The sequence below is a fragment of the Dendronephthya gigantea genome, unplaced genomic scaffold (assembly GCF_004324835.1).
Source record: "Dendronephthya gigantea isolate DGI-Jeju-01 unplaced genomic scaffold, DenGig_1.0 000083F, whole genome shotgun sequence".
Classification (NCBI taxonomy): domain Eukaryota; kingdom Metazoa; phylum Cnidaria; class Anthozoa; order Malacalcyonacea; family Nephtheidae; genus Dendronephthya; species Dendronephthya gigantea.
In genome coordinates this window covers 103,133-170,000 of record NW_021163093.1, presented here as the reverse complement: position 1 = coordinate 170,000, position 66,868 = coordinate 103,133, and the positions used below count along the sequence as shown (strand labels likewise).

At 38.6% G+C, this 66,868-nt stretch overlaps 3 protein-coding genes across 3 annotated transcripts; all 3 read left to right on the top strand.

Moving 5' to 3' along the window:
• The first annotated feature begins 7,176 nt into the window (after positions 1-7,176).
• LOC114532998 (uncharacterized protein K02A2.6-like) lies at positions 7,177-11,913 on the top strand. The gene is made up of 2 exons (XM_028554574.1): positions 7,177-7,373; positions 10,968-11,913. The coding sequence occupies exons 1-2, from the start codon at positions 7,177-7,179 to the stop codon at positions 11,911-11,913; spliced, it is 1,143 nt and encodes a 380-aa protein (XP_028410375.1).
• Positions 11,914-25,152: 13,239 nt separating this feature from the next.
• On the top strand, positions 25,153-28,153 carry LOC114532997 (NACHT, LRR and PYD domains-containing protein 3-like). Its single transcript, XM_028554573.1, has 5 exons — positions 25,153-25,252; positions 25,447-25,869; positions 26,020-27,232; positions 27,555-27,826; positions 27,921-28,153. The coding sequence occupies exons 1-5, from the start codon at positions 25,153-25,155 to the stop codon at positions 28,151-28,153; spliced, it is 2,241 nt and encodes a 746-aa protein (XP_028410374.1).
• A 30,039-nt stretch (positions 28,154-58,192) lies between these two features.
• On the top strand, positions 58,193-59,455 carry LOC114532996 (putative nuclease HARBI1). Its single transcript, XM_028554572.1, has 2 exons — positions 58,193-58,945; positions 58,988-59,455. The coding sequence occupies exons 1-2, from the start codon at positions 58,193-58,195 to the stop codon at positions 59,453-59,455; spliced, it is 1,221 nt and encodes a 406-aa protein (XP_028410373.1).
• The last annotated feature ends 7,413 nt before the right edge of the window (positions 59,456-66,868 follow it).

Sequence of the window (66,868 nt, the reverse complement as noted above, 5' to 3'; positions counted from 1 at the left end):
CCGGGTTACTTTTTGTCAGTAAACGTGTTGGATTCGTTTTTTTTGTGAACGACTGAACGTGTGTTTTACTGTAATGTTTTATAAACAATCCTGCCGTAACGGACATTAAGCAAATACTAAAATCATAAGGAATCGGGACAATTTTAAAGACTTTATTTTGATTATTTGTTCGTGCAAATCTTTGAGATGTAACTGGCAAGTTGGCAACTGCCGATCAACGGTCGACAGGAAATTGTTTTCGATACGTTAAGAAACAAATATAGTTGCCGTTCATCTTGTAGTAGGCGAGAAATATATTTGAGGGTTGTTAAAAAGAAAAGTCGCTTTACTCGCTTACCAGATTGCATATTACAGATTTTATGTAGTATAAACCGATTTGAAAACATGCGAAAATCTGTCGTTTAGTTCTGATTGGCAACTCGTGTACTTGCCGATCGGCGATCGAGAGCGTTTTTTGAACCTTGTTTTAAATTTTTTGAATATGTGCAGTCGTGCATTATTTCTCTAAATTGTTTTTGTTTTTTTAGGCAAAGGAATCTAAAAACTTCAAAAGTGATAATGATATTTGAATCCTTGGCCTTAGCTGACAGGTATAATATTACACTATTGCCATCATATGTATTTCAGTAAATGTTTAGGAATTTGGATTGCAGCAAAAACTGATTAGGTTAAGTAAAAAAAGGCCCAATTTATCCTGATGGACCATCTGTCAAAAAATAACTACTTTTGATGGAAAACTAATCAATTTCTCAGGAATACACAAATGGCATATATGTGATATGAGACATTTTTCCTTGTCCAATTCAGGTCAGTTCCTTTATAATCAAGAGGACAAGAGGCCAATGCATTTTTCTCTTGCTTCTTGAAATTGTGAACTTCCAGGCTGTTAATTAGCTTTCCTCTGATATATTATATATAATAAAGGCCAGCAGCATCTAATAAACATGTGTGTTATGTGTGGGGTTTGTTGAAAACTTTGCATTTGGTTATAATGCACCTATCCTGGTATTTCATTACATATTGATTGTCTATGCAGAAGCCTCTTTGTATCTTGAGACATTTTCATTATCATATTTGCAGAAGCAACCAAGATCTACGATGAACTAGCTGTGTTGCCAATGTGTTTGAAAAGAAAGGTATCCAAAAACACTGATGGATTTTGTCATTTTATTACAAACTTTCACATAACCTTTTTTTAAAATAAATCTAATTAATTGTTTATTATCCAGGGTGTCTAAAAAAACCGAATCCATCTTTGGCACGTTCTTGTGCGTAAATTAATAGGTTAACGAGCGTAATTTTTTATATCAAGAAAGGCCAGGCTTATTTTTGGACATTAAAAGTGCAGTTGTTGCACTCCCGCAACACACACGTAAGCCCAAGTCGTATGCACCATCCAAATACTGTACTTTATCACGATTCTAGTGGACTAAAGAATTATTCAACCAATTTTCGATGGGTTTTGAAGTAGTGCCATGTAATATTTTTTCATTTTTGTGTCCCTTGACATTTCATCAATTATGTCGCCATTGCCATGTCTTGTCGCCTTTCTGCACGATAAATGCCAGTTCTTGATCCCCAGCTGTATTTTTTTCACAGCATCGAAAAATAATTGACAGTACAATAGCAGCTGTCCAAAATTTAAAAGCATTTGTCCCACTTGAAAGTAAAAAACCACCCCTCGTTTAAGATTCGAAATAATTTGAAAGTCTCGCGCAAACTCCACGACAAATGCTCGTGGGCAACATTGCAGGGGGGGGTTATTCTCACGAATACATTTCTGGTTTATTTTTTTTGGTTTGTGAAAGCAAGAACATGAAATTTAAACGCGTAGACTTGTTTAAGAAATATTAACAGCAAAAACGGACAAATTTTACTCGGGTTGTTGACTGATTGTGGTTGTGAAAAAATGTATGCTTGAAGTTTCGTCCCCCCGGAATGCTGTCCATGAGGGCTCGTCGCAGAGTTTGCGCAAGACTTTCAAATTATTTTGAATCTTTCGAACTTGAATTTCATTCCCGATAAACGAGGGGTGGTTTTTTACTTTCAAGTGGGACAAATGCTTTTAAATTTCGGATAGCTGCTATTGTACTGTCAATTATTTATCGATGCTGTGAAAAAAATACAGCTGGGGATCTAGAACTGGCATTTATCGTGCAGAAAGGCGACGAGACATGGCAATGGCGACATAATTGATGAAATGTCAAGGGACACAAAAAATATTACATGGCACTACTTCAAAACCCATCGAAAATTGGTTGAATAATTCTTTAGTCCACTAGAATCGTGCTAAAGTACAGTATTTGGATGGTGCTTGCGACGGACGGCGAAAAACGGCGATCAAATTTGCAAAATATGGCTGAAATCGTGTTATGGCGGAGGGTAAGTGAAATGAAATATGTCGTATCGCAACAAAACATTGTTATTTCCTAGGAAATTTATAATAAATATATTATCATCATATGGCAAAAATTTTTAGAAAATAGGGAAAATTAGACTTTGCCAGGTGAAACTGTAATTTTATGCATAATTAGCAGTTGACCTGGAATAGTAAACATTCATTTTCTTGTAAAATATGAAACTTAGGCTAATTTCACTCTCCATTGACCACCCCTAAAAGCAACCATTCTGAACCATATAAACAATTCAGAAAGACTGTAGCTTTGATAATTCAGCATTTAGAGCTAAGTCGACTATGCCGTTTCTGTGTGGTGTCATTTTCAGGACTTTCGTCTCGGATTCACATTTTGGCACATATGCCATGTTGACCGCCATGGTCATTTTACCCTAAAACAGTTGAGATAATCTGTCCTAAATGAAATGCATACAAACTCCTTTACAGGTCCTAGACTAAAGAGCATTTTGAGAATTATAGAACCAAACAAGTCAAAATGTAGCTTCTATCGGCAATTACCCACTGTTAAAATTTATAACATTGTCAAATTAGCGGCTTTTTAAACTGAAAAATTTGTAAAAAACGGTTCCGGTCGGCAGATCACGTCCGGTGTGCATCAGCCTTTAAAGGCACTGTGCGCCTAACAAGATAACGCGATGTACATGAAGTGCCTTTGTCAACATCGTAGGATGCGGATTCCTCGCCATTTTCAGTAATTTTTCCAGGAAAATTTAACCTATATAATAACAGTCGATCAACACACAATTTATATTTCCCAGTAGCTAAATGTTTAGTATGTGGCTTAATATCAAGGGGGCGGTTGTTTTAAAGGCGTTTAGCTTTAGGCGTTCCTTTAGATTCAAACAGTTACTATGAATCACCAAGTGGGTAAGCGCCGCATTGGTGAATAAGACAAAACTTAAATCTTACAGTAAGACATTTCAAGTCATCGATGTTTCATTTCTATAGACACAGGGTGATTCTCTGGTCACACACGTGACATTGCTGTTTCTTGACTTTCTTCAGGCTTCATATTTTGACGTGTGTGACCAGAGAATCACCTTACAGACGGCAGAAAACAGTTCTTATTTTAGGCAAACTTAAATAAATGGAGTTTTTTTAACCACAGGTTTTCGTAAAAGATGCAGACATCCTTGATCATTTACACACAAATGAAAAACAGTTTTTGAATATGACACCTATGATACACCTTCCCAACCCAAGAAGCTCAATTTCAAGATAAGCCTGTTTAAACTCAAAAGTTTGCTCCATCAGTTAAAAAGGAAGAATTTAATTAAAACCTAATAAAACCTTTGGCTTTCAATTAGCTATCATTGAAATCATTCTCTTGTTACCCCCAAGTTCCCTTGCAAAATTGTTTTGGTAAGGGAAAGGAGACAATGTAGGTACAAAAATTGCACTTCTTTGAACCTTAAGAGTTGTTTGGATGAAAAAAATGTGTGCAATTTGTTCTGAACATCCAAGTGGCTAATAACTTCCCTAAAGAATTCATAAGTATATTTAATACTGCAAAGTTTTCGGTCCGTTAACCTGGACCTTCATCAGTGCAATTACCTGACAATTGCACTGATGAAGGCCCAGGTTAACGGACCAAAAGCTTTGCAGTATTAAATATACTTATGAGGTGTACCCACAAGCTAAATTACTTATCATGTTGTTTCATCTTGTTTTGAAAAATTTTTTGTCTAGGATGAGTGTCCCAGTTTTATGTGTTAATACCTTATTACAAATGCTACATATATTTCTGTATACCTATAAATTATGTTACCTTAAGAAATATGGTTTGACATATAATTTGAAAAGGTTTTCTTCTATAAAATACTCTACATCTTGTGCCTACAAGAAAGACCAGGAATTAAGACTTGAATGTTTAAACTAGCTAACAACAGACCACAATTGTTAGAAAAATGCTGCTAAAACACACAATTTGGGATTAGGCAATGGAAACCAGGTTTGATAATGACAGATGGAATGTAGTTTTTGTTGGAGAATGTCATTCATTTATGATCTAAGAGTAAAAAATGTGGGCATCTTATTATAGCCCCTCAAAAGCAACGTGGTGCAATAAACTATACATTCAATAGAGTATCCATATTTTCATGTCTAGCATCCATGCTTTCTGTTGAGTCTAGTATGGTTTGTTTTTACATCATTATTTTCTCCTGTTGATGATACACATAATTTTTCTCCAAAAAAATGCTGCATCTACTTGAGTAATTATAAATCTGTAATAAATCATCTCCCCTTGCCTGGGTAGGTAAAAGAGCCTGGCTTGCAACGTTGGCCTGGTTTGACAATGTAAGGTTGAATTTTTAACAGTTACGTAACCTGCAAGGTCTAATGAATGATGACAAAAACTGATTGTTAGAAATTTTGGATATATATTATTATATATTTATATATATATATATATATTATATTATATACACACATATATTATATATATATATTATATATTATATATATAAACACAAACATTACTACTACGCACAAATCCAAGATTATTGTATTATATATATATATATATATATATATATATATATATATATATATATATATTATATATTATATTTAATGTTTTCATTACAATTTTTGAATGAATAAGTTGCTACTTCAAGTTTCATGCAACAAGCAATCATCAGGCAACATACTAATTACGGTTAAGGTTTCACGTGTTACTACTCCCGATGTATTTGCTAACGCGTGTTCGTTTAAACTGTCCAGCGTGGAATTTGCGCGCGTGCACACATTTTGTGAATAGTTCACTTTTTTTGTTTAAGTTAGACTTACAATAACAATTACGTAGTATTTGCAATTTCTCCTCTAAACATAAGTTACACGATTTTCCTCCAGCCTTGATTGAATTTGCTAGGGAAACGATAGACCACTTAATATTGTATTGTTTTTCATTTTGTTTCAATTTCCAAACATGCTTAGATAGTTCTGTTTGTTTTTCGTATCTAATGTCGTTGAATGACCTCTTGTGATTTCTGTATCTCTCTTTAAATGTTGTCGCTGTCATACCATGCAATGTATGTTTTCGTTTCCTTCGAGTCTTCGGCTTCCACCTGGCCTTGGCCTTATAAACTAGATTTTTTGTCAAGCACATCTTATTTAGCGGGCACTCGTTCATGTTCCTGCTGTTACATAGGTTTTCATTTTTGTTGCCGTTGTCGGGTTGTTGGGAATGATATTCTTTGAGCACGCGTTTATTGTGCTTTGATATGACACTTTTTATATTATCCATACAGCTATAGCTAACTTTGAAAGTGTTCCTGTTTAATATTTTATGGAGGGGTGACGATTTGGGAAAATGTTTGTCAATTAACTTCAAGAATTCCCGAGCGACATTGGTTTGTACGGTCTTACTGTAGGGCGGGTTAAACCAAATGACTTTTCTGGATCTTTTGCGCTGCATGGGATTGGCTTTCTGTTGAGGATTTGGTTTCTTGGGTTGAAAAATGGAGTTTAGAGGCGTAGTTACTGTGCTTCAGGGAGTCGTTGTAAACGGGAGCAACAGATTCAAAGATTTGCTTGTTCGACGAGAGTATACTGCAATTCTGCGGCTGATGGCCTCTGGGAGTTGTTTCGTGATTGACGGTGGATGGTTTGATTCTTTGTGGATGTAGAGTGGATCGTTGTTGGGTTTTCGGTAAGGTTTATAGGATTCATTAGTGAGATTGAGCGTAACATCAAGAAAATTAACAATTTTGTAGTTCACTTCAGCGGTGATCTTCAGCCCCAATTCTTGGAATGCAGCATACAAATCTTTTCTTGCTTTATCTGCGAGTCTACACTTGAACCTTTTATCAAAGCCGTCATCTCTATACAAACCGATGTTATTGCTGTCAAATCTTTTGCTGAGATTGTTTAGTGCGTATAAACCAACAAGTTCACAAATTTCTGCACCATCAAAGCTTCCCATGGTCACGTCGAACATTGAGTGACTGTTTCGTTTTATCCACGGTTTTGAGGAATTGAATAAAACAGATTTGCGAGCGTGTTTGATAATCGAGATATGTTCGTCAGTAATGTTAACGATTGTTTTAGCCCAAGCAATGGCTTCATCAAGGAGTTCTTCGCTAATGGAAGGGTAGTAGTCAACGATATCAAAGGAAACGAAATTGTATTCTGTTTTGTGATCGATTTTTTTGAACCAGTTAATTACGGATTGGGAGTTTTTCCATTGATTTACTTTAATGGTTGATCGGATTTCATGATTGATAGTGTCTAGAATTATTTTGCTGACTTTTCCGAGCTCGCTTTTTGTTGGATTTATTAATCGGCATTTGGGGTTCGATTCAAAATTTTCTTTATGGTCTTTCAGGGTAATATAGGCTTCCGTTTCAGCCATAACGTCAACTCGGTTGCTATAACTTAGAGGAAATTTCTTACTGTTGATATCATTTGTTATCTCGCTGTGTGATAGTTTATAGGATTTTGTTATATTCTCACTTAACAGCTTATTATATTCGGTGGGTGAAATTTCATATATATTCTTTGTTTTGTCTGCGAATACATATACGTTTTTTGAGGATTTGATGTTTCTTAGATCTTTTTCTATCGTATTGAGGAATAGGATATTGAATGAGTATTTTTCATTTTTCTCCATTTTTGATGAAGCCATTGCTTGGGCTAAAACAATCGTTAACATTACTGACGAACATATCTCGATTATCATAGACGCTCGCAAATCTGTTTTATTCAATTCCTCAAAATCGTGGATAAAACGAAACAGTCACTCAATGTTCGACGTGACCATGGGAAGCTTTGATGGTGCAGAAATTTGTGAACTTGTTGGTTTATACGCATTAAACAATCTCAGCAAAAGATTTGGAAGCAATAACATCGGTTTGTATAGAGATGACGGCCTGGCTTTGATAAAAGGTTCAAGCCTAAGACTCGCAGATAAAGCAAGAAAAGATTTGTATGCTGCATTCCGAGAGTTGGGACTGAAGTGAACTTCAAAATTGTTAATTTTCTTGATGTTACGCTCAATCTCACTAATGAATCCTATAAACCTTACCGAAAACCCAACAACGATCCACTCTACATCCACAAAGAATCAAACCATCCACTGTCAATCACGAAACAACTCCCAGAGGCCATCAGCCGCAGAATTGCAGTATACTCTCGTCGAACAAGCAAATCTTTGAATCTGTTGCTCCCGTTTACAACGACTCCCTGAAGCACAGTAATTACACCTCTAAACTCCATTTTTCAACCCAAGAAACCAAATCCTCAACCGAAAGCCAATCCCAGCGCAAAAGATCCAGAAAAGTCATTTGATTTAACCCGCCGTACAGTAAGACCGTACAAACCAATGTCGCTCGAGAATTCTTGAAGTTAATTGACAAACATTTTCCCAAATCGTCACCCCTCCATAAAATATTAAAGAGGAACACTGTCAAAGTTAGCTATAGCTGTATGAATAATATCAAAAGTGTCATATCAAAGCACAATAAACGCGTGCTCAAAGAATATCATTCCCAACAACCCGACAACGGCAACAAAAATGAAAACCTATGTAACAGCAGGAACATGAACGAGTGCCGGCTAAATAAGATGTGCTTGACAAAAAATCTAGTTTATAAGGCCAAGGCCAGGTGGAAGCCGAAGACTCGAAGGAAACGAAAACATACATTGGTATGACAGCGACAACATTTAAAGAGAGATACAGAAATCAGAAGAGGTCATTCAACGACATTATAGATACGAAAAACAAACGGAACTATATAAGCATGTTTGGAAATTGAAACAAAATGAAAAACAATACAATATTAAGTGGTCTATCGTTTCCCTAGCAAATTCAATCAAGGCTGGAGGAAAATCGTGTAACTTATGTTTAGAGGAGAAATTGCAAATACTACGTAATTCTACGTAAACAAAAAAAGTGAACTTTTCACAAAATGTGTGCACGCGCGCAATTGTAAACTTTCCCGTGCAGGATTGTCTCATCTGGCACGCCTGCTTACCCATAAAATTGCGTGTTTCATTGTAATTATTATACATAGGGCTAGGCACGTACCGGTTTAAAATATTTCAAAGCTTCAACCCCGAGGCGGTGCGGATCGAGCGCCGTGCGAGGGTACTAACTCCGCCCGGAGATTAGGAATTACACTCAGGTATGTGACAGAACATAGCGGAATCCAAAGTTGCCCAAATTTTACGTCATGGACCATGGACGTTGGGCATTCAATGGTCATGGTACTTGCATGCATGTGCTAAATTTGAACGATTAAAGACTGGTAATCAATTTCCTGCAGCAATTTAGCTGTCATTTTGCACTATTTTTTTTAAATGTTTCGTCGTAAACATAACCAGAAATTCAGGACATTAATTGCCATAAAAGTTCATTATAATGCCAGGGTTTCGCAATCAAAGATGGCTGCCTGGTTATTATAGAGTTATATAAGGCACGAGACAAAATTTGAAATTAAAGCAACTTATTTCTGTCTTACATATTGCAGTTGTGGAGCTTGATTTAAGACGGGCAGAAACTCAGTACTGCATGTTATGACAATTATTTCATATTTTTTTATTACCTTTAACAGGTTCTCCAATAATGTCAGTTCAGCAACTAACCATTATAAATACTTGCAATTATAATGGTTAGTTGCTGTGATGATCTGTTAAAGGTAATATAAAAATATGAAAAAATTGTCATAACAGTCTGCCCGTCTTAAATCAAGCTCCACAACTGCAATATGTATATATATATATTATATATATATTATATATATATATATTATATATATATATATATATTATATATTTATATATTATATATATATAATATATATATTATATATTATATATAATATATATATATATATATATATATATATATATATATATATATATATATAATATTATTTCCTGCTCATAACAAACTGAGTAAAATTCCAAACCGGTGTATCTGTAATCTGAATCTAAATCATGTTGAAATCAGTTTCTGCCAGGCGCTTCCTTTGTCAAAACAATCCCAAGCACCCCCGCGCGCTTGATTTTTCTTAACTGAACTCTATATAATAGCTGAATGCAACGTTATATGTTTTTCCACTATAGCGCCAGGGTATGAGGCGGGATCTAAACTATCACCCTGACTATTAACGAAAGCGTGTAGTTAACCATTTGCAGTTCAAAGTTCCCAATGGCAACGGGTCCGAAAATAATAACAATGTACAACCACGAATATTCTGCTTTTAAAAACAACTATGAATAATGATAGTATAGGATATCAAATTCTTATTAGCATTTAATACGCCGGCGAGCATGAATTTGACGACTTCATGTTAACGTAGTTTGTATATTTGCTCTCCCATTCTGACATTCTTCATGAAATTTTTATTTCTGGGGGGAGGGCTTCAGCCCCCCTACCCCCCCTTTCCGCCCCCCCTACCCCCTTTTCCGCCGCCCCTGCGGCCGAGTTTACGAGCGATTTTTGTCAGCTAGGCTGTTTTAAAAAGATTATAAACGTGATAATACGTGATTTTTTATTTCGAAAACAAGAATCCATAGATAATAAAATTGTCTTTTATTGGAATTTCTATACACAAGTTGGCACTAAGTTGAGCGCAAAAATGCGTACAATATGATGACAGAGTACCCCCCCGGTCTGTACCCCCAACAACCGGAAAATATAAGTTAAACATGAAGTTAATGACGTAAAAACCTCAAAAACATAATTATTTGTTTAATAAATCACAAAATTATTAGTTGTTTCGTTCTCGTGCAATTAGCTCGCGGATTCGTTGACGTTTGACGGCTTGTTGCCAAGCATATAACTCTAAGGCATGTACATGCAGGTGGAGATGTACAGCTATGTCGTTAAAATCATTTCGCAAAACATCATAGATTACAAAATCCTGCAATGGAACATTTCTCCTATATTAATCATATATCCTGTACTAATCAACAATCTCCTGTATTAACCATTCTAACACATCAGTTCGTTGAACCTGTCGTCGCAGACGCATCATTTATTTGTGGAAAATACAATTTAGTTATTTGATCACCATTTGCAAGATTAAATCCCTGGCTATGCGCACTTTATCAAATAACTCGATAATGACTGAATAATATCAAATCATGTTATATGCTTTCTAGTATATACCTTTCTGGTAAGTCATATAAACACTTTTATACACGGCCGGTTGTAAGTTTACCACAGATAAGTGAGATATAACAATCATTATATAATCATGTAGCTAATATGCCAAATGTATGCATTGCCAGTCCTGAGTGTTTTCTCAAAAGGAATAAATATTCGTATCGTTTTAGCTGATGCGTGTGGACTACCGCGAGGAATTTGGATACGTGACAGGTTTGAGCACGAAACTAACAAACTTGCTTTAGCCGGAAGGCCTCTTAAGTAAATAACTTGAATGCGACCTTCCGTTTCGAAATCAATATACTTACGTCAGTGAACACACACCACAAATTTGAACGCGTATCAGTGATGCAAAATGCAAATTTATTCAAGGTCAATCCCATTGAACGAACAGTCTTAAGGCCCGTTCATACGTTCCAACTTTGTCGGATTATACAGATTCGAGTTATACCTAGCCGACACGCTTAGTAGGAATTACCTGCATTCCGAGGAAAAGAACCAAATCGACAAGAATGAAACAGATCCTGATATTGGGGTATCTATTGAGGAAGTGAATCAGTTGTTTGCGAATGAAGATACTATCAACGTTTACCGACAAGCAATCAATGAAGACGAAACTTTGCAGGCGTTGAAGAAGATTGTACAGTCTGGGTGGCCAGAAACGAAAGTCAGCCTACCAGAAGCAATTACCCCATATTTCCATTTCAGGGATGAGCTCGTGATCGAAAGTGGATTCATTCTACGTGGTGATCGTTTAATTATACCTAAATCGTTGAGAAAAGTGTTATTGGAGAGTCTACATGCCAGTCATCAAGGGATTCAATCAACCTTGAGAAGAGCTAGAGAAATTGTATATTGGCCCAACATGAATTCAGAGATTAAGGATTACATAAGCAAGTGTGATCTATGCTGCAGTATGGGGCCAAAGCAATTGAAGGAGACACTCATTTGCCACGATGTTCCTGAGCGACCTTGGGCGAAGATTGCTACTGATTTGTTTCAGTTCGAGAGCAAGGACTACATGATAACAGTCGATTATTTTTCAAATTTTTTTGAGATAGATCGGCTGCCTAACACAAGTGCCCGTACCGTTATCGGAAAGATAAAAGCCCATGTTAGCAGATATGGCATTCCTGATGAGGTAGTGAGTGATCAAGGTCCACAGTTTACTTCTCAAGAATTTCAGGAATTCGTTTCTAACTATGGCATCAGACATGTCATGTCCAGCCCGCATTTTCACCAGTCAAATGGGAAAGCTGAAGCGGCAGTCAAGCAAGCGAAGAGAGCATTGAGAGTGGCCAAGTTAACAGGGCGGGATCCCAGATCTCAGAAACACCCCACAAGAAGATTTTCACACGAGTCCAGCGCAACGGTTGATGAGTAGACGGACAAAGACCCTTTTGCCGACCTCAGAAAATCTATTAAAGCCAACAATGGTGCAAAACACTAGGGCTAGCAGAGACAGGCGTCAAGACAGACAGAAGAGGGTTTATAACAGAGGAGCCCGAAACCTTCCTACGTTAGAGAAAGGAGATCAGGTGTGGCTGCAACCGGTCAAGATAGGAGAAAAGCAGTGGAAAAGAGCAACAGTTTTAAATGAAGTTGGTATTAGATCTTACGAGGTAGAAACGGAAGATGAGAGGGTAATGATTCGTAATCGACGACACTTAAAGGAAGCGAAGCAATGTGCCAAGGAAGGCGGAAATGAAGCTACACCGGCTGTTCCAGAAGCTACACCGGCTGTCAAATTGTCAGAGGTAGAAACGCCATCTACTGTTGAGACGGATGAGGGACATACACGCACACGAAGCGGACGAGTGGTGCGAGCACCAAGTTATCTGAGAGATTATCATTGTACTTGAGGAAGAAAACTTATTACTGAACTGTCATTCAAGAAACTAAACTTTTTAAAAAAAAAAAAAAATTAGGTCATAATTAATTGTTTCTCTGAGGAGGGAAGATGTTGCGACATTAGTATAAGTAGGTGACAATTATGCATGAGTATTTGGACTTCCGTTTACGTATGTATAAATAAGAGGACTGTAGGCGTTTTAGGTTTTTTTAACTTAGACTTTGTGAAATACACTTAGGAAAAACTTTATACAAATTCTGAAATATAAATTGAACCAAACCGAAACAGGAACCTCTACTTAAAATGTGTGTGCCAACTTCATCGCCAGCAACGATGTAACGATGGCTTTGTTCTAATTTTCATTGTTTTACAGCATTAATTACTGTAATGTTTTACTTTAAACAAACCATTCGCCTTTGGGATGCCTATGCTAAGATATACTATTGAAAGACACCCTTGAATTGGAATGCCATCAGTACTGGCCTGCTCTTGATTATACTTGTGCATAATTTGCAAACACGGAAATTCGATAACGCAATGAATCCCAATCTCAAAACCAGAGCCCGCGATCCATCGGGGGAAAGAGTCGCGAGCCGATGGATCGCGGGCTCTGGCTTCGAGATTGAATGAATCCGGAAATATACGTGTGGACGCACTGTTACCGCGCGCGACCATTTGAAAACGATGACATTTATGGGTGAAATTTGATATCCATGCACATGCTCAAAGCACGTAGTGAATTATAGAACCTAAACGATTATATATATCGAAACTGGAAAAATTTCTTGCACTTTTCCTTTATTGAATTGACTATCATTAACCAAACCATTATGACTATAATAAAAAAAACGTGCTACTCTAAGACCGCTTATTTGCAAAGCCAGTGGCCAGAAATTTCTATAAAATACTTGAAGTAAACCGCGTTTACTATAATTGATAAGTCGGTAATCAAAAGCAAAATTTTTGCGGATACAAACGAATATGGATATGTGACATGTCTGCATGAGAACACAATAATAATATAACAATTAACACTTATTTACTGCGACCGAAGGAAACATTATGTTTTGTGGACCCGAGACCTGTCGATATTTCACGAGGCGAAGCCGAGTGAAATATCGACGGTCGAGGGTCCACTAAACATAATGTTTTCTGAGGTCGCAGTAAATAAGTTTTTTATTATATACCACTTGTCAAAGAAAAACTAAACAACGAAGTAAACAACGAAATGTCGCTAGTATTGCTGGCAAATCTTTCCATTCTAGTTTTTAACAGTTGTCAAAAACAAACGCTGCGAAGGACGAAGGTCAACTTAGCCCAATGTCAACTAAAGGTCAGATGTCCACGAGTGCAGCACGTGATTAAAGTTGTTATTTCCCATGAAATAATGCATTGTTTCCCCCTGCTGGGGGTCGCGCGGGCGACATCAAAATTTCGTCACTCTCACGTGATTCGCTCTCGACCAATGAAACGCTACGAACACCAAACTTTGACAAGTGGTATATAATAAACTCAGTTATTCTTGCCAGAGGGCCACTTACGTAAACAACTTGAACGTCCTTCCAATACCTACGTCATTGAACACACGTACAGCGCAAATTCAGTTAAAGAGTCAAAGGGCGCTTTCCTTTATACGGAAAAAACGGCCAGACCGGTCCTGTTGTATTTCGGTACAGACAGATTACTGTGGCCAGTTGTTCGAAAGCCGTTTAGCTTAAACGGTGGATATATGTTCAAAATGGAAAACAAAATTATCTCTTTATTGGACAAATGAGCTGAAATATTTTGAAGTAAATAGCTTATAATTTTCAACAGAAGTACATATTTAATGCATAAAATACAGGTTCAGTCATTCACAAGAAGAGTGAGAGTATTTTCAAATTTTGGCTTACCAGCCGCGTTGAAGCTAAACGCCTTTCGAACAACCGCCCCCTGGTATTTTGGAGTGTTTCAAGAACTCTGCATTCAAGTATATCGTTATTTACATCTGCCGGGAAATGGAGTTTCACCGCTATATTCTAAACGAAATACTCTATTCGAATGTAAAATATGACCGGTCTGGCCAAGTCAGTCATTTGAAAGCTCAGCCTTAAATAAAATCTTATCTACGAGACCACGTATTGGGATTTCTTAGATGTAACCTCTAGCTAGAGAACAGTATATTCGCGGTATAGCAAAACGTATATCTATCAGAGGACGCGCGCGCTTTCCTTCATAGACATAGGAAAAAAAATGGCTTTCAGTAGAGATATATTACTGGTATTTTAGAGTGTTTCAAGAGCCCTGCTTTTGACTATATTGTAATTACATCTGCTTTTCACGGAAAAGGCACTTTAACTGCTATATTCCTAAACCAAATACATACTTCAATTTTCAATTTAAATATTGACCGGTTTGACCATGTTGACGGCTTAAAGGGAAGCGTACTTGTTCTTCACTAATGCAAAGTCAGTCATACTATGTGACCTACCTATTGGGATTCCTGGCGTGGCCGTACGTGTTATGCGATACAGTTTTCCTTACAACTCACATGCAATACAATTCTACTTTTGAGACATGAAACGTAGTAGCTAAACTGAAAAAGAGTCTTCGAAATATATAGGAATACATCAGTGGAGTTCAATACAAATTCCGTAGTGGTTTCCCATTCTCAGGATATTAAATAAATCGTTGTTGTTTTCAAGAGGAATTTTAATAAACACAAGTTTCGTAGTGACCGAAATGAATTTTGCCAAAATATTGCACTGCATGTGTGATACGGCCTTAATTATAGCACGTTGCCATGTTTCTGCCCACATTCGTGGGTGAATAATATCGGTAGCATGCTGTAGAATTACTACATAACTGATAAAACTTTTGCCACGCAATTTCCTACACGGTGTGATCTATTGAAAATGAAAACATTCTGACAGTTTACGAGCGCCAAAGTTTCAAACCTCTAATCAAACGCCGCTTAACACTGTATATAGTCATGCCCAGAAGCAATTTCCAGGTCCGATTCCATGTGAAACACTAAAAGGAGGGTGACCAGAAGTCGCCTCTTCATCAGGGACGTACCGAACGAGGGATGTGTGGGTGACATAGCTTAAAGATTGTGGGCAAATTTATATAGGATTGCAGCCCAGTAATCGGGTATTTGAACAAAAGCAGTCGGCAATTTTTAGTGTATTAAGTCGGGTCATGGTTACCACGCATGCTGATCAGATTACCTCAAATTTCGCATATTTCTGAACACGAAGTCATTCTTTTAGAACCACAGTCAACGATGGAATTTTCTCCACAACGATTTGGGCCCTAGTAAGACATGTAAACGGTGCAAACGGTGCGCAATACCTTTCCGGCCGTGCCCTAAAGAGTTGGCATTTCCGCTCTGCACAATTTTAACTGCGGAATTTCGTAAGAGTCGTGAATTCAGCGTGCTTGATGACGTTAACCCTTTGTGTCCCTGCCATCATGCACAAAGTGCGAGAAGGTCAATACTTCGCCCTTAAACGAAAGCGATACTATTTAAAGAATCTGGTTTCGTTAATCTTGCTCATAAAACATTCATCTTGTTGTTGAGTTAGATAAAGAAGACTTTAAACCAGGTAAGATGAACTTCTTATTACACATTTCATTTTATGCATGTACTGCATGTCTCTTTAGGTGTTTCAATGCAGAAATTTCATACAGTTTTTAACGACATTCGCCATACAATTTCTTTTCCCATTTTTAGGATATTAAATAAATCGTTGTTGTTTTCAGCAGGAATTTTATTAAAAGCAATCATGAAAGCAGGTGACATATGAAGATTACCATCCAACTATTTCAAACTATCAGTCATTTTATATCACTTAAAATGTGAGTCAAGTCCGTATGTAAAAGAGACGTGTAATATACTATATTCGGTTTACTGCGTTTCTAAATGAACGTATCTTAGGGCGTATGTGGAGAAAGATTGTAAACATGCGAGATTTGGGCATTTTTTTTGAGGGGGCCCTCCACTGTTATGCGCAGAACGGATGCGTATAGAACGGACTTGACTTTCACTTTAAACTTTATTACTGATTTCAATAATTGAGAGTTTTTTTCAAGACTTTGATATTCTTAACCTTTTTAAGAGCACTTTACCCGGTATAGTTTGCTCAATGTAGACTCCATAAATTTCCTAATCCAATCTGATGCACATCACGTGACAGTTAAATTAATGATGATTTTCTCATTCCTAGATACGTGTTTCTTTGTTGCAATAATCGTTGTTTACTTGATGTCAAGTCCCGTGTATTCCAAATACAGAGGTAAATAAAACAAGCAATAAATTACAGCAATAATGAACACAAAGAGTCATTGCATGCTTATAATGGACCTGAGTGGACATGTTGGTCTACGACCTTTAGCTCAGTAATAACTGAAAAACCTTAGGTTCTCCTACACCTTTACGTTATTCAGTTCTAAATTAGGTCATATTTCAAGACATCCAGAACTTTATCATGTCATGTAAAATGATATGCCTGGATTCGATTTTTATTTAAAAACGGTAGTCATTCATTAAAAATAATTTTCAAGGGGCCGTTTGCATGCAAAGTAAATCGCCTAATCTTTCATCTTAGAGAATAAGCTGAAGAGGTGTGGTGTTCCTTGTCAAAAAATAGAGCTCCCACAAGTATGTGGATCAGATCTCAATACCTACCCCAATTATTGCATATTGGAAGAGACTGCTTGTCAGTTTGAAGAAAACATCACAATTTTACACGAAGGACCTTGCGGTAAGTAAAAATAATGACTGTGACAGGAAGTTGGATAACAGTTTGACAGCTCTAGGATTTTGATTCAGAGTATTGCATTTGTGGGTGATTAAAATTACATCGTTTCACCTGAGCCTTTCTTACTTTGACAAAATTCAGTAGAAAATCCATGGCCTTTGGGAATTAATTTCATTCGGTAACTAATCTTTAGTAAATCGTAAACTTACAGTTTGACTTTATAACCTGTATTCCCCATGCACAAAACTAGTTTCATTGAGAGCAGCCATGAAACTGAACCGAAAGACATGAAGGAAACAAAGAGATATATAGATATATATCCTTTAGCAAACTCCTCCAACTCAACGCGACGAAATTTGATATAATAGAGAGGTAACGTTAAGATACCACGGTTCCGGTGTACGGGTACGGGTGAATTACACGTACCCGTTACCGGTAAGACGGGTACGGTTTGCAACTTAAGAATTTTCTTAAATTTCGGGTAAGAACAACACCGGGTAAGAACTGACTATAAAAGTAAATATGTATTATACATTTCCATTGTAAGTCCTACTTAACTTTTATATATATATATATATATATATAACTATAGTATTTCGTGTGTTTGTTTTGAAAATCAAAAATATCAAGATGGCGTTCATAAATTATATTTGCAAACCATTTTTGAGAAGCCTGAACAATATGAACAATATGAACACTATATTAATACGTAAAATGTATTTTAAACGTGGTAAAGACACTCACCCGCTTCTCCATTTTTCCTTTATTAAAAAAACTTTGACCACTTTGTCTTTGTAGTCACCCGTTCGTTGTTTACATGTAGACCGTCGTTTACAACGGGAAAACGGGTAGATATTACGGGTAAATATGCTGACATCAGCGAAAAATGGAAAACAAAATGGCGCTACCCGTACCCGTACACCGGAACCGGGGTATCTTAACCTCTCTAATCACGCAATTATCCGGCGAGTTTTCTCGATCAATTAGAGCCGCTGCAATTTACAATCACGAATAATCACCTTTGTACTTCATACTAAGGGGTTGTTTACATGAGCCCGGTTACCCGAGATTCAACGAAGCGTGAGAGGACTTTGAGGTATTGAAATAAGTCCTTATGACACCAAACAAGCACATGCTATCGTGGTGCATGGTGATTGTACGACTGGTTCATGTTATCTGCTCATTTCAATACCTCAAAATCATCTCACGCTTCGCTGAATCTCGGGTAACCGGGCTCATGTAAACAGCCCCTAAGGGTCTGTTTATGACACCAAACAAGCACATGCTATTGTTGTGGTGATTATACGACTGCCATGCAGGATCATGTTATCTGCTCAGTTCAATACCTCAAAATCATCTCACGCTTCGTTGGATCTCGGGTAACCGGGCACATGTAAACAGCCCCTAAAATATAATATGATACTAGATGAAGTGTGTCAAATCATAAATTTTGAATTTAATGCAGAAAAGAAGTGTCGGGCTGGTTGCTTTAGGATTTACGATCCTCAATGTGGTACAGATGGCAAGACATATGGTAATCCGTGCGAGTTAAGAACTGCTGGGCTATGTGAAAGTGATGGGAAAATTAGACTGGCCCATCATGGAGAGTGTAGTACGTATATTGCTCCTTAATATCAGATTCTCTTAGCAATATACATGTATATACGTAGAACTAAAATACACATGTCGCAGGAATGCACAATACGGACTGATCCGAAGATACAATAAGATATTTGGACAATATATGATATCCTGATATATGGCATCATACGCTTCAATCAAACGTTAACTATGGAGGATCATACTCATATATTCTGTTATGCCAGACTGATTTCCATTAACAGTTAAATTATTTTCAAAAGAAATTAGGCAGAGTACATGAATACGCCATTATATCCTCTTTCCCCTGATAATTTATATATCAATTTTATAGATGAATTTAAATATTGTTAGATTTAAGGAGACTGAAGCTTAAATTAAACCGCATGTAGAAGATTTTAACTTTTCATGCAGAGGGATTAGGCCCGACGTAATTAGTATAGGGACCGGAGTAAAATCGATTTCGATTCGCCCCACCCCCATGCATAGGCACTATTTACTCCCTTTGTTTTGGTATTGTATCATATGTCTATCTTCAGCCTAGGTTATACTACAGGGTGAGTCAAAAAAAACTGACACCTTTGAAATTTAAATTAGCTGCGAACTTATGGCTGGAATATGACAATCCCATGTACAATCAACAAAAACGATTTGATAAAACTGTTCTTTTGTATTTACAGAGCTTAGAATGCATTTTAACTCCCAATGGGAACAAACTTTATGTTTTAGGTTAATTAATATGATATGCTTCGTATACCTATGAAATATTTTAAGCAACTGCTGTCACATTAAAGCCGCTATGCGACTAATTTGAATTTCAAAGGTGTCCGTTTTTTTTACTCACCCTGTATGTCGCATATTGTTCTCTTTCGAATGCAATCCAAACAATAGATAATGAGATAATAAACCTTATTAAGCTTCATTATCATCTCATTCTCTATTTTGTCAAAATTGCATTCGACGCGACCAAAATGCGTCGTATTACATGGGCCTTCATTATCCCTCTAAAGCCCCTTGGGGCAAACTGCCCATATTTCTGAAGAACCCGGTCGAAAATCGTCGAGCGATTTACGTGCGATCATTCTTGCATGATACAAAAATCCGGTTCGACAGACTATATCTCAGCTAGAATATTGAACGCGGTCCTACATACGTATACTACGCAACGGCTTAAAGTGTTATATGATATTGCAAAATAAATGTATATATGCTTTATATCTTGATTATAACTTAAAATGATGGCCTGAAATATTCATAATACTTTCATCTTAGAACCGAAACGGCTCCCCCAAGTATGTGGATCAGATCGCAATACATATCCTAATTATTGCCTATTGAAAGAAACTGCATGTGCGTTTGGAGAGAACATCATGATTGTACACGAAGGAACCTGCAGTAAGTAAAATAAATCACTTTGACTAGAGGTTGGACAATAGTTTGATGGCTCAAGTAATTTGGTTCAGAGAATTGTATTTAGCGGTGAAGATACCTGTGATTAAATTATCTTGTGTGCCTACAGCCTTTGTCATTTTCACAAAATGAAAAAACCATGGTTATTCGTGGACCGTGGACCATGGACATTTTAGTAATGAATATTTAGAAACACGTTACTCTAGTAACGGGTATTTACAACCATCTTTAAACCATTGAATTCAGCCAGCCGTAATTTTCGTCCACGCGAGAACCACACGGTTGTGTGGCGGACGAAAGTCTCTGGTGATATTTAGTATTGTGGAGGTCCTACTTTTCAGCGATCACATTTAGCTTATACCATCGTGTCTCTTATCTAACCTTGCGCAAACTACACCAATGATAACCCCAGTCTTTGTGCGTGAGTTAGACCCTGTAAATATACTATCATGCTTCTTTATGCTCTTTGGAATAGACTTTGACGGCAGAGTTTCGTTACAACATCGTGTAAACGAGGTTAAAACGCCAAAATATTCTCAATTAATTGTAGAGCCAAAGTGTTCGGCAGTGTGCACAAGGGAATACAATCCTGTAACTGGTTCAGACGGCAAGACATATGGTAACCCGTGTGTGTTCAAATACGCCCAATGTAAAAGTGACGGGAAAATTAATTTGGCGAGTCATAAATAGTAAGATATCTCTGAATTTTAGATATTTCGACATGTCCATCACCGATGTTTGTGGCAATATGTTCGATGTTCTCGAAAATATTCGTCACTTCTGCTTAAACTCTCGACAATATTCATCACTTCTGCTTAAACTCCAGAAAAAACTTTATCCCAAACTATAGTTGCGGCCAACAAAGAAGATTTTACAGTGTACTTTTGTTTCCATGCACTTGCCATGTAATGAATTTTTTAATATGTTTATGTCATACTATTCACTATTTTATAGGCCTAGAAGGGAATAACGAACGAAGAGATACTGTCATCCATAGTGTAGCGTGTTTGTTGTTCCAATAACTGCCAGTCAGTAAATTCTTTTCAAAATATCAACGATAATACTGTAAGAATGTCTTCTGTATATTGTGTCATAACCTCTCAATTATTTTTGCAAATAAATGTTTCAGTCCTTAACATTTGTTCTGTTTTCACATTTTGGGCTCTTTGTTCATGCCTCAATTGAAGTCTTGCATTAAGGCCTATGCCATGTCGCCCGCGTTTTATTGTTTCATTGCGTTTCATTGTTTTGCCTTTTGTCCTCCTTTATGCTTTTCTCGCATAATCATTTCAAGTCATCATGGGAAAGTTTAAAAAATGAAGCTCATAGGAACACCTCCAACGAATCTCCAGAACGAGCAGAATTTTAGTCTCCAAAGAAACGAATTAAATGATTGCGCAAGTTTGCATTCAGGAGCGAGAAAATCGAGCGAGATCAGTGTTTATTTAATTCAATGAGTGAGAAAAATCATCTTAGATTGACTCTTGACTAAGACTCTTTAACTACATTTTGAATGGTTAAACCCCAGTTAACTGAGAAATGCTGTCCTTAACTGCAGTTTATCAAAGCTATAACTATAGTGTTTTATACAACTTCCGCCATTTTGCTTTTTCTTTGGTTTTGCTACACACCGTATAATTATGAGCTGATATACGGTGGGTAGCTCGACCAATCAGATTGCGGAATAGTTCTTACACAGTGAGTAGCTATATTATAAATTATCATAATTGTAGCCTGACCGCGGGACGATATTATGCTGATTTGCTATATTCAGATTCGGAAACGGCAGGAAAACGCTGGAAAAGCCGGTAGTAGGGTCATTAACGAAAATTAGTTATGCATGATTAGTTTTGCAGTCTGTTTGGCACAGTACTTGAACGCAAGCTATAATATAGGTATTTGAAAAATTTACACAGAAATATACAGAAATTGAGCACGACATGGTAGTTTCAATAATTTTTTAGTATTTGCTTGCAAACCTTTCCATCTTTATGTATTATTGAGTATTGTACTTTTTTGTGTATTTGCCAACCATTAATGCGGCAATAAGTTAAAACGCCTAGCAATGATGTGGTACCTCTCATATTATAATAGAGCAAGACGACCTATACTGTTAGTATGTGTTAGTCTAACAGCGGTCAAACGAGAAGTTCTATATAAGCAAATACTCATTTGAATTCATTGCCTTTAACGACAGAAATATCTGTCAAGAATAATATATCTTTAATATACGAGTTTGGATCTATTGTGTTTAATTAAAATTTAGCTGCATGTCTTTGTGTGCATGTTATGATTGTTTTCTGACAGACGCAGATTCGGTGGGTATGGGATTCTTTGCCGACAATCACGTGCAGAGATAGCGACAACATAACATAAGCGTGATAACATAAATATAAGGAACTCGGGAGATCCAAAAGACACTGACATTGTACGCAACAAGTTCTAATTATTTTTGACGAGAACCAGCATGCATGCATACGTCTCATTTGCAATTATTATACATCTAACCAATCACAATAAAGAACTTTTGTTTTCTTTATTTACATATGAACTGAATGCACCATCGCATACGTCTTTCGCATGCCAACAATCAACTATTTACACGTAGCAAATCTCAAGCTGTATATCACATATCTCATATTATATCTTTCCTTCAAAAATTATGGATGGTGTTAAAGAATATATAATATCCAAGAGATTTAGCATCTTATCCTACATATGTGTGGTCAATGGTCATCCATTTCCACTGTGGAGTGATATTTACTGCAATTACAACGTCTCTCAGACTTAGCGAGATGGAAAGGTTCAATTAGTTAACATGCACAACTTAACGTTAACGTACGAATACTCAGTTATGCTAATAGTAATTGGGCCGCCAAGCACTAATCTACATATGTGAACAAACTTTGTGATTTGTCATTCATAACAATAAAGGACAATGAAGTATGGAAATTGACCTTGCCCATTTTCTATACTCACGCAAATACTATTCATGCATAATACGTTTTAAATCATATCAACCGCGGTTATGGCAGACGATTTACATGTGATTGCAATCACTCTGCAGTGTTTAGCAAATGTAGGTAACATTTTATTCTCCGTGCATACACCTGTGTTGAGTGCAGGCAACGAATTGGTAGAAGAAAGCTATGTCACGTCGAGTGAGGAGAGAGACCATAGACTGTTAACCGCGAGTCTATTACTTGAAAGCTTTTTCAGATTACTATTCCTGACGTCAGTATGCTCTCAAGCAAACATCCCAAGAGTACGTATGGGAAGAGTATTGTTTCCGGATTTTGTGCGTTCGGCGTTCAGTGGTCGCAATGTCTTTAATGAACTACGGCGATGTGAGCCATTTTCAATTCCCAGAGGTGCTTATCTATTGCGCTTTAGAGCTGTATTAATGTTTTGCATATTTAAGTGGTTGCTTTTTTTTGGGACACCCTGTATGTTTGAAAAATTCATGATTTGTCGTTTCGACCAATAGGCAAGCGAGCTGATGCCAGTTTAAACGCGTATAACGTTGAGTTAATGAGGCTGTTCGTACGCTTTCGTTCAGTTGTGCATGTTAACTATTAGTTAACATGCACCGAAGGACTTATAACCTCATTAACGAACGAAACTTACGTTAAGATCATTGTTCCCTATTGGCTGGGACTGCCAAATTCGTTCGTTACCGTAAAATGCCAGGCCCTCATCGGTTGAACGTTTAGTGTCAGGTATGATATATTCATAATCGAAAATAAGTTTGCAGTTCTGTTTTGCATAAGTTCTTTCAACGCAAGTTGAATGCTTAAAATATATTCTAATCTTAAAACGCCTTTATGCCTAGTTTACACTTGTCTGGGATTCCCTTTGGGCTTTGTCCTCAGACAAGGTTGACCGCTGGTGTGCAAAATGCTTTTCTGAGACTATCGGAAAGTAATACGATGGATCCTCGATTCTTAGGAGCCAGTGTGATCCAGGCCTTACACTGATCGATCATTGTATATAGCTTATGCGTGTGCGTTCAAGTTCGTTTGACGTTATGTAGACCCTAGGGTTCGCTCGACTTCGTGGATTACCCTGCGTCCTCTCATTGAGGGCATGCAGTAAGACTTTTAGTTCTATACTAGAAGTTCGTCTATTCTCGCGGCTTGGTAATTTCGACTAAATAAATGTTTGTTTGTAAAAGACTGCTTTATATTTCCATATTTATTGTGCTGAGAGAGCATGTCCCAAAGGACTAATAGTCTTGATTTATCTTATGACATGAAAATTTACACCGGCGTTGCGTGCGAGTTATAATTGTTTTCTAACATTTCACAATGTTGTGCTTGTTTCGCGACCATCATATAAAAATTAATAGTGTCAGGTGCAGGTATATTGGATGCTTTTTCGACAATCCTATGCTACAAAATTTATGGAAAATACCGAAAGTATAACGAATTTTGAAAACATTGCAATCGACTATTTACTTTTAACGAGCGTCGACGTGCTTACGTGCGTACGTCGTCTCATTTGCGATTATTATACGTCTGGCCGGTCGCGGTTGGGGCTTTTACGTTCGTACGTTTGCGTGGCTGAGTATGACGTCGCTTACGGTCTTCGGTGCGTGTTGGCTATTGTGCTGTTGGCGCAAGATATGCAACTCACAAAAGTTATGTCGAGAAAACGTGTTTTCAAGCTACGATAACGAGTACAACTCTCCCGTGAAATTCTCCGCCTTCGTTCTGTTCAATTTTGGTTCTGTTGTTGTTGTGAGTGTCGTTTATTCGCTTGCTGTTGGCAATCGTATCGAAGATGCAGTAAAACTCTCAAGTAGACGTGATGAACCTCAAACAGTCGGCAAGAGAGTGAACAATAAACAAGGTAGAAATACCTTTTATGTTTTCAATTTCTATTTATTCCACCTTGTAGCTCGTTCAATGCTCTGTATCTTATTCACAATCCTTCAGCATACTGTATTATATCCGAGTGGTTATGATTCTCAATTCAGTTGTGTTTAATTTATCGCGAATTGAGATCAGTCGATCCCAACATGACTCCAGCAAATAATGGAAGTGCCAACTTATCTAGTGTAAAATGTACGAACTCGGCTGCCAAGGATAAACAGTTTTGGTTGACAATCGTGTCTGTTTGTAATGGCATTTTTGCTGTAACTGCATTAGCAGAAGTTGTTTATCTACTGAAGAAGCGATTTTTCCGTCTCACCCCTCAATCGTCTACATGGTCTTGTGATTTGCGATTTATTAATGAACATTTTCTTCAAAAGCGATACGTACCTAACAGTTGTGACATTTACAAGCAAAAGGTCATGAAGTTTTTTCTTCAGACATAAATTACGGTTCAAATAATACAAGCTTAGATATGATGTTTATCGATGTTGTTATCCACTCGGGGCAAGCACCACTTAAATTTTCGAAAGATATGACTAGGCATGAAATCTATGATGTTTATATGAAAGTTCCTGAAAAGTCGATACATCTGAGACAGATTAAAGATCTGTTTTATGCAAACAAAGATACTAACTATAATATCCCTTCCACCATCTTGGTGATTGGACGTCCTGGGATCGGAAAAACTGTTTTGACCAGGAAAATTATGTACGATTGGGCAAAAGATGATGATAAAATTTATCACAATAGGGTCGCTTTCTACTTTAAATTCCGAGAATTCAATTTCCCTGAGATGGAAGTCATAACGATTAAAAAATTTCTACAGTTTGGAACCGAACTAAATGAAGATGAGTTTGAAGGTGTTTTTGAAAAAATTTGGGAAAATCCACAAAATGCCATTTTCATTTTTGATGGCTTGGATGAATTTGGCGCCGCTGTAAAAAACATTCAGTATGTCCTAGCTCAGTCGCAGAAGTATTCTAGCAATGATGTTTCTTGCCAAATGTCAGCAATGTCTCTTTTTGTCAAAATCTTGTCGGGCGATATGTTACCAGGAGCAACAGTTTTGGTGACCAGCAGGCCAATTGTTAATGATGTTTTGTGCAAACTTCATTTTGGAAGAACTGTTGAAATTATCGGCTTCACATCTGATAAAATAGAGCAGTATGTAAAACAGTTCTGCGCTAATCATAACAGGTGTGATCTAGAAGCAACAATGCTGAGTCATATCAAATCATCTTCTGAAGTGAAGAATTTATGCTACATTCCAGTGAATTGTTTTATTGTTTGTGTTACTCTGTTCAAATGTCTCATTGACTCAGAGGGTGATACTGGTGCTCTACCAACTACTTTGACTGAACTGCACCAGTTGGCCTTAGTGTACTTTAATACGCATCATGACCGAAATCAAAGCAAAGAAGTTTTAAAGCAACTTCAACAGTTGGCTTTCAATGGTATGAAAAATGATGAACTGATTTTCAGTGGCGAACTAGTCGATGAGAAAATGAAAGATTCAGGATTACTAAACTTTTTACCTAATCCAATTTTTCAAATTCAAATACAAGTTTGCTTTATTCATTTAACTATACAAGAATTTCTCGTAGCGAAGCATATAGTGGAAACAAAAACACCTGAAGATATAAAAGAATTTATATCTTCGCAATTCAAGCATGGCAGATGGCATCTAGTGCTTCAATTTCTTGCTGGATTATTGGCAGTGAAAATTAGAACATCTGATGACTCTCATGAATATAGAAGCTGTATGTGGTCGTTCAAGAAATATCTTGAGATTCAAGGCACTAGGTGCGAAATTCGACCAAATCATATTTTGGTGATGAAATGTTTGAGAGAAGCGCAGAATGAAAATATTGCCAGAGAAATTGCGACATCTATTTTGAAAGATGTGACTGAGATATCATGTCCCTACCATGAAGCATCATTGCTTTCTTCGAGCGATGTAACAGCAGTTGTGTTTCTTTGCAAGCATATGAAGATTTTAAATAGTTTAGATGTGAAGTATTTATCCAGTTTGGATTGTTCGTTGGAATTGTTGAAATTACTCCAAGGAAGATGCATGAAATCACTCAACATTGTTGGTTGTCATCTTGGTGACTTGGGTCTAGAGCGTCTTGGTGCATTATTGAAATCTGGATGTCTGGTGAATCATGAGTATTCCATAAGTCACCACGTTGAATCTTGGACGAAACACTATTACTGCTGCTGGTATAGCTGGTGTTTTAGATAATCAGATTTATAATCAGTTGACAGATCTTGACCTTAGCTAAAATCCTATTCGTGATGATGGTGTTCGTATTCTATCTATCTCAATGCAAGAAAGGCGGTTGAACCTTGAAACCTTAAATCTTGCCTCCTGTTCTCTGACTATTGAGAGCGTACCTTGGCTCGTGAAATTTCTGAGAAATTAACATTGTGGACTAAGAACCTTGAAGCTCAGTAGCAATGATATAAAAAATGAAGGTTTATTTGTCTTGTGCAATGTTCTTGGAAATGAAATATGCAACCTAACTGAGTTGACTCTTTCCAGCTGTTCTCTAACTGAAAAATGCATGTCTGCGTTGTGCCGCGCTCTTGATGAAGAACATCGTGGATTAAAAACATTAAACCTTAGTAGCAATGATATTAAGGATGAAGGTTTAGACATCTTGTGCAATGTTATTGGAAAGGAAACATGTAACCTAACAGAGTTGCATCTTTCCGGCTGTTTTTTAACGAGAAACTGTATGTCCACGTTGATCCACGCTCTTCATGAAGAACATTGCACGCTAGAAGTATTGAACCTTGGATTCAACGATTTAGGTGATGAAAGTGTACGTGAATTGTGCGATGTTCTTCAGACAAGAACATGACTGTCATCTTACAAGGCTGACGATTTCCGGTTGTTCTTTAACAGACAAATGTGTTCCGATCTTGTGCAAAGCTCTCGGAGATGAGGGATGTAAGCTCACTCATTTGGATGTAAGTAACAATGGATTCAAGGATAAACATTTACCATTACTTGCAAGCACTCTTGGACTTCGAAGTTGTTGTCTTCGTCGTTTGAATATTGGGAGAAATAAGATCACTGAAGAAGGTGTGAGGTTGCTTAAAGAGACCTTAGGAACACGTTTAGACATCGTGGTTTAATGTTAAGCTGGGATGCACCAGTATCTCTATGGAACCCCTCAATTCCATCTTCCACAAGTCCATCAAACAGTGCACCCCACCCTTTCGATCTCGAATACGATCCTGGAAGCGCACCAGGTCTTGCACAATTTCAGACTAAGACAGCCCGTGATCCCCTTCTCCACAGTTCACATTAGCAACAGCAAATTCCAGCAGAGGTAAGAAGAAGATCACCAAAGATTTCTCCTAAAAGACTAACGCATCATCATCCCCACCTAATTACGCCCTGTAATGAAGGAAATAATCCACCGGAGTCACAACGAAAGAGCCAGATGCCAAATCCGTGCTCAACAACCTATATATTGGCTAGGTATAAATCCGAATCCACGACATGGTCTCCCGCTGCTCGCAATGCCTGACGCAACCAGCAAAATAAAGACACTCATTCAACACAATGTACCGAAAGAACCCTGGACGAAAGTAGCATCAGACGTGTTTATTCTGCACAGACATCACTATGCAGTGGCGTAGCCAGCCTGACGATTTTGTCCCGCTATGTAAATTTTGAGTCATTATTAAGACATGAATTATTCATGTCTTTAGAAGTGTAGTGTTTTCACATTCAATGAAAACCAAAATATTAGCATAGCGGGACAAATAAACAGGGTGGCTACGCTACTGTCACTATGTTATCATCACTGACTACACCTCAAAATATATCGAGATCTGCAAGATATCGCTGAACAAGAATCACTAACGTTTACTAAACTTTCTTTGGTGTGGAGAAGTTATGTTATTCTGAACACATCTTCGTCGTCTATGTGTTATAGTCGTCTTGTAATATAATGTATGTGTTTTATGGTTAGTGCGTCTTTTGGCGCCAAATAAAAACTTTTCATATTGTGTACATGGGCGTATAGAACACCCATAGCCCTTGCCGCATTCAATAGTTTGGTAATAAGATCCTCCCTGAGAGCTTTCCTTTGCAAACGTTCCGAAAAACATTTCTGAACTGTTTGATCCCTTATCTATCAGTTTTTATCACGAAAATCAAAACGGTCAGCGGCTTCACGTAGGCGTATGATAAATTTGTGAATTTGTCTGGGTGAGCCACCATTTCCTGCGCCAATTGCCAAAAATTATATATGTTTCGAAAGTTACATTATTTTACCCTGGGTTCAAAATGTGCCTACAGTTTTGCTTTAACTTGTTCATACTCCTGGTCATCCTATGAGGTTAAGGAGATAATTTTTCACCTGCATAGTGCAGAAGTACAGCATTTAGTCGAGCCTGGCAGCTGATCTGGGTATAAAAATCAACCAATGAGAAGCCATGCAAATCTTCGACAAAACTGAATTATCATTCCCTTCATTTCATATGACTTCGACCCTCGAAAATATCAAGTAATTTTGTTATAATTATTTATGCGAAAACACGTTTAATTTTTTCAAACTGTAATTTAAAATTTGAAATTTTCGCCTTTTATACTATTAGTTAGAAGAATAGGGACAAATAACACCACGCGCATGATAACTCAGTTTTTTCGAGACGCTTTATGACGTCATGATCTCAGATCAGCAGGTTGTCTTTGATATCTATCCACAAACAAATTTTCTAATCACAAAACACACTTGTGATTTACGCTTTCAAAAATCTTTTTTGAAGTTAAAGCGATGGTGTAAAAGCCTTTCATAGCCGACTATGTATTATAGGAAAACGACGTGTCAAGATCATATATAAATAAACTGCATCCTCATACAGCAAACACAGAATGAAACAACTATACTATAGACACATACTGGCTTAAAATATTTCAAAGCTTTATATAGTTAACCAGGGGTGTAACTTGGATCATGTGAGAGCGGGGGTAGTTTTCAAAGCTGTGGCCAAGTGAAGTCACTTTTTTAGGCCAAGTGAGGTCATCTGGCTTAAATTTCCGTTGCGCCAGTTTTCTTTTTTTGAAAGTAAATCGCCCGTGTGGATTGACCTTAATACAATGTGTCATCTCATTCGTAATATCTATATACCTGTTAAAACAACCCCTTTTTTGTATGATTCTATCCGCGGGATCGTCGGGGCCGTATGAGGGACAGCTCAGATAATATCAATACAATTTCCTTCTCTTTTCTTATATATTTATTTTGTTGTCGTGCCCCAGCCCAAGTCATCAACCTTCTCTCTTAACCTTCTCTCTTAACCAGTGCAACCCGTGATATTTTATACTCTAAACTATAGTGCGTTATTGTGCATTGTTCATTGTTCATTGTGCATAGTGCAAAGTGCAAAGTGTTGTCATTTCCATGTGTCCATCACGTGCGAAACCCTTGGGTGCATATAACAACAATTTCCCTTATATTACATATCTCTCCCCTTTAGATGAAAACCTCCTGGTTTTCGGTTAGGCCAAAACGTAAGCATTTTTCTTGTATTCATTGCAATACAAGGTTAAACAATTATAGTTAGCTCCTCGTTGACGGTTCGTTTATCATAATCATATTGTTCTTTCTCTTGTCCATCTTTTCTTCTCTTGTAATTGCGTTTTTTTTTATTGACGGCAGTAAGCTTCTCTGTTGGACGTTGCCACGCGATGATAATTTTGTGTTGTCAAGTTTATGCAATTAGCGACTATACTAGCTGTACTCACTTTTACTAGCGTTGGAAATTTGACATGAACCAAGAATAGGAAGGATGTCGTGCCAAGGAATTTACAAAGACACAACGTATCGTAACAAAACATAACATAACATAAAGAGTGCAATTTGTGACAAAATAACATACAATACAATGCCTAGATCTAGCTCAACATGACGTTAACAAAGCACAGTTCCATGCAAGTACGAAATAAAACGCAATTTGACTTCAGCCACAGGCACAATGTGTGCAGGAGGGTTGGGAACAACAGTAGTCAAATTGTCCATTGTTTCATCTGCTTCGGCCGAAATGGTAATTAGAAACAACGCAGGGACTACGAAATCGAAAGTCTAAACCATAAAACTATAATTATCGGTCAGTTAGAGGTACAGTCTGTGTTTTCAGTGTTTGTCATGACCATGTCTGTCTCATCAATCCATGAATTGTGTGTAGGGCTGTAACCTTCCCATTTGACGAAAAATTGTTTCTTACCTTTTCGAGTGCGTGTTTTAAGAATTCGCTCTATATTGTAAACAGGTTCATGCACCTTAGCTGCTGTATTGTCCGTAGACTGCTGTGGCGCGGGTATTGTTTTCGTTTTGCTGGTTGTGATGGGGTAGTTCGTTCTCGGGAATTGGTGGGTCGGTTGGCACATCCGGATTGGGAGGGTTTTGAGGACGTGAATCTGGGTCATAGTACGGTTTCATTCTGTTGGCATGTACTGTAACGGACACGAGGCGGTTATCACAGGTTCTTAGTTTGAAGTGTACTGGAGAGCATTTTGCGACAATGCGGAATGGCCCGTGCCAATGGTGCATAAGTTTTCGCGACAAGCCTTTCTTGGTTTTGGGCGTGTACACCCATACTCTATCACCGATTGCAAAGGTCGGTTCGCGAGCGGACTGATCATATACAGTTTTCATGGCTTGCTGAGCGCGTTGAATATTCGTACGAGCTATTTCCTGCGCTTCTTCGATTGCTTCGACGATACGCGCGCGATGCTCGTGTATGGATCTCGTCTCGTTACGCGAAGGGAGGAGAGTGACGTCCATAGGTAGCCTAGCTTCTCGACCGTAGAGGAGGTAAAAGGGACTTTCTCCAGTTGTGTCGTGAGGGCTAACACGATATCCGAAAAGGATAGCAGGGATATGTAAGTCCCAGTCTTTCTGGTTGCGGCTGACGTACATGGATATTGACTGGCACAAGGTGTGATTAAAGCGCTCAACCATGCCGTCCGTTTGAGGATGATATGCTGTTGTGTTGACTTTTTTCGTATTAAGTAGGTCGCAAACGGAGCGAACCAGTGATGATAGGAAGTTTGTACCGCGATCGGACAGAAGGGTGCGCGGTGCACCATGCCTAGCCAAGATCTCGTCCACAAGAAGGTTGGCGATAGTCGGAGCATCGATTTTTGGGACCGCAAATGCTTCAGGCCAGCGTGTCAAGTATTCTGTGAATACAACAACGTATCGGTTACCAGTATTCGAAACAGGGAATGGTCCTAAGCAGTCGACAGCCAACCGGTCAAAGGCGTTTTCTACCGGAATTGGTAAGAGAGGGGCCTTGTGGCGGTTTCTAGGAGATTTTTTCATGGCGCAATCCACACAAGTCTTACACCACCGATCAATATCACTGTACATGTTGCGCCAGTAGTATCGAGTGCGGAGTTTGGCGTAGGTCTTTTGAGTACCCAGATGGCCTGCAGTAACATCATCATGTGCCCAGATTAAAATCTCGGATTTCAGAGCATCAGGGATAACTAAGCGAGAACATACGTCTTGACGTCTACGTTTATTGGGAGTCCACAACGAAAAGAGCAGGTCATGTTCGTCCAGGTAAAATGTGTCACGGTGCAACACAAGGGAACGAGCGCGGTTTTGGTTCGCTGGGAGGTGATCATTTTCTAAGTAGGCAATGAGATCAGCAAGCTCTACATCACTGCGTTGGAGACGACGAATTCGTGCGATTGGTACGCCCGGTAGATCATATGCACTAATGGTCGGCGGTATTTTATAAGGACGACGAGAAAGAGCATCAGCATCCGAGTTCATCTTACCTGGTTTGTGCACGATAGTAAAATTATATTGTTGGATAAGAAGAGCCCAACGCGCAAGTCGACCATTTGGATTCTTTAAGGACATTAACCAGCGCAGCGAATGATGATCTGTGTAGATTGTGAATTTGCGGTCGTCAAGATAGTTCCTGAATTTTTTTATGCCTTCTATAATCGCTAGAGCTTCACGCTCGGTGGTAGTGTAATTACGTTCGGCAGGGTTTAGATCACGCCCGCCATATGCTATTGCGCGGTTTAACCCTTCTTGCACTTGACACAGCGCATAGCCAATACCGGTTGAAGAGGCGTCGGTGTGGAGCTCAAAGGGGAGCGAAAAACTTGGATAAGCTAGAATAGGCGCGCTAGTAAGAGCTGATTTCAGGTTGGTAAATGCTGTTTGGCATGCGTCATTCCAAGAAAAGCGAACATGCTTGTGTGTTAACTGGTTTAACGGCGAGGCTATTGCAGCAAAATTTTTTATGAAGCGTCTGTAATAATTAGCCAGACCCAAAAAACTACGAACTTCGCGAGTACAGCGTGGAATAGGGAATTCTTTAACTGCGGCAATTTTAGCAGGATCAGGGCTAATGCCATCGCGAGAAACTAAATGTCCAAGATATTCGACGCTTGGGCGCGCAAACAAGCATTTGCTAGGTTTGAGCTTAACATTAGCAGCGCGGAGCCTGGAAAAGACATCATTGAGATGCAATAAGTGGTCTTCGAATGTTCTGGAAAAGATGATAATATCATCCAGGTAGACAAGACAAATCATATATTGGAGGCCGCGCAGAACTGCGTGCATCAGACGCTGAAATGTAGAAGGGGCGTTTGGCGAGGCCAAATGCATTTTCCTAAACTCGAACAGTCCAGCATGGGTAGCAAAAGCTGTTTTAGGTTTGGATTCCTCGTCCATCTCAACCTGCCAATACCCTGACCGGAGGTCCATGCACGAAAAGTAGGCGGTGCCATGTAAGCAGTCCAAAGTATCCTGTACATTTGGAATTGGATGAGAGTCACGCCGAGTGACACTGTTCAACTTGCGGTAATCAACACAAAAACGTTCGCTACCGTCTTTCTTCTTAACCAGCACTACTGGGGCTGCCCATGGGCTAACGGATGGTTGAATCGTTCCTTGGTTTAGCATTTTTTCAACATGTGCATCGATCCGATCGCGTACAGCCGGCGAAACGCGGTAGGGTTGTTGACGAACTGGAGAGGCATTACCTGTGTCAATGTGATGTTGCACGAGTGAAGTTTGTCCTAGTTCGTCATCTGTGACTGCAAATACGTCACGATTTGCTTGCAGTAGTTTGAACAGTTGGCTTTTCTGTGCGTCAGTGAGGTCAGTATGGTTAAGATCAATTGGAAGATCAGCTTGCTCCGAAGTTGAGACGCTTGCTTTACTTTGAGTTGATTGGTCGACAGTAGCTACGACCGGAGGCTCGTCGCACATGGTAAATTGTCCTAAATTAGTGCGGCGGTAAATGGTGACCGGTTGTGAGGTTGGATTAATGACTCGAAATGGGATTGTTGTGTTTTCAGATATTTCCACTATTGCTGCTGCACCGCAAAGGCTATATCGATCTGCTAACATAGGATTAGATTCTACGAGACCCATTAAATTACAGTTAAAAAACGAATTTGGCTGCATGTCTAGCTTTGCTGGGATTACTGATTCCGAAAATGGCGGCAGAATACAGGTCATGTAAGCATGAACCGAACTTGAAAATGAAGACTCTTGAAAAGGCGGCGGAGTGTCCGTTGGAGGTGGCATTCGCAAAATGCATGTGTCAAGGTCTATCACAGATTGGTAGTGGGACAAAAAGTCTGCCCCAAGGATCGCATCATAATTTAGACGTTCAATGATGTGAGCGTAGAAAGGGTACACATTTCCCTCAAACTGAACTTGTATAAGTGTAAGACCGTCCACTGAAATGCTTTCTCCGCTTACTGTTCTAATAGAACTCACCCTGGTTGCCTTTGGAGGGTGCTTAGTGAGATCAGGCACACGTTTAAATAATGCCGAACTTATGGTAGTTATTGCTGCGCCAGTGTCACAGAGAAATGACACAGGAACATTGTTTACCTTACCTGGGATAAAAGGACAGTTGTTATAAGTCTGAAATTTAACCTTAATATTAGATAACGTTTTAGACGGTTTGGGGTTATCACTAGTGCTGGAGTCAGGAACTGGATATACAAGTCCTTCTAAATCAGTGTTTAAGACAGTTTCGTAATTACAGGTATCAAGTTTCGCATCGCTATTATCAGATAAGTCAACAAGATTATCACAGACTGGTACTTTTGCTACATCGTGCAATTTATTACATTTCTGAAAACCAATATCAAGGTTTTGTGGAACTGGAACATAAACATCTGGTGACGCGGTCACCTCACAACTATTCGCGCTTTCTTCGTCGATTAATTGTTCATTTGTTTTATGCGTTTCACAATGTTCATTCATGCGGTTTACGGAAACAATATCTTGGTACAATACATCGCTACTTTTGTCTGCGCTAAAACTAAAATCAATATCTGATAAATCAGGATGTATTTTAACAAATTCTGAGCTTTCTTCACGAACAGGTTCCTCCAAAATCTCTTCATCACTATCTATTTCAATTAAGGTATCAACTGGAACAACATGCGTATTCTTAATATTAACATTATCTTTATTAACAGTTTGGATTTTGGAACATTTTGATTCACTAAGTTTATTTACAAAATATGCTTCCTTATCGTCCCGTAATAAGGAAGCGTTAATTAGTTTCCCGAGTTCTGTTGAAATGGATTGTTACCTCTAGGGGCCTGTTGCGGAAAAAATGGGCGCGCATTTCTACTGAGACTTGAGTTTTGATGCTGATGACTAGGAGGCGTTGGATGTTGCGAAGTGATACAGTTGCGAGCTATGTGGCCAATTTTATCGCATTTGTTGCATATGGGTAAACCATCTGTTGTACGACGATTACGTGTTGAAGGTACACCCGAATTTGCTTGTCTATGCATGTGTGTCATAAAACGTGTTTGGCGCCGTACTTCGTCCCGAACTAATTGAGCAATATGGTCTGGTCGTGCCTTGAGCCAGGTGCTTGTTTGCGCCATTCGTTTTGATAACTGCTGTTCCGTGGGTAACCAGAAAATTTTGGGCCAGTAGGCACACTATAAGCGGCTACCTGTTGTGCTTGCTCCTGCTGCGCATTTGCAAGCGTCTCTAAACTTTTTACCATTGATTGCAGTTGGTTTTCGAGCTTTTGCTGCCCTGTGTTAGGTGTACTAATTGAGACAGCTTCCTTCAAGGTTGCTAAATTTTCCGCCTCAGCTAGAGATTTGGGTTGCCCAAGTATAACATGAGCTTTTAATTCGTCGCGAAGACCTTGGATAAAATAATGCATGCCATCGCTATCATTTAAACCCAAGCGCTTATACAATCGCCGGATATCCGCGGCATAGCTCGTTAGCGGCTCTGTTGATCCCTGCTTTCTTGATGACAATTGCTGACGCAAAAGCCAGATCGCAGCTGGATTGTTGAACTGCGTCTTAAGAGCATCAGTTAAGTTTTTATACGATCTAATTTCATTTTTATCAATACTAGAATACCAAGAACTAGCATTCCCTGAAAATAAGGGGTAGAGCGCGTAGACGGTGATTGTCATCCCACCCACAAAAATTTGCATATCTTTCAAAGTGATTTAAAAACGCTACAAAGTCATCAGTGGATTTGCCCTGAAAAGGTGTTGGCTGTAGTGCAGTGCCAACGTGTAATGTATTCTGTGCACTTAGTGTGGCTAGTTGAGCCTGTTGTTTTTCATGTAACTGAAGCAAGTCGTCATGATTTTGTTTGCCTAGACGATGTGTTTCATCTAGGATAGCGTTGTTTTGTTCAGTTGTCCGTACCGACTTTTCAATCACTTTTAACAGTTCAGACAAACTATTCGCAATCTCAGGATGTTCCGTCAAACTCATATTCAGACCGCGTGCAAATGCTTTTGATGGACAATCAGACTGTATGTTGTCTGTAGCGCGACCGCGACTACGTGTAACAGGACCGGTAAAAGACACAATGAAATTTTTTGTGATTGTGGCAGAAAGTGCAAATTACTAAGTACTTATTACGACGAGCACAACAGGTAGTAAACATAAAACACACTATAAACATTTAGCGGACATTTATACGCAAATAAAATTGATGTATAATATAGTAAAGGAAAATTGACACGACATGTGGTTCTTTGTCTTTTCCGTGCTAATGTAATTTGAGTATAACAAAGTCGCACCTGTTTTTTTTTCTCTTATAGCTGTTGTCTTTATAGCTGTTGTCTCTTATATTCTGCTTGTCTTTTATGTTCTGGCTATATCATCATCAGCGGTGCCCGCATCCTCCACCAATGTTAAAACAACCCCTTTTTTGTATGATTCTATCCGCGGGATCGTCGGGGCCGTATGAGGGACAGCTCAGATAATATCAATACAATTTCCTTCTCTTTTCTTATATATTTATTTTGTTGTCGTGCCCCAGCCCAAGTCATCAACCTTCTCTCTTAACCTTCTCTCTTAACCTTCTCTTTTAACCAGTGCAACCCGTGATATTTTATACTCTAAACTATAGTGCGTTATTGTGCATTGTTCATTGTTCATTGTGCATAGTGCAAAGTGCAAAGTGTTGTCATTTCCATGTGTCCATCACGTGCGAAACCCTTGGGTGCATATAACAACAATTTCCCTTATATTACATACCCTTAATATTGTATATCTTGAATATCCGTAACTTCCCGTCCGCATCCGTAACTTCTGTCAAAAGAAGAATATCGCTGTAAAAGCCGGGCCGCGCGTACGGTGGCGGTAGAGTTTTAAACCCTAATGTACTTCTAATGTTGACTCTTCCCCTCCCGACACTGTGTGCGTAACAAATAACCGTAGTTGTTTGATATTTTTGTGCAACTTTGCTGCGCAGGAGTGAACCAAACAAGGAACTCTTCCGCAAAAGGAACTGTCCCGCTAGAAGTGGAGATCCGACTGCGCCGGGGCCTTGTTAGATGGAAACCATTTTGCAGCATCGAAACTTCTCAATATGGTGAAGCCAGTCGCCATTTCCACGATAGAGTCCAGTGACGCGGGAATGTTTCTTCAAAAAATGTTCTAGTGAAAGAATTTCAGCAACAGCCTAAAAAACTTCAAGACTGGATAGCTATCTACAACTTTACAGCCAATCATGCATTCTATTTGAATGAATTGGAAGCCTATTGTTGTGACGCGTTCAAAGGGTTGCTATTGGTTTATCTGTGCAAAATACAAAAGACACGTGATGAGAAAGGGAATCAGATATAAAAGTTATCCCTTGGAGTCTCAATGTTTGGAGAAAAACAAGGCGATTACGTGTTAATGACAATCCTTTAGGTTGTGCGGCATTTTACAAATCACCAGGAAATTTTATTGCTGACGCTCTTTTGAGCAAATTGTCTATTTTTCGTACGTTGGTGGTAATGCAATACTGATATATTTGAGCGTAACATTTTTGTGGAAAAAAGCAAATACAACTGATGATTTTAAGATTTTAACAGAAAGTCCGATGTCAATCTGTTCTGCGCATGTTATTTTGGGATGGCGATGAAAGAATCGAAGCATTAGTACGGAGATGCTTTTTTGTAGCCGTGCTATTATCCACTTTCTGGCAACTAAACCGGTTTGATTCAGTTCCTTTTGTACTTTCTTTTTCGACAAAACTGACCCTCTAGCAAGTTTTTTAGAACTCTTTTACTATCTTAAATATGACATTAATGATGTCTATTTGTCTCCCGAAGAAAGTGCTTCAACAGCCATCTCTGTATTCACCTCGCCCTTCAACATCAAACGCTGGAAAAAATCAATGAATACTTTTTTTAATGAGTCTGTTGGCTCTGCATATAAAAACTGGCTTATTATGTTTAGTCTACATTTTGTTGGTTATTCTATGGCAGATTGTGTCGATGGCGATATTGATTTTTAATCCTCTTTTTTTTCTTTTAACTAGCATGCTCAATATCTGGGCGAATAAATGTTTTTCAATTTATTGCCTGTGCACTCTTTTTACTTCGTATTTATTGAAAATTTGTGTTCTTTCTATACCTGATGTTTTAATTCCGCTGCTCTCTGGAATAATCCTTAATATTGTTTACTTTTTCCCTTACATTTTTATACATCAATTCTGACATTTTACTCCTAGATGTTTTGGTCATCTGTTGAACAACAATATGTCGTCTTGGTGAGGCTGAACTATGATTGCAACAAGGATTACAACGAGAACCAATGCGACGAGCATAGTAAAAGGGAATGTAACAATGACAACAACAAAAATTACAATGGAAATAACAGAGAAAGCGATAGCAAAAACAATGGCAAAAAGACATGTAAGAATGACAACAACAAAGAAAACAATGGCAATGAAAAAAGTAAGAAAGGCACTGACAAAAGTGGCAAAAAGACAAGCAGGAATGGGAAAAACAGAGGCAAAAATGGCGAAAAGAGAGGGAACAGTGGCAATAATAAAGGAAAAAGTGACATAGCCAGAGGGGACAATTGCAATAGTACAGGCAACAATGCAAACGAAAGAAGCAGCAATCGCAAGATTGTGTGCGTGGTATCAAAGGAAATTTACGACGACCTTAGAGAATGCCTCCTGCCATATCATGTGGGCCTTTTTTACTAAGCGTTAAAAATTTTCTTCATTTTTCTTTTCGCTTATCCTATTCTCACTCTTGTTCGAGTTCTTCAAGCCAGCGATGTTTCCCCAACAGTCCAGTTGCTCACAACGTTCAGCGTCAGTGCTTTTCGTTACATTATGAATATTGTTGCGGCGAAAAAAGGAGAAGATCAGAAAGATGCGTGGAAACAACAGTTGAAACAACGAGTGAAACCATTAGTGAACAAACTGACAGCTGCAAAACCTGAATTACGTCAGACTGAATTGAGTATACCCTATCATGTTGACGATTCAAATTACGGAGTAACTAGCGTTTATTGTAACGTTTTAAAAACGGGTCATGTTTGATTTAACACAAATCAAACAATTAATCTGGCGCGGACAAAAGAAATGAATTTTAAACCAAAAATTTCAACATTTTCTTAACTTTTCCAACACAGGGTGTATAAAAAAAGAACCCCCGTATTAAAATTAAGCTTTTGTTCGAATTTGAAAGCCTTATTATTATGCTAAACTCATGGGTGCTTAAGATGTAAAGAGAGATGCTCAATTTGAATGCCTCAACCTATGCCTACCTTGTCTATTTATCAATGCAAATGATACAGGGTGTATAAAAAACTGCAACACTTAATATTCATATATGTTCACTTCTATGCAATAACAGACGATCGTAGGCCTCTGAGAATTATTAAAAGTTGCGTTATTCTATGCACCCTGCATGTATATTCAGGCATTCAAATTCGAACAGAAGCTTCATTTCAATAGGGGGTACTTTTTTATACACCCTGTATAATATTATACACCCTGTATAATATTTTAGGATTTGAAAATATTTTTTATTGCTTCTTATTTGAATAGCCAAAGACGCAGCATGTACATATTTAAAGTCAGATTAAAATCTCTATTCTTGCATAATTCAATGATTAACCGCTGTTGCTAACCCACACTCACAGTCACAGATTCAATGTAGGGTAAACTGTAAAGAATTTTATCATTAAATCCACGGTGAGCTCACAGCACTGAGTCACACAGATTTTGTTGCTCGTCGAACTATTACATGAAATCTAGATTTTTGTGGTTTTATTCACTTTACGTCGAATATATTATGAAATACAGAATCAAAAGTGCCCAATACTAGCAATCCTAATTAAGCTATTGGCGATCTTAATTAGCTACGCCACACACTCCCCTTCTAAAAAGAGTGTTCTCTAACATTAAACTAAAAATGTCACCAAATCCAAATAGATTTAGTTACATACTAAAAAATATTGTCGGAGCCCTTCAAAGTAAAACTTGTAGAATCTGCCGTTTGCTGGCCAGGCAAAAAACATTTTCATCTGTTATTTCACGTGGTTCCAACTGTCTATTTTCCTTTCCACGTAATAACGGCTCATCAATTCTTCTTCATTGCTGTAAAGTTCAGAAAACCAAATAGTAAACTACATTTAAATTTAACTATGGTAGTAAACCAATGTTAAACAACAAAGACACGGGTAGCTTATTCGAGAGTAGAAAGGATTAGGAAATGGAGTGGACATAGGGTATATTATGCTGGTGGAGGGAATGATAGTGGCAATGATGGTGCTGGTGGAGGCAATGATGGTGCTGGTGGTGGGCAAGTCTCCGAATGGGGAAGTGAGAAAAAGCTTGGAGGTGCCGTAACTGATCGAAGACACAAAAGGTTTTGGGTTTCCAAGTTGGTTGTAAGTGAGGGGGTTTAGTGCGTAGCATACTCGCGTGGTTCGTTGTGTCGGGAGTAAAGGTTGGGAGTGGGTAGTTGGTTGTATCGGTTCTTCATTTTGTTGCTCTTTCAATTGCGTGTTCAGGTTAGGCTCCTGAATATTCTCTACTGCTGCATGGTTTTCCAATGTATCGTCTTCTGGGTTAACCACACCAGGTTCACTTCGGTTGTCTCCTTCGTTACCTTGTAATGGTTGTTTTTAGGATTACCAAGATTCATCGGATCAGGTTGTAATACGCGAATCAGAATCTCGGAGTCATTACTAATCACTTTCGCACTGTTCTTTCTTATGTGGACTTTAGATTGCCCTATTCTTCTTCTTTGGGGGCAGTTTCTGGCATTCGTTTTACTCGTGTTTCCGGTGTGATTGGGAGAAAATCGCACGGCAATAAGAGGTTCCGATGAAGTAACTGTTTCCTTCAATCTTTTACCTCTGGTTTCACTTCATATACTGGACTGTTCGGCATGCAGTTACGACAACATGCATGTCTTCTTCCCAGTCCATAATCATTAATAATTTCCCCGGACCACCGCGTGCGCTTAAAATTCATTAGTAGTACACAGTCACCTGTTTTTACGTTGAATATCTCGCACCTTTGTCATAGGTCATGTTCGGTAGAATTTCTTGTTCATCATGGTCAGGGGCCGGTTGTTCGAAAGGCGTTTAGCTTAAACGGTGGATAAACTTAAACGGTAAACTTAAACGGTAAACTTAAACGGTGGATAAACTTAAACGGTGGATAACGGTGGATAACGGTGGAATGACTGGATCTGAATCTTATGCATTTAATATGTACTTCCATTGACAATTAAACTATTTACATCGAAATATTTCAGCTCAGTTGTTCACTAAATAAATAATTTGGTTTTCTATTTTTGACTTATCCACCGTTTAAGCGAAACGCCTTTCGAACAACCGGCCCCAGTTGAATTTCTCACTTGAATAACAACCCGGGAGGAAAACCCACTGCTTATATTTGTCAGTTGGGCACCCGTATCCCACAATGCTTCAGCTGGTACATCCTCAAAACATTTTATTACACATTGATTACCAACTAGTTTGATCACATTATTTTGTTGTCCTGGTGTAAAGTGGATTATATCATTGCATCATCTGAAATAATGATGTAATCTTTCATAGGCGGCCCAAAATTGGTGGCCGAAAAATTTTTCGGCAATTTGTCAATGTAATGCATAATATATAATTACATAAGGTATGAAGCTCTTTTTTACGTTACGAAACTTACCATGCACTTAGACTATGACAAAATACATCAATTAAATTGACCGAAACTAATAAAAAAATATAGTAAACTAATCTCTGATAATTTTCCTCGCTTCTTACATGCGAATTACGATTTAAAACTACTTTTAACATGACAAAATACGGCAATATTTTTATAGTTTTTGATCAAAAATATTTCGTACGATGCGGGATGACAGTGGTCCCTGTATTCGTCATTGTTTTGAAATATTTACATGATCCTATTGGTTGAAAAAAGAAACAAACTTAAGGTATTTGAACGAACTTTTTTCAACCAATAGGATCATATAAAATATTTCAAAACAATGACGAATACAGGGACCACTGTCATCCTGCATCGTACGAAATATTTTTGATCAAAAACTATAAAAATATTCCCGTATTTTGTGATGTTAAAAGTAGTTTTAAATTCGTAATTCGCATGTAAAAAGCGAAGAAAATTATCAGAGATTAGTTTACTATATTTTTTCATTAGTTTCGGTCAATTTAATTGATGTATTTTGTCATAGTCTAAGTGGTAAGTTTCGTAAGGTAAAAAAGAGCTTCCTACCTTATGTAATTATATATTATACATTACATTGACAAATTGCCGAAAAATTTTTCGGCCGCTAATTTTGGGCCGCCTATGAATCTTTACGCTAAGAAATCAAACAAAATCATTCTGTCGAATATTAAACGCAGCCTTGCTCGCGAAAGTCATCTAAATAGTTCATCGTTAAAATTAGGGTTAGATAAAATTATTACGGGTTAGGTAAAAAAATATATCGAAGAAAACAGAACAACAAGGTTTCACGGCAGTCAGAAGAAACAATATTATAAAACCAGGGGGAAATCTACTGTAGCGGGCTCAGAATTGAGCCTGGTCAGTGGTGATTACCATGGACAAAGGGGACCAGGTGACGTCAAAATTACGTCAAAGAGGCCAAAATCCGCCATGTTTCTTGCTTCACTTTTTGAGAAAAAAACATTAGGAGCCGGTCCTCCAGGAATTATTATATAGCTCAGTGCTAACAACACGATAACATTATATCTGCGCTAGCGCAGATACAAAAACTCTTATTTGAACATTAGTAACTAATTCAATCGTTTACATGCGGGCCTACAAAAAGGCAAAAATCACACATAAAATCGCAGCAAGAATTGCATGTTTAAAGGGGCCTTAAGAATTTGATTCATCTGACCGATGGAACCGTGTTATTTTTTGGCAAACTATGAGTTGATTATTTGATCAATATTTCTAGTTCTTTTCGTATGTTCAGATCATTTGTAAACCATGTTCAGATAATATTTTTGAAATGTTCATGTTTATGTAATTTCTAAAATTGATTTTCAAAGCCTAGATAATGAGTATAAATGGTAGTACGTACATTAGCCTTGTCAAAGCGATGGCATTATATATAATAGGGGGAATATTAATCATGGAAACATAGAAACTTCATAGAAATTTCTAACTATATATCAGTTTGTAATATTCGAACATAATGAAGAACGATAACTTGTTCACCTTTATTAACTGCTGTTAATTAGATTTGTGTTTCATATAAAATGAATAAAAATATATCAGAAAACTAACTGCAGGTGCCCCCTCATGCCCCTCTCTTAGAATCAGTAGGAATGACCTGTTCAACATGCAAAATACCGAGCAAAAATGCTTCGGGAATAGGGAATTACCCGTGCTGATAAAAGGTGGGCTTATGAGTTTTCATTGCACAAGACGAATACCATGGGTGGTAGGCTCGGTATTAATACCGCTAATTTGTCTCTAATCCCACCCGTCTGCGAGGAAAGCCATATGCAAACATTTTGTGGAAGCCCTGCCGCCTCTACACAATGGTTATGGAAATATGACCACCAAGAAAGTTGAGACGTCGAGAAGTGTCATTGACATTGTTTATTTTAGGCAGTTGTTACTACCACATTTGATGTAAGTATAAAGGCTTAAAGCTGTAGATTTCATTATCGCATCAGTCGAACGATACCATCTGTACAGTCAATCAATCAATTTCTTGCACCTTGCGCAAGCTACCGACAATGAAAAATCTTACAACAAATCACTTCGTATAATAAAACCAGGCGTAATCTGAGCTGTGTTGCAAATATATAATTATAACCTCTCGTGTGCTTTCATGTGACATAATTTAAAATTACTTCACTTGACATCATCTAAAAGACATATTAGCTCACGTTGTAACGAATACAACCCAGCCGCTTATGTTATGAATAGTACAGACCATGCATGACCTTGTCTGAAACTTTGCGCATGACCTTTAGTTTATTGCAATCGTACTAGAAATATATAAGTGACCCTCCACGGGAAAACATACATTAACGGTTTGAAAAAACGGGCTGAAATACCGTTTGCTATCCGTTTTCTATCCGTGAAAATCAAAAACGGTTGCCGTTTAAAAATTTTAAACGCCCGTTTAAATTTTATTGCTTGGCGTTTAAACGGTTTGTTCAAAACGTGAAAACGTTTTCATCGATCCGTGAAAACGTTTTGAGCGATCCGTGAAAACATTTTGGTAGAGCTGTAAAAACGTTTTGCTTTGGCCGTAAAAACGTTTTGGTAAAACCGTGAAAACGTTTTGGTAGAGCCGTGAAAACGTTTAAATAAAACCGTGAAAATGTTTTATTACAGACGTAAACATGCAGGTTTCACCTTTCACCTATATAACCAGTATAACGTTTCCGCTAGCGTGCCATTAAATATTTCCATCCAACAGTCGGGACGACTTAGTCGACTTGGTAAAGTTAATCGTATAAAACTATATAAAATGTTTATATATCAGAGGCAAGCAAAATGGGTCGAACACCAAAGTGCATGAGATATCCCTATATATCACTGATTACAACAAATCTAGTTCATGTTTATAATGCTTATTAAAGAAGTATGATTGATTATATGTCTATATGTATATCTTTCAATAAAGTATTATCACAGAAGCGAAGACACAGCCGCCCTTGATGATTTGCCAACTTGCACTGCCAGAAACCCATCACTGCACTGTTAATTCAAAAGAGTCATTTTGACTCCTTCAAAGGAGTCGTTTTCTTGACCCCAGGACGACTCCTTGAAGAGAGTCATTTTGACTCATTTTGGGTTGACACCTGTAAAGAGTCATTTTAACCATTTAACTAGAGTCATTTTGACTACCCATGGAGTCAAAATGACTCTTGCAAGAGTTAAAATGGAAATTAACTCCTCAAAAGTGTCGTTTTAAAGAGTCATTTTGATTTTTGACTCTCTTTTGGCATCAATTTTACTCTTATTTGGAGTCATTTCGACTCCTTTTTGTCATCGATTTTACTCTTATTTGGGGTCATTACGACTATTCTGTGGCATCAATATTACTCTTATTTGGAGTCATTCGACTCTTCTTTAGCATCGATTTTACTCTTATTTGGGGTCATTACGACTATTCTGTTAAATCAATATTACTCTTATTTGGAGTCATTCGACTCTTCTTTAGCATCGATTTTACTCTTATTTGGAGTCTTTTGACTTTTCTTTAGCATCGATTTTACTCTCATTTGGAGTCATTTTGACTCCTTTTTGACATCGATTTTTCTCTTATTTGGAGTCATTTCAACTCTTCCTTGGCATCAATGTACTCTTATTTGGGGTCATTTGAACTCTTCTTTTAGTTCTTTAGCATCGTTTTTGCTCATATTTGGAGTCATTTCCACTCCTTTTTGACATCGATTTTACTCTTATTTGGGGTCATTACGACTATTCTGTGGCATAAATTTTACTATAGTACTGAACACCAAATTTTAGTTTCATGAAGCTTGCATATAATAACAAGGGTGAATTTCGTTTTTGACCAATCAGAGCATTTGTTTACCTTTTGCCGCTAAACCAATCAGAATCACTACTTCCGGTTTGGACTCATATTTCAACGCTAAAATCACGGTCGTGTGTAAAGCCTTAGGGGGGCCGGGTTTTTTTAATTTATTTACTTATTTTAACGAAATCCTATAAAATATATAATTTTCTAAAATTTTGCCGCTGGGATTTGCGTTTAGTCACTTAGTTTATAAATTAGCCGCATTCAATGAATGGCTACGTAAGGTCAGTTAGGTCACCCATTGGAATAGGTCATTTTAGCACGCTATATACACTATAGCACATAATTTCCTTCCAAAAAAATCTCTCAAGTCTCAAACGAAACCTTTTGTACAACTTCTTGTCGATTACAACCTGTTTGCAAACAATCCTGTGAATGAGATGTTCCAGCTTTCTGTAATAGAACATTTGTAACAACCAATAATAGCAGCCGGCAAAATTTGCGCCAAACTTCTTTTCGAACAAAATTTCCACACCATAACAATTTTTACGAGCTACAAATGCCTAAATATCCAAAGGTTTGCAATAATCGTCACTTTCACGAAAAGTGGAACAGTGGTGAAAGTGGGTTTATATGTATTAACCTGCGTAGAAGCGGTTTGTCCCAGCTGGCAAAAACTTTCGAGTTTTTTGAAAGGTGAACATGGAGTCAAGTCACCAACTGTGACCAACATTTGCACTAACTGCCTTCGGCAATGCCTAAACAAGCGAGCCTTCACAAAATATTTAGATGAAAGTAATGCTAAAGTGATAGAAACTAAGGTAAGATTCATATTAATATTTTACATGACCAAAGTAGTAAAAACCTCAGCAGATAGCAATAAACAAGTCATTCAATTACCAAATTACCATATCTCCTACCAAACTTGTTTACACACACTGGTATTTTGGGTTGCATATACTAACTACAGAGATACTCACAAAATTTACCCATGCTAAAAAAGCCAATGTCAGTTAAACTTTGAAGCCAAAATGAATCTCATATATTAATAATTATAAACAATTTTTGAATATCTCACATTAGAATGTGTAATGTCAGGTAAATTAAGATAGTTACAAAATGTAAACATTTTTAACTTAGCTCCGAGAGGTGCTGCGGAATCGAGCACACAGAAAGAATGCTCCAATACTTGAGGTTGATGATGACAATGAGGCGTGCACTGGTAACAATGATGTTAGTGGACCAATTGACCTGGAAGTAGCTAACCCTCCTGTTGATTGTGTGTCGCCTTCATTTGCAACTTTCACAGCAACAAGTCAGAATAGTCAAGATAGTCAAGTAACAACTACCTTGAGCAGCCCAAGCCAAAAGCTTGTTGATGAATTAGAGCTGAGTGGAGATGAAGTACTCAAAACCTATGAAGAAAAGGAGGTCCAAACTGAGAAAGGCATTTTAATTTCTCAAAACGAGTTTGAGCAGCTTCAGCAAAAGGCAGAAACATGTGCTGACTTTAAGACAGACCTGCAAAAGTTATGTGATTATTTTTCTACTACGCTGAACCAATGCCCTGAAATGGATCCATTAGAATTTGAGAGAATTTGCAAGAAAGTAGGTGCAGAAAATTTGTTGAAATGGCTGTACAATTTGATGAGCTCTGAAAGAATGTCTGATGAAAGAAAAAATCTTACAAAACTACGTGCAATGGTAGTGATTTATATAATGATGTACTCACACTCACAAAGAGCCAACTGGTTCCAAGTTACACTGGCTAGAACTCTCCAGCAATTTGGCATTAGTGACCAAGGCCTGGCATCCTTAAGAAATCTGGGATTAGCAGCACATCCACGCACAGTCAAATCTGCATCACGGTCATCAGCTACCTTACACTTGGACAATGTTGCCAGTTTCTTCCAGGAAGTTGTAGAAAAGGAGCATTTTCTTGTCTTCTGCATAGACGACTACCACAATATACACACAAAGCATCGGCCAGAGGATAAAACTCAAACACAAGTAGTTCATATGAGTACATTGTTGGTAAAGGTGTTTCCAAATGTTAATGCTGTCTCAAATGAAGGTCTTTGTACACCTTTGCTGCCTCATATTCCAGTTCAGTGTGAACATTTGTTCAAGCTAATTGATATCAACATAGCAGGTCTATCACAGTGCTATGCTGCAAGTATGCCAGATTGGGTGCTAGCCAAGTACTTTTGCCCTGAAGCTGAACGTCAACGACTCCTGCATCATGACTACCAGCAAACAGAAATACAGCAGATGAGAAGCATGGAAAACACAAAGTTGATTGACAGTCTCCACATGCCACTGAAGTCACATGAAGATATTCTTTTAGCTTTTAATCACATGCTTTCCAATGGTTTGGAAATCTACCTCGAAAAGTTTCTTGCTCCATTCATGGGTGACTGGCCAACACAGTTTTTTATGCGACAGCTGGTTTACAATTCAACTAAAGTTTCCTTACCAGCAATCTGCCAGAATGTTGTGCCATTAATCGGTCCTTTACACATCTCATTAAATTCACGGGAATGTGTCTTGAAATTCTTCCACTCTATCTTCGCAGAGCTATATACCAGCCTATTTGGAAAAAAGGCAAAATTAGCAAAGAAGCCTCAAGCATGGAGAGTGTCCCTATTACTCGAGGTCTTATATGGTGGTTGGACACTTGTTAGAGAAAGCATTTTATCAGTTTTCTGCTTCAGCAAGGATATTGAATTTCTTACCTTGGTCAACCTTGTTGATAACTATGTGCCACTGGTATTGAGCATTTACTCCATTGTATTTAAATGTAATGACTATGAGCTGTATTGCAAGTCCTTATTGCGCATATGGTCTATGTTCATGGTGTTCCATCGACGCCATTATGATAAGGCAATTTTAGTGGTCCTCTCCCATTTCATGTATTGGCAAGAGAACAACCACCCCATGTACCACACACTGCATCAAGCATTGTCTGCTTTTGATGAGTACCCGGTAGAAAACTTCCACTCTCTCCTGCGAGCAAGGACAAATGTTACTGACAATGCTGAGCAAATCAGTCTAAAGGCAAAGGAAATTGATGCATGTAAGACAGAACTGCAATCATTCCAATCAATGTTTGTGCCACCCAAGAAATTCCACTTTAGCCAAAAGTCAGTGAGTAATTTAAAAGTCAAGGCTGCTGAATTTCTTACGAAAAAGTTTGGAGTGCTACATGATAACCGTGGCCAGGCTCTCTTACTGCCAAGAGTTCGTGGTCAAAACAAGGAGACAACAAAGTGGCAACTTCCCAATTTGTTTGGAAACATGGTTGTTACCAACCGAGTTCTCCCATTGGGCTTTTCAGCAGTACAAGGTCCCCCTGATCCAACAGCGTAAGTTCAGCATATTTATACTTTATCATTATAAAGAGTTGCTTTTTATAATTGTGGACTCTATCATAATAATAAAAATAAAGTCGTCTTTCTACTTACTACAGTTTTATAAATTCAATGAAAAGTGTTTAACATATGTTAACAAACTGTTTGACATATGATAAAACAGCAAAACAAATAAGTGCCAAATGAATCATAAGGGATCATAAGTATAAAATATGTATTATAACATTAACATATACCTTTTAATAATTGATACAGAAAATGTGATAAAGTCGGATGCAACCGTGATAGTCCTTTGTGGCGCATTTTTCGAGGCTGTGGGCACTCGTTCCATCTCGAGTGTAACCTCCCTGACATCGGTGCTTGCCCAATTTGCAAAGGTCTTCTGAAATCGAAAGCTCAAAGCTTGGGAATAACTGCGAACGAGGCAATCAAAAATTTCGATCTGAAATCTGGCCAAGACGACGACGGGACGATGGGTGGTGAGGGAGAGTTGAGCGAAGACGAAGACGAAGAGGAAGGAGACGGCGACGACGACGACTTTGTTGAACAATCAACGAGCTATGAACGCACCGTTGGAGATCTTCTTTCGAAGATTGCTTCGTGGCAACATGTTCAGGCACCCACTCATTAAAACGACGATACTGTGAGTCAACTTCTCTCTTATTGTTATAGCGTGCAGTGGCCACTGCTGCCGGTAAAATCATAGTCATGTAGGGACTGATTGAAATACGATCATAGCAGATTTGATTCCAAAATCGCAGTAAAATGAAATGCACTCTTGGTAAGGCAAAAGGTCAAGCGGATATATGCCATCTCTTCACTTCCGTTTATACAATAATTATTAACACGCTTTGACCTATTCCAATGAGTGACCTTACGTAGCCATTCATTGAAGTGACTAAACGCAAATCCCAGCGGCAAAATTTTAGAAAATTATATATTTTATAGGATTTCGTTAAAATAAGTAAATAAATTAATAAAAAACCCGGCCCCCCTAAGGCTTTACACACGACCGTGATTTTAGCGTTGAAATATGAGTCCAAACCGGAAGTAGTGATTCTGATTGGTTTAGCGGCAAAAGGTAAACAAATGCTCTGATTGGTCAAAAACGAAATTCACCCTTGTTGCATATAATACAAAAGCAGAGTTTGAGTAAACGATGTCTAATAATTTATATGCAGTGAGTATTACAGCATACCATACATGCATCCCGCAAATATGTTTCTTTAAAGAGAAATTATATATAATAAATATCTATATATAAGCATGCAGGCTTTAAAATATCGGCCAACAGGCCATCTGTCAAATGTCCGGTGTCTTTAAAAAATGGGTTGGATATACATTTTTAGAATTAAAATATGGTAAATGGCCATATGTTAGCAGCAATTAATTAAGTAATGGTTTAAAATCGAAGTTTCAAACGATTAAAACAGTACAAAACTTCAGAGACAAAGAAAAAGCCTAAAATGTTATTTTATTCTGTAATTGCAGTCGACGGCTAAACGTTTTATACTTCATAGTGTGTATTTTTTATATCAAAATTCAAATTACACTTTCAAAAACACTTTTTGAAGTTAAAGCAAAGGTGTAATAGCCCTTCACAGGTTTATCCGTTTGCATAAAAAGCTGAAAATTAAACAAATAAACGGCATACAAAGCTGAAAATTATACAAATACAGCTCATCCTTACTGCGAAGCAAATACGAAAGAAACAAAGTAAACACGCACCCTTTGAAAACACTTATAAGCTTGCAGATTATGAATTATTTCTCTTACACGGCTTTCGGTCTTGATTGTATCCCTGTTCATCTTTGCTATCTGTTGTGCTTCACCGGCATATCTTGTTTCTTCCCGTCTTACTTTGCAAAAAGTTTATGAAACGCTTTTACAAAAAGGTTTACGAAATGACAGTTAAATTGCTGTCGTTCTCGTTGAAATTCAAACTTTCTGTCTTAGCCAATCAGAACGTTAGTTGATTATTTGTCATTTTTGATATCAGCATATACTTATCAGCATGAGTCAGAACTATTAAAATGGATTTATGTATAATATATTTTTATTTGTGCATATCCTGTTCCAGCTGACATTTTCAAGAAATATAAAACCTATATACATGCAGCGTAATATATTTTTTTATATTTATTTTATTTTAGAAATTTGCCATGTTAAAACGTTAGAATGAACATAAACTACAAATGAACTACACACATGCATGCAATGGCTGGAATCACCACACAGAGATATGTCTCCAATAAAGGGGTTCCACAACTAACTTACAAATAGACAGACACAAACATACACATATAAGCAACTTAACAAATTTATAAGACTTTCTCGATACATGAAGAAACGATAACAACTAATATCAAGTGTATTTGTGTCATAATAATTGAGTATTTTTTTAATGTGTTGACTGGTTATTTGCTTCAAATACAAAGGATTTGTAATACATGTAACATGCCTAATGACCTCAATTTAATATTTTAAACAAATTATTTGTTTTGTATATTAGTGGCTGTTATAAAAGCCAGAGTGACTCTAAGAAAGAGTTCCACCACTCCAACAAAGAGTCATATGGCTCCAAGAACGAGTCACATGACTCCATGTGAACTCTACTTAAGAGTCTATTGACTCTTGCGAGAGTCTTGTGACCCTTCAAAAGAACTAAACGAGTCCTCCGAATTGTCATTTTAACCCAATGTCGGAGTTAAAACGACTATTAGAGTCGAAACGACACACTACACTGTAAAAACTGAATGGTTGAAATGACCAAAAAAAAGGTTGCAACCATATAAAATGGTTGTTTCAACCAATTAAATTGGTTAAAACCAAATTAAAATGGTAGAAATAACCAATAAAAAATTGGTAAAATGGATATGAAAGCTCATATTGGTAAAAACAACCAAATATATTTAGTAGCAACAAATAAAATTTGGTTAAATTGACCAATTAATCTTTGTGGTCAATGGGGTATATTTGTAGACCTCTGGTTCTATGTTCTATTGAATCCAATAAAATATGCTAGAATGCTATAGCGCATTCTAAATCCTATGGCTATAGAATATTCTATAGGACTTCTTATGATCTTATGCTATATAGAATTCCATTGCCGTATTCTATAGAATTTACAAATCCTATAGAATATTAAATCTTAAAGTTAAAATTCTCAGCAAAAATCACTCGTTTTGTAAGGACAAATCACACATATTTCACACTTATCTGTAAACTGTTTTCATAATATACCTGTTCGCAGGTTAGGTGGCGGGCGTTTTGCCCAAAAAGGACCGCAAGGTTATGTGGGACTTGTATGATAACCGACACGCTTTATTTTCAAATTTTGAGCGCGTCTTTGACTCTTTGTCATCGGTTCAAGGTTTTTCTTTCGTATTTTAACATAAAATACGCGTTATTTGAATTTGTCAATGAGTAGTCATGCGAAATTGGTGAAACACGCTGGATTAATATGCGAGGAGATCCGGATTATTTGCATAGAGATTATAAATAACACTAGAGGAGGCATTGGTATCAGAAACATCAGTCGAAAAAGGGAGCGCGATATTGGGGGGCAAATTCAAGTCCCGGATGCTAAGCCAAGCGCTGATTGGCTAGATCAATGCCTCCTTAGCAACCACGTTAGCAACAATTTTAAAAAAATTATATTCGTTTTTCAGGTCGCTTTGCCGGTTTTTTAAGGAAAAACAGTGCCTTTTGAAACTGGTTCTACTAATTTAGACATCCTGAAACGATATTTTAGGCAAAAAAACTTTTAGAAATAAAAAAAACTCGTTAAAAACGACTTATTTTGGCCTCGGACATCGTGAATGAGTGAACATCCAACTTAATACTCCATCCCGGCGCAAAGGTGCACAATTTTTTAGCCAAAACATATAGCAATTACATATACTGCCCTTATAGAAACAGCGGATCGAAACTGTCAAAAATGCGCACAATTTTTTCTGCAGAGGATATAGCAGTGCTGTCGCCCATATAGACACGACAATCCCAAACGCACGCACAGGGGAGTTTATACTCACCATTATAGCAAAAAATCAATCCACGTCATCTTCGAGACATCTAATTGTGACACAATTTGTGCCCCCTGCCTACGATAACCCAAGCAAGACTTCTCCAGAAACATTATGTGTTGATGCATAAAATGTATCTACTGACTCTCGTGTCTGGAAAAATCTTATTTGCCTGTCCTGCCTGTCTCAGCTTAGGAATTAATAAGGTTGCATCTATACACACAAATTACTTAGGAATTTGCATACAATTTTTGGTTCAGAAAAATTTTTGGTGTTTGAGTGCAGATGCACCTATTTATGTTATCTCAGTTTTGTGACCACCCAATTAAAGTACTCAAACCTCTTTGAACCTCTGGCAAACGATGTTCGATTTTACGATGTTCGACTGAACCAAAGCGATCTTGACCAAACAGCAACTTTCTTTTGTCATATAGTCTACAAAAATTTCATATAAGCCTTAGTGCGCACGTAACAAATAAATATATATGCACACACTTAACAAATAAATATATATCACACGTGGCAAAAAAATGAAGGTTTGATCGAGCCAACAGTAATACGAGATCTGATGATTCATGATTTCATCGATAGGGCCTGATTTAAATGCTTGACGGGAATTATTTCCAAGCGCGACTCATGCATACTGTATTTTTAATCAAACATGCCTTATATCAAACACTACACTCTACAAATTAATCAATAAGTGCTCATACCTTTATATGCACGTGTTAAAACACCTCGACGTGACACCGCAGAAATTGGTGTTTAAGACGTTTCAACCCGAATATCTAATCGCTGGTTCACAATTGTGCATTTCTGTATCGCCCTATCAAAGAGAAACCTTTTGAATATCTTAAAAAAGTTCAATTTTTCTTCTGAATACGCATTCTGCAATCTTTTGACAGCTCATCATACACATCTGACCGCTGTGAAATGGCCATTTTGAGGCTTAAAGTATACACAAGGTTATTAATTCAGACGATTCGTTTTTACCGTGAGCAAGCTTCAAATCTTTTGTGCAAGACATATTTTCTTGAATATTTATAAATCTTTTTCCTCACCAAGTTTGAAGTCTAAGTATCGAGAGTTGCGGCTAAGCCTATACCAATTTCCGCGGTGTCCCTCGACGTATCCATAGATATGAATATCCAGCAAATATTTGGAATAAGGCTTCGCGAAATTATTGGTAAAGATCTTTACCCGCGTGCTTATGAACTTGATTGGCGCCATTTCATATTTGTTCACTTCGCCGCTCTATAGCTGGCAACAGCCTTCAAAGTGCAAATGTGCAATGACCATACATGCCAAATGCATGATTACAATTTAATATCCGGAATGCAATTTCCTTATAAAGAGAACCCAAATCAAAATTAGTGAATATTTTCCTATTATCCAAGCAGTTGTTAAATATGAATTCTAATGTTCATTTTCTGTGAGGTCAAACTTAAATGTTTGTAAGACCTATGATAATATAACGAATTAGGTTTCTTTTAGATATAAATAATTATCGCCAATATTGTATTAGGCTTACGCTGCAGCATGTCAGCTGCCAATTTTACCAATTGGGCTTGTGCCAGTGTGCGCAAGGACTGCACAAACTTGGTAAAAACATAGCGCTAAAACTTTACCTCCTAAAACACGCAATTTGTAGACCGTGTCTTTCATTGCTTATGCTATAGTTTCATATCCAGAAAGCTTATATATATAGTTAAATGGCATAATATCAATTATAATTTCTGGTTTGTTATATTTGTCACATGATCCTGATTATTTTGAACAGATAGTATGGCTTGTATTTTGTGCCTATCAAAGTTTAGCTACGCTAAATTTCAGTGAGCAATATTATGATGTTCATTGGGCGACTTCCTTGTGGTTCTATTTTTTTCATTACTTGCATACAATCTCTATCATTTGTACAATTTGAGCTTTTCCGCGTTCCACGTTTCCGATTCGAGGAGCTAGTCGAGGGAAATCAAATTATAACCAAACATAAGATGCCTGATTATAAATGTGCTTCAGTGCTTGGTGCATCTGACTTTGCCAAAAGTTGCGAAGTGTTTTATTCGGATCGCTCTGGGCCGGTGAACGTCGGCGTCCACGATCAAGCGCTTCAAAAGATCTATGTCTATTGTTGATACAATTATTGCGATGTAGTTTAATAGTTATTTACATTTATTTCATTGTTTACACAACTATATAAGGGTTTTAATCATTGAATACCATAGATATGCAGTTATTAAGTTTTGCTCCTATTATCAGATTGCTTCGTATCTATCCCAATGACTTTTTAAACGACTTCCAACAACCACACAACAACTATGCAATTCTACGTAATGCTGTTTTAATGTATATATGGCTAGAGACGTTGCATGTTTGTGCGCGCATTGAACTTTGGCTTTATGGAAACAACAAAAGTATTAAAGCATAGATTCTAACCATTCCATTGCCGCAGCATTCAAAAAACAATAAATTTTTGAAAGAAAGCTTTTTCAGTTTATGACTTGAAATTTGACCTTAATGACATAATTGCATGCACTAAACGCTAACAGAAATCTTGAAGCGCACGAAATAGCATTCGATTCGGCTAAAATGATATAACCCCTTTACAAGCCTTCTGTTAAAGAACTGAATACGTTTCCAGGAATATTATGTGTTACACATTCGTCGCTTCTTCTATAAAGTTTAGTTGTAACATTGCAAATGTTTAATCTAATGTTCTACCCAATCCAATGCGATTGAACAAAATTCCGGCAAACGTTCCAACGAACGGTAAATCAAAACGGTTGAACGCTTTTGGAACCATTTTCGAACTTTTTTTCTCGAGGCGTTCAAACGGGCAATTTCGAACAATGAACGATCTCGAAAATCGTTTCAACGAACGCAAGAACGCTTGAAGTGTTTGAACGGGAAACGAATGAATAATGAACGATATTTTTCAAGGAACCAAATAGCGTTAACGTATGTTTTCCCGTGGAAGGCCACACATAAACAACAAAGTAAATTGCTTCGCACGAGTGGCAAATCACAACTGTATGACTGTTACTGGTCTGCCGTCTGCTTGTTTCTACTACCTATAATTAACTTCGTTGACTAGGTACATATGACATTGATCCATGCAGTATTTATGTGTAGCTGTCACCGGAGCGTAATTAGCCCTAAAGCTGTTGGACGGCATGTATAATAACATATGTCTGCAGTCAGTGCAGTGGCATGACTGTGGCCATGTTCTTCAGGTGTATTTTGCTATTGTTTTTACAATTTTACTCCATTTTATGATTTTAATATTATCCATGCTGTACTGGGATTACGAAGCAATAAAGAGTAGTGTACGTGCGGATAGCAATCGAAGCTCTGGCTCCCTCATAGCTGAACATAAACAACGTATAATGTTACACCCGCTACTTGCGTTTACCTGTGAATCATTTTCTCCCTCCCGGTATATCAAACATGCCCATGCAACGTGAAATTGGGTATATAAATTCGTCAAACCGTTTATACGGATGAATAGGCCCATCAAAAAAAACGGTTCATTTTTCTGTGCGTTTAAACGGTTATTCGTATCCGTGCAAACGCTTTCTCCAAAACGTAAAAACGCTTTCTTGAAAGCGTTAAATTTTTTCATCGAACCGTTTTAACGTTTTAACGAAGCGTGAAAACGCTTTACGGCATCCGTTTACTAACCGTTTGTAATCCGTTTTTTTGCCCATTTAAACGGAAGAGCGTTAATGTTTGTTTTCCCGTGGAGGGTCACAGTCTGTCGAAAGAAGTGTTGTTTGTTTTTGAATAAATACAAGCGCCTGTTTAATTTTTTATTTTTACATTAAATAACAGTCCAGCTTACCGATAGCTGAGTCTTTTTGTCTTGCCGCTTGTCTTGAGTGTCGTGTCTCCGGCAACAAGTATGGCGCAATGACAATAATGATACAAATATTTTGCTGACTTGCATCAGACAAAGGGAAGCATTCATTCATTCATTGTATAAAGCAATGCTTTGTCAACTCAAAATGGTTACATCTTTTCTGTATGTTGTCTTGGTTCTTGGTATTTCGTTTTGGGTAACAGCTGACGGTCACGAAGCGCGCACATTTACCTGTCAAAACCACACTTACAATATTACAACGACTTCCTCAAGTGAAACAGACAAGGAATGTATTTTGATCGTCAACGAAACAGATTTGTGGTTTCTACAGGAACTAGGTCGAAATAAACTTATTCATGTTGTACAACTTAGGCCCTGTCTACACTAGTGCGTTTTCGTTTGAAAACGCATACATTTCGATGCGTTTAGGCCTTCCGTTCACACTAATGCGCTCGAATACGCTCAGCGTATTCACCGAAACGCATCGATTTGAATCACGCTGTTGAAAGTGAATACAAATGAAAACGCATACATATCGTATTAGTGTGAACACTTGAATACGATACTTTTGAAAACGATTACGTCACACGCATCGATTGCCTCTCATTTCCAGGTCTTAAGTCAGTTATCCGCGGCATAATTCCAACCAAACATGGCGGACGAGCACGATATGGAGTTTCTTATGCTTCTAGCAAACATAATTGTTTGTTTACAGTTAAATGTCGCGTTGTATAACGCCATGATGGCTTCACACCGAAGACAAATAGCTGTCTTACGAACACACATTTTATCTGGGCCTCCTCCAGGTCCAATTCGAGCAAAAAATCGGTCTTGCAGACCAACTAGAAGATTTTGGATTCGACCTGGTCGAACAAGCGCGTGGTGGGAAAATTTTGTGAACGAAGTTATGTTGCCGGAAGAATGGAGGGAGAATTTCAGGATGTCTCGCAGATCCCTATTGAAACTAAGCGAAGAACTACGGCCATATATTGAGGGAATGACGACTCGAATGAGGCAACCTGTTGACGTCGTGGCGTGCACTTTGTACTACCTTAGCGACGAAGGTCGGCTTAGAAAAACTGCGAACGCTTTTGGTCTTTCGAAACAAACAGTGTCAAAAATTATAAAGGAAGTGTGTACTGCAATCACCAAGTATTTAGGCCCGGTTTACATAAAACTTCCCTTAACAGAAGCTGAAGTAATGGAATTGACCTCACAATTTGAAAAAGCCCATGTTATTCCACAGTGCCTTGGAGCAATTGATGGGACCCACATTGAAATCAAACAACCAACAGCAAATTCTACAGAGTACATTAACCGAAAGCAGCGGTACAGTCTGAATGTTCAAGCTGCTTGTGACTATCGCTATAGATTTATTGATGTCAATGTGAAATGGCCTGGTAGTGTACATGATGCTAGAGTATTTGCAAATTCTTCAATTAATTAGTATGTGAAGATTGGAAAGGTTCCCGCAGTGCCCAAAGTGATTGTAGAAGGAGAACAACCTGTTCCTGTTTTCCTTCTTGGTGATCACGCCTACCCTTTAATGCCATATCTGATGAAGGAGTATTCTGGTGGTGGTTCTACAGCCGAAGAGCAGTATTTTGGTCTATCTCTCTGCAGAGCGCGGATGGTGATCGAGTGTTCCTTTGGTCGGTTAAAGGGGCGTTTTGGCGCTTTACGAAGACCCATGGACTTAAATTTAGCAGAGGTTCCTTATGTCATCTATGCTTGTTTTGTATTGCATAATTATTGTGAGTGCAATGAAGAAACTGTGTCAGATGACAAGGTTGCATCTGCAGTTGCTCATGATAAAGATGCCCAGCCTACCCCGACACCAAGTTACAGACACGAGTCCAATGAAACCGAAGGAAAACGTGTGAGAAGAGTTCTGACCAAGTACCTGGATCCATAACTCCAATAAGAAGAAAACTCTTCGGTACCAACCCCAAATATAAATAATGAACACTTCCTTACTACAGGTTAACTAATCAGTGTAATAAGTATCAATATATGTAAACATTTTGTAGCGAACTACATGACGTAGCACATAATGTTTATATTTATGTTCGTGGGCGCTAGGCCTACGTTTTGGATACGTTTTGGGGGTGTTCTTAAAGTTCGGACAAGTCTTGTGTAGTGTAAAAGAAATATACTTATAATTTACAGTTTTGTGTTATTCGCGTACCGTCACAATTGGGGACTCGCCCGGGAAATGAACTTGATTACAGGGACAACCAAGAAAATTCGTTATATATCGTTCAATAGAAGTTTTTAATCGGATGCCAGATACGAGGTCAACGACATCCAAAATGGCGAAGGAATGGGAAACACTTACGGAAGAAATTATGAAACTAAAGGAGCAAATCGAACAGTCGAAGGAAAAGGAATTAATGGAAGAAGTAGCTCGGCTGAGAGAACACATTGAAAACACGAAAGAACATGAACTACGCGCCGAAATCGAGAGTTTGAGAGAAAGAATTGAGATGTCAAAAGAGGGCGAATTGTTAGCAGAAGTTGCGTCGTTGAAAGAACAATTAGCAGGATTAAAAGAACAAGAAATAGCTGTAGAAATTGAAAAGTTTAAAAACTCGTGCCGGACAGTCAGACGATGTTGAAATACAGAGGGAAATCAGTGAACTAAAGCAAATGTTAGAGTGCTCGAAAGCCGACAACACGTGATCGTGACTCCGAAAGAGAATATGAAGATTTCGACTGCTCGCCTCACCCTCCCAACGCTCCCCCCTTTTTCTGGAGAGAGCAACGAGAATATTATTGAGTGGTTACAACGATTCGAAACTACTATGTCGATTTCGAAGATCGAGCCTGGGGATAAAATTGACATGCTAAAAGTCTACCTTACCGGGTATGCCCGCATTGTGTTGGAACGTTATATGGCAACTGATGAGATAAAGGAACTTACAAGTACGAAATGAATATGTTGAAATTTTCAAAGGTAAGAGATCGCTTAAAGAATGAATTTCAAAGATATGATCCAGTGAGATATTATATGCAGCAATTAAGATCGTTACGGCAAGAAGACGGAGAGAATGTAAAAGAATACTCTCGCCGCATGCAGTCGGTCATTGTCAATCTTGAGAGGTATGGTTACACGGTAAGTCAAATGGACGAACTCACAACTTTTGAACAAGGCCTCAAAGCTGATAATCAGCGTCATTTGCGCAGCTTAGTAAGGCAAATATCTACCTTGAAAGAAGCAGTTGCAGCGGCTGAAGCGTTTGAAGATGCAGAAAAACAATTCTTTGAAAAAACATCCCCACCCCAAAACACTACCCAAACCATGGGTGCTACTAATTCATCAACCTCGTAAAAAACAAACGTTTTCAGTCTGATTTTCAGAGAATGAGTTAAAAACGCGATCTTCTTTCCAGCGCATTTTTCCAGCTGGAAAACCCAAAGCATGTTTCCCCCTTCAGCGGGTCCGGGGGAAATACCTTCCGATGCCATTCATGCAATGGATCTGGTCATTTAGTTCGAGAATGTCCATCCCCATATACAAGCCCACAATCCACAACACAAAGTTTTGTTACGAATGCAAAGGGTTTGGTCATTATGCTCGAAATTGCCCGTCCGTCAAAAGCGCTTCAACTTGCCCTCAACTTTTCCCACCAATCATCAGCAAACATTCGTCAAGCTCAGTCAGTGCCATCCAGAATACTCGAAATTTTTTTACTCAGAGCCCACCAGCACCCTACGTTAATCAGATCCCTAGTAATCTATTACCTATGCACCCCCTTGCCTCACCCAGCCCACCCAAGGACTCCAACCACCTGTCATTTGCTATAAACGGGAAATTGGATTTAACTGCTATTAATGTTGCTATTGCTGGAGTGACCAATATGATACTTGACTCTGGGTCATCTGTCTCCCTCATTGACTATGAATTTTACCTTTCCCTCAAAACCGTAACGTGATCCTAGAGGAAACACCCCACCCTACTATCACCCGTCGTACAGCAAACGGAGGAGCCATCGAAGTCACTAATGAAGTGCTTGTACCCATGATCTTAGCACCCAATTGTAACAAATATTCGCTTTCAAGTTGCCAAGAAACTTTCCACGCGCCTACTAGTTGGTGTAGGAACCATGACTCGCATGGGAGCAGTTCTCAACTTTTCACGCCAAACTGTCTTTTTTGAAACTCTCAGTATAGAACTACCTTGGTGTAAACCCACTCCTCAATCTGTTGATTCCATCTACTGTTTGCGAATTACAAAAGAGCTTTCCATGCCCCCTAGATCAGCCGCTTTTATTGATGTTGAACATGACCTCCCACCCGGAGCATTTAATTCACACACCGAAGCATATGTAACAAAGTCAACTTCCAGTGACCTTCCCAAAGATTTCCACCTTACCCCAGGCATAGCAAAAATTGATGATTTGCACAACCATTCTGCTCCTGTCATAATTGTAAACACCTCCGACAAAACCCTTCAACTATCTCCTAATACTACTGTCGCACAACTCGAAATCCTGAATGGTGAGAATGCCAGCGTTGTAGCTTTTCATGCTATAACGCACAAAACCCGATGAAGATCACACAACCTTGTGCTTAGATCAGTGTGAAGACTCATCGGACTCCGTCTATTTCAACGATACACACGCAGTCGAAAATATGGCAGTTCAACATGAAAAAACACCTGCTTCTGCAAAGACTGTAAACCCCCCATCTAACCTGAAACAACTTTTGCTCGAGCTCGAAATTGATACCAATCCCAACCTTACCAACCCTCAAAAAGTTGAGCTAAAAAATCTTGTCAGTGAATATGCTGACATTTTCCAACCACCAACCCAAGACCTTACGCAAACTGATTGCGTGCACCATCACATTGACACAGGAAATGCTCAGCCCAGCAATTCACCTCCGTACCGAGTCAGCCCAAAGGAGAGACAACTTATCAGTGAACAAATCGACAGCATGTTGTGTGATAATATCATCCGTCCTTCACAGAGTCCATGGGCTTCGCCAGTTATCCTCGTTGCAAAAAAAGACGGAACTAAACGTTTCTGCGTGGACTACCGGCGCCTCAATAACGTAACCAAACGCGACGTTTACCCTCTCCCACGTATTGACGACGCCCTTGACGCTTTAGGTGGTGCAAGTTCCTGTCTGTCCTCGACTTGCGATCTGGCTACTGGCAAATACCAATGGCCCAAGAAGACCGCGAAAAAACCGCCTTTATCACACACGAGGGATTGTATGAATTTAATGTGATGCCCTTCGGCCTTTCAAACGCACCTGCAACGTTTCAGCGGTTCATCGATGCGGTTTTCGCGGGATTGAAGTGGCGAATCTGCCTGCCGTACCTTGACGACAACATCATCCACTCACCGTTCTGGCACCGCCATCTTACCGACCTACGCCTGGTGTTTGATCGACTACGAAAGGCCAGACTAACTCTCCAGCCACAGAAGTGTAAGCTTGCATGCCAGACGGTCGTTTTTGTGGGCCACGTTGTCACTGCTCAAGGGGATATTAAACCCGATCCAGCTAAGGTTAAAGCTGTTCTTGAATTCCCCATTCCTACTTCACTGAAAGCACTCCGTTCATTCCTCGGATTAACCTCGTACTATCGACGATTTATTCAGGGATATGCAAAAATCTCATATCCTCTCCGTCAGGCTTTACAGAAGGAACACAAGTTTGAATGGACGAAAACGATGAACCACAGCTTTGACGAGCTCAAACACCGGATAACTAGCGACCCTGTGGTAGTTTGTCCTAACTTCGACTTACCTTTCTTCCTGCAAACTGACGCATCGCTACAAGGACTTGGAGCAGTGTTAGCCCAGAAGGACAACAACGGCGTGGAACACGTTATTGCCTATCTCAGTCGCTCTCTTTCACCTGCAGAACAGAAATGGCACATTCGGGAACTAGAGGCGCTGGCTATTGTCTGGGCCTGCGAACAGTTACGCCCATATTTGTACGGCCGAAAGTTTACAATCCAAACGGACCACGATAGTCTACGGTGGTTCTTAAATGTGAAACATACCAGCGGTCGTTTGGCACGATGGGCTTTGAAATTGGGCGAGTACGACCTCACAATCGAGCACCGCCGAGGAAAACTGAACGACAACGCCGACGCTTTGTCACGCTCGCCAGCTGGTGCAACCAACACTCCCACATCTGCTACAGACGTTGTTCCGCCTAATACTGAACCACAAACCGAGCCCCTCCTTCAAGCAACTACCCAGCCATTATGCATGAATATACCAACGACTTTCCCTTCACCGCAGATTATAGGCGAAGCCCAGCTCACGGACTATAAGTTACAGCCACTTATTCGGTACCTAAGCGGCGAAGCACTCCCCACCTCAAATCCAGCACGCGCCGCCGTTCAGCGCATGGCCCGCCATTATACTATCGAAGATGGCTTACTTTATCACCACGACGACATAGGTGAAAGCCAACCAATTCGGCAACTTGTTATCCCTAGTTCCTTAAAAAAGAGGATTCTCTACGCATTTCATAATTCACCGCTAGCCGCCCATCTCGGACGTACTAAAACTTATGATCGTATTCGACAGCGTTTCTTTTGGGAAGGCATGTATGCTGACGTTAAGAAATGGATAAAAACATGCCTCGATTGCCGCAAAGCTAAAACGACTTTACAGCGTCACTCTGGCTACCTCCACCCTCAACTTTACGAGCAACCATTCGACACCGTAGGCATTGACCTTCTAGGTCCGTTCCCTTTAAGCAAACGCGGTAATCTTTATGTTCTAACGGTCATCGATGGCTTTACCCACTGGCCCGAATTCATTGCAATTCCAGACGCCACAGCAAAAACTATTGCCCGCGTTTTTTTTGAACAAATCATCTGTCGTCATGGCTGCCCGAAACGATTGTTGTCCGACAGAGGACCGCAATTCCTCTCCAGCCTGATCAAGGAAGTATGTTGTTTACTAGATGTCAGTCAAGTGTATACCAGTGGATACCACCCACAAACTAACGGACAGACTGAGAGAATCCATCGTATCATCTCGGCAACCTTAAAAATATTTGTAAGTAAATTCCAAGAGATTGGGACCAGTACCTCCCTACCTGTGCATTCGCATACCGGAGCAGTAAGATCGAAGGTCTGGACTACAGCCCCTTTCACCTCATGCATGGCCGCGAACCAAAAGTTCCAGAAGATATTCTCTTTGGGCCAAAACCAACTCTACCACAGGACCGTACCGTCTACGCCACAGAACTCTCCAACCGTATGACGATCACCTTCGAACATCTTAAAATGGCTCAGCGAGAGGCTCGTCGAGCTCAGCGCGACAACTATGATGCTCACCAGCATAGTACCATTCTCCAAGAAAACGAACTTGTTTTACTCTATAAACCGTCTCGTCAAGTCGGACTAGCTACAAAGCTGCTTACACATTGGAGTGGTCCCTTCAGAGTTGTTCGTCGTGTGCGGGATGAGTTATATATTATAGAAGACGAGACCACTCACGCTCGTCAATCAGCACACATTCAACGCCTCGCGCGGTACCACCCGTATGCCGATCCTGCGCCTCCGGACCCACCTGAACCGGTAGAACCACCGCCCGACAGTCAAACGACTCCGCCTATTGAATGCGAGATTGGTGACTTCTTAATCTTCCGTGACTCCGATGACGACTCTAAGTGGCACTTAGCACAAGCCATCGAAACGACTCGCGACAGCAATGAAGTGACTATTCACCTTTTTCAAACTTATAATAAAACTGCCTCCATCCACCGCCGCAGTTACAAACCCTCTTATGTCGATCCCAAGGATGGTAAACAAGTTTTCACGCATCGTCCCATGCCTCGTTACCAAGCAGTATCCGCTACTATTTCCACGGACAGAGTCCTCCGTTGCAAAATCCAGCTAACCAAATCGGGCCATATCCCGAAAACTGTTTGTAAAGACCTGCCAGACAATTGACTGTTGGCTATAACATGCGATAAACCTTATACATGCACCTATCTTGGTGACCTGTTCCCTAGTTAATATTGTTTTTGTAGTTGGTCGTTTATAGTCTTCCTTCTAACAAGAGGAGAATCGTAGCGAACTGTTTCATATAGTTTTGTTGACTCTCATAAGCTGAGGACAGCTTTCTTCTAACAAGAGGAGAATTGTAGCGAACTACATGACGTAGCACATAATGTTTATATTTATGTTCGTGGGCGCTAGGCCTACGTTTTGGATACGTTTTGGGGGTGTTCTTAAAGTTCGGACAAGTCTTGTGTAGTGTAAAAGAAATATACTTATAAATTACAGTTTTGTGTTATTCGCGTACCGTCACAATTTATATACAAGCTATAAATAAAATTAAGCTGATTAAGTGTTTTTATCCAATATAAATTATTATATCTATCTAAGTGTTCAGTTAGGCTGTTGGTGTTCATTATCCAGAAGAAGAATACTCTTCGGTACCAACCCCAAATATAAATAATGAACACTTCCTTACTACAGGTTAACTAATCAGTGTAATAAGTATCAACATATGTAAGCATTTATATACAAGTTATAAATAAAATTAAGCTGATTAAGTGTTTTTATCCAATATAAATTATTATATCTATCTAAGTGTTCAGTTAGGCTGTTCGTGTTCATTATCCAAGAAGGTAAACTGGGTGCTGTTGTAGTTGTACCCATTTTGATTGGTGTGGTTAATGGGAGGATAACAGCCATATTGCTGCATAGTAGATGGTGGATACCTTGCTGGGTCAACTGGTTGATAAGGCTGATGTGGTAGACCAGGTGGGGTACAGAGTTGTTGTTGTTGGATATTACGCATTCTGTTATTCTGGTATGCAGTGAAGAAGTCTGTAATGCAATTCGTTAATTTTTCTATGTTAGCTGACACTCTTTCCATGTTTTCTGAGCATTTCTTGTCCATGTTGTCCAACTTATCAAGAAGCTGCTTTTTGACTTTTGAGTCTTCTTGTGCACAGATAAGCAACTGATTATCAATAGACAGTTTTCAACTTGTCTTGCTCGTGATTTTTTAGTTTATCATAAAGTAGGGCTCTTCGGTTGTCATTAGTGGTCGGCGTATCAGTGGTGTTTGGTGGTGTGTCACAAGTGTTGGGCTTTGTCTGTGATGGAGTGCTTGGAATTGGGCTCTCAGGTTCAGAGTAGTTTATATTGAGTAGGGGATCTTCTGTGTCTGATTCTGGATCATTCCGTGAGGGAGTCGTCGATGCTGAAGATGTAGTATTTGATGACATATCTGAGGACTCGATTCCTGTATCAATCGATGTTGTTGCTGGTGAACCACCCCATATGGATTCGCACAAGTCGAAATACAGCCAGACGACACGACCATGACCGCTTCTCTTG

Excerpts from the sequence above, each read along its gene's own strand:
- LOC114532996 (XM_028554572.1), top strand. The coding sequence starts at position 58,193 with ATGGCGGACGAGCACGATATGGAGTTTCTTATGCTTCTAGCAAACATA. Across the intron at positions 58,946-58,987 it reads ATGTGAAATGGCCTGGTAGT|TATGTGAAGATTGGAAAGGT; the intron begins GTACATGATGCT and ends TCAATTAATTAG.
- LOC114532998 (XM_028554574.1), top strand. The coding sequence starts at position 7,177 with ATGGGAAGCTTTGATGGTGCAGAAATTTGTGAACTTGTTGGTTTATAC. Across the intron at positions 7,374-10,967 it reads TTCCGAGAGTTGGGACTGAA|ATTCGAGTTATACCTAGCCG; the intron begins GTGAACTTCAAA and ends CGGATTATACAG.
- LOC114532997 (XM_028554573.1), top strand. The coding sequence starts at position 25,153 with ATGACTCCAGCAAATAATGGAAGTGCCAACTTATCTAGTGTAAAATGT. Across the intron at positions 25,870-26,019 it reads AAATGAAGATGAGTTTGAAG|CAATGTCTCTTTTTGTCAAA; the intron begins GTGTTTTTGAAA and ends GCCAAATGTCAG. Across the intron at positions 27,827-27,920 it reads CCTTGGATTCAACGATTTAG|ACAAATGTGTTCCGATCTTG; the intron begins GTGATGAAAGTG and ends GTTCTTTAACAG.